Genomic DNA, 72,089 nt, shown 5'->3' on the forward strand with positions numbered 1-72,089 from the left:
GAGGCTGCAGAAGGACTTGGACAAGCTAAGAGAGAGTGGCAGATGAAATTCAATGTAGTCAAGTGTGAGGTTATGCACTGAGAATAGAATGCCTTTATTGTCACATGCACTTGAACAAGTGCAGTGAAAAGTTTGTAATGTCACTGCTTTGGCGCCATGTTAGATATGGGGTACCTAGGTAGAGAATACTTCAGTGTTTGTTGTTGATTTGTGCAGAGAATCATAAATAAAGTTTGGTATCAGAGCAAAGATAGAGAAGGTTTCTTTTTAACAAACCCTCGATTTGTAGTCAATATACCAAGTCCTTGGGACCCTCCTGGACTCACCGCCCCCATGCTGGCCTGGCCTGGGATTGGCCTCCAAGACTCACCTGGACTCATCGTCCCTACACTGGCCTGGCCTCATACAGACCTCCGAGACTCACCTGGACTCACTACCTCTATGCTGGCCTGGCATGGGACAGGCCTCCTAGACTCACCTGGACTCACTACCTCTATGTTGGCCTGGCCTAGGACAGGCCTCCTAGACTCACCGCCCCTATGCTGACCTGGTCTGGGACTGGCCTCCACGACACATCTGGACTCATTGCCTCTACACTGGCCTAGCCTGGGACAGGCCTCCTACACTCACTATCTCTATGCTGGCCTGGACTGGGACTGACTTCAGAGACTCACCTAGATGCGTTACCCCTGCACTGGGACAGGCCTCAGAGACTCACCTGGACTCATTGCCCCTACACCAGCCTAGCCTGGGACTGGCCTCCGGGTCTCACCTGGACTTGCTGCCCCTATGTAGACCAGGCCTGGGACAAGCTTCTGGACCTTTCCTGGACTCACTGGGAATCGCCATGACCTCCGGTCTCCTCCATTTGTCTGGTAAGTTGATGTCATAAGTTTGAAAAGAAAGGGGTAAAAAGGAAAAGAATGGGTGGAGCAAAGGAGCTCTACCTAGAATGTCTTACTCTTCTGTCACTTTGCTGGAACGACAAAATGGCAGCATACCTTTGGTCGGAAGAATAGAGGCAGAAACTATTATTTAAACAGAGAAAGGCTTCAGAAATATGAAGCAAAACATGCCTTAGGAGGCTCAGTTCAGGACTTGTTTAAAGTTGACATTCGGGTTCAGTTGGCGATTAGAAGGCAAATACAGTATTTGCATTCATTTTGAAGGTGACAGGAATACAAAAGCAGGAATGTACGACTGAGTCTGTATAAGGCTTTGGTCAGACTTGTTTAGAATATTGTGAGCAGTTTGGGAACCTCATGTTAGGAAGGATGTGCTGGTATTAGATTGCGTCCAGAGGAGGTTTACAAGAGTGATTATGGGAATAAAGGGTTTGGCAAATGAGGAGCAGTTGGGGACTCTGGGTCTGTACTTGATGGAGTTTAGAAGTACAAAAGGGGATCTGATTGAAACTTACAGAATACTGAGATGTTTCAACGAAGAGAACTCGAATGAGGAGAGACTCTTTGAAACTGAGATGAGGAAGTATTTCTTCAGTAAGAGGGTAGTGAATCTGTGGAACCCATTGCCGGAGAAGGCTGTGGAAGCCAAGTTAATGATTCTATTTAAGACAGAGATAGATAGATTCTTCATTGGTAAGGGGATCAAGGGCTACAGGGAGAAGGCAGTAGAATGGGATTGAGAACCAATCAGCAATGGTTGAATGGCGGAACAGTCTCAATGGGCCGAATGGCCTAATGCAGCTCCTGTCTTTTGGAATGCTGATTACTTTCAGTACAATGATGTCTTTCCAGACAGCAGTCCTACGACCATTCACAATTTTGAAACTCTGTCCTTTTAACTTGCCCTTTTAACTCTGTCCTTTCCTCACTGATAAATAACGAAAATATTTAATGGAACAACTGTGGTGTGAGACCAAACCTCTGCTGTTGGGAGGATCGGGGAGGAAATTCATGAGGTGGAGAGTACGAAGGGTCTGAGCAGAAAGGTCTTCAGATTGAAATCTGGACATAGTTTGTGATGTGGCAGACGATAAAGGCTTTCAGCCCACACAATCTTATCAGTTATTACTATCAGACTACACATCATAGAAATCTAATTGCAAAGGTAAAAGGTACATAAACTGAACTAGGCAAAGTACAACCCAGTGTACTTTGCCTCCTGGGGGTAGATGAACAAGTGGCAAATTGTTAATTAATGACCAAAAATTTGAGTCTTTTCAAAAGAGGACACTGATGAAATGGCATGTCTGACACAGTTAACATAAGAATTTTTTAAACGGTCAGTCTCTTCCAAGGGAGATGCAGTGTAAATGTAATACACTCTGCCACAGCTTCACAGAACATTCGTGAGACCACACCTAGAGTACAGTGTACAATTTCAGACTCCTTACTTAGGGGGAGGGATAGACTTGCATTTTCGGCAATTTCACTCCTGAGACGAAGAGGTGTCTTCAGAGGGAAGGCAGACCAGGCTCGTTCTATACTTGTCGTCGTTTAGAAGAACGAGTGATGATCTTGTTCTGAAATAAGGTTCAAAGCAAGCCTGATAAAGTAGATACTGAGAGACTACTTCCTGTCAAATTCAATGGGTAATCGGGAAAGCAAATGGAATGTTGGCCTTTATTTCAAAGGGAATTGAAGCACTAGATACAGCAAAGACTATGGACCCTGACAACATTCCCACCCACATCCGCTACACCAACCACATCCTCCATCCCTTCAGCAACTATCTACACTCTGGATGTGCAGCCCTTATACACATCCATATCCCACAAGGATGACCTCCAGGCCCTCTGCTTCTTCCTCTCCAATAGACCCATCCAGTTCCCCCTTCACCAATACCATCCTCCGCCTCACCGAACTGGTCCTCACCCTCAATAACTTTTCCTTTAACTCCTCCCATTTCCTCCAAATCAAAGGCCATGGGCACACGAATGGGCCCCAATTACACCTGCCTAGATCAAACAGTCCCTCCTCGGTACCTACACAGACGCTGTGCCCCAACTCTTCTGCCATTACATCGATGACAGGATCGGTGCAGCGTCCTGCACCCAGGCTGAGCTGGAGCAGTTCACCAACTTTGCCCAAAACTTCCAACCCGCCCTCAAATTCACTTGGTCCATCTCCTTTCTGAACCTCTCCATTTCCATCTCTGGCGACAGTATCCAGAACAGACTTTTATTACAAACCCACTGACTCCCCTCACGACCTGGACTTCACCTCCTCTATTAGTTCTAAAACAGTAATGGAAAAGGATAGACCACATCTAAAAGTTGAAGCTCTAAGTTGGAAAATGGCTAATTTTGACGGTATTAGGCAAGAACTTTCAAAAGCTGATTGGGCACAGATGTTCACAGGTAAAGGGACGGATGGAAAATGGGAAACATTCAGAAATGAAATAACGAGAGTCCAGAGAAAGTATGTTCCTGTTATGGTGAAAGGAAAGGCAGGTGGCTATAGGGAATGCTGGATGATGAAAGAAATTGAGGATTTGGCTAAGAAAAAGAAGGAAGTGTATGTCAGGTATAGACAGGATAGATCAGCTGAATTCTTAGAAGAGTATAAAGGCAGTAGGAGTATACTTAAGAGAGATATCAGGAGGGCAAAAAGGGGACATGAGATAGCTTTGGCAAATAGAGTTAAGGAGAATCCAAAGGGTTGTTACAAATACATTAAGGACAAAAGGGTAACTAGGGAGAGAATAGGGCCCCACAAAGATCAGCAAGGTGGCCTTTGTGTGAAGCCACAGGGGATAGCGGAGATACTAAATGAGTATTTTGCATCAGTATTTACTGTGGAAAAGGAAATGGAAGATATTGAATGTAGGGAAATAGATGGTGACATTTTTCAAAATATCCATATTACGAAAGGAGGAAGTGCTGGAGGTCTTGAAATGCATAAAAGTGGATAAATCATCAGGACCTGGTCAGGTTTACCCTAGAACTCTGGGGGAAGCTAGAGAAGTGATTGCTGGGCCTCTTGCTGAGATATTTGTATCATCGATAGTCACAGGTGAGGTGCCGGAAGAATGGAGGTTGGCTAACGTGGTACCACTGTTTAAGAAGGATGGTAAAGACAAGCCAGGGAACTGTAGACCAGTGAGCCTGATCTCGGTGATGGGCAAGTTGTTGGAAGGAATCCTGAGGGACAGGATGTGCATGTATTTGGAAAGGCAAGGACTGATTCAGGATAGTCAACATGGCTGTGTGTGTGGGAAATCATATCTCACAAACTCGATTGAGTGTTTTGAAGAAGTAACAAAGAGGATTGATGAGGGCAGAGGAACGTGCCCTTCGGCCTACAATGTTGTGCCAAACAAGATGCCAAATTAAACTAATCCCTTCTGCCTTTGTTCCATATCCCTCCATTCCTTTCATATTCATGTGCTTATCTAAAAGTCCCTTATATGCCCCACGTCTGGCAGCATATTCCAGACTCCTACCACCCTCTGTGTAAAACACTTGCCCCTCACATCTCCTTTAAACTTTCCCCCTCTCACCTTAAATACATGCCCCCTAGTAAGAGACATTCCAACTCTGGGAAAAAGATTCTGACCATCAACTCTATCCATGCATCTCATAATTTAATAGACTTCTATCAAGTCTCCCCTCAGCCTCCGCAGCTCCAGAGACAACAACCCGAGTTATTCCAGCCTCTCCTGATAGCTCATATCCTCTAATCCAAGCAGCATCCTGGTTAACCTGTTCTGCACCCCCTCCAAAGCCTCCACATCCTTCCTGCAATGTGGTGACCAGAAATGAACACAACACTCCAAGTGCAGCCTAACCAAAGTCTTATAAAGCTGCAACATGACATCCCGATTCTTGTACTCAATTCCCGACCAATAAGGGCAAGCCCGCCATATGTCTTCTTTCTCACTGTATTTACTTGCATGGCCACTTTTAGGGTGCTATGGACTTGAACCCCTAGATCCCTCTGTACGTCAATGCTCTTCACAGTCCTGCCATTAACTGTATACTTTTCCTTAATATTAGATCTCCAAAAGTGCAGCACCTCACACTTACCCAGAATAAACTTCATTTCTCCTCCCATATCTGCAACTGATCAATATCGCGCTGTATCCTTAGACAACCTTTTACACTATCCACAATTCCATTGATCTTCGTATCATCTGCAAACTTAATAAGCCACCCATCGACACTTTCATCCAAGTCATTATATATATTACAAACAGGAGGGGTCTCAGTACAGATACCTGTGGAACACCACTAGTCACAGAACTCCAGCCTGAAAAACAACCTTCCACATTCTGCCTTCTGTGGGCAAGCCGATTCTGAATTCAGGCGGCTAGGTCACCGTGCATCTTATTCTTCTGGATGAGCCTACCATGAGGGACCTTGTGGAAAGCCTTACTAAAATCCATGTAAACACCATCCACTCTATCTTCATCAATCATCTTTGTCACCTCCTCGAAAAATTCAATCAAATTCGTAAGGTATGACCTGCTCTGCACAAAGCCATGTTGAGTGTCTTGAATTAGGCCAGGCTTTTCTAAATGGACATAAATCCTATCCCTAAGGATTATCTCCAATAGCCTCCCATGGTTTTTACATGGTTCGCATGTATAATGAACATCCTGAGGAAGTGATGGAAATGGGCACAGTTACAACATTTAAAAGGCACTTAGATAAGAATATGAATAGGAAAGGTTGGAGGGATATGGACCAGGAGCAGGGAGGTGGTATTACTTCAGCTTGGGATTATGTTTAGCATGGACAAGTTGGACCGAAGGAGTTTATTTGTGCTTTATGACCCTATGAGTCTAAATATCAATATTTTCCTCGCTACTATCATTTCTGAAGAAGGGTCACTGGACCAGAAACATTAACTCTGATTTCTCTCCACAGATGTTGCCAGACCTATTGAGTTTTTCCAACAATTTCTACTTTGTGTTTTTAGTCCAATGCCGTACTTGAGAAATGCCATATTATCAGAGGTGTTATCACTTGGAGACTTTAAATGGAGATTAGGGCGGCATGGTGGCTCAGTGGTTAGCACTGCTGCCTCACAGCACTAGGGTCCCAGGTTCGATTCCAGCCTCGGGTGACTGTGTGGAGTTTACACGTTCTCCCCATGTCTGCGTGGGTTTCCTCCGGGTGCTCCGGTTTCCTCCCACAGTCCAAAAATGTCATGCTAAGTTGCCCATAGTGTGTTAGGTGCATTAGTCAGAGGGAAATGGGTCTGGGTGGGTTACTCTTCGGAGGGTTGGTGTGGACTGGTTGGACCGAAGGGCCTGTTTCCACACTGTAGGGAATCAAATCTAATCTAATCTAATGCATTTGCTCTCAGATGGCTGTGGAAGATCACAGCAGGAATTAGAGAAGAACAGAGGAATTGTCATCGCTAAAATAAAAATGAACAAGTTATTACAGTTTCTGAATCCTCTTGGTATGCAATCGGCTACATTACAACTGTGTCCATGTAGCCAAGAAAGTTCGTCATTTGTAAAGAGCTTTGCAATGCCCTGAGATTATGAAAGGTGGTAAATGTTAGTTTTACTTTGTACGTAAATGAATGGAGAGAGATTCTCCCCCTCAGCTCCCCCTTATCACACCCAGAAAAGACCAATTGGAACCAACCAGACCAGATGGACTACAGCCAGGGTTCTGAGCAAGATAGCTTGAAGTGATTGTGGAGACAAAACAACTGCAAATGTTTGAATTCAAAATAGACAGGCAGGAGGTTGGAAGAACACTGTAAGCCAGGCAGCATCAGGAGGTGGGGAAGTGGGCTTTTTGGGTGTAACCCTTCTTCAGGACTGGAGGTGGGTGTGTGGGGAGCTGCAGATAAAGGGGATGGCAGGGGCTTAGTGGTGTAGCGGGAATAGGATACGACCCCATTGGTGAATGGGAGGAATAAATCCGGTTGGTGGCAGGGAGCAGTGGAAGGGAGGGAAGGGAGGTTATTTGAAATTGGAGAACTCAATGTTGAGTCCTCTGGGCTGTAGGTTGCCCAAGCATAAGATGAGATTTTGTTCCTCAAATTTGCACTGCGGTTCATTTTGGCAATGGAGGAGGTCAAGGATGGTAATGCTGGAAAGGGAGTGGTTTTAGGGAATGGGCAGTGACTGAGGATCCAGCTGCAATACTCGGTGAACCGTTCCCTGAGTTTATGTTCGGTCTTCCCGATGTAGAGAAGACCACATCGGGAGCACCTGATGCAATAAATGAGGTTGGAACAGAGGCGGGTGAATGCCTCTGAAAGGAGTGTTTGGGGCCCTAGATGGAGGTGAGGAGGGTGGTGTACCAGCAGGTTTTGCATCTTTTCTGGTTGCAGGGAAATGTACTTGGGGGTCGGGGGAGTGGCATAATCCAAAGACTGTCGAAGGGAAAGTCCTTGCAGAAGGCAGAGAGAGGTTAGTAGGGGAAGACGTTCATGGTGGTGACGTCTAGTTGGAGTTGCAGAAGTGCTTAAAGATGATGCATTGGATGTGAAGATTGGTGGCGTGATAGGTGAGGACAAGGGGACTCTGTCTTTATTGCATTGGGAAAGGGGTGTGTGTAGAGCAGTGGAACGGGGAATAGAGGTGGTGCAGTGGAGGGCAATCTGGAGGACGGAGAGAGGAAAAGCATGCTGTTCAAAATAGGTGGGCATCAGGGATGTTGGTGAGTGCATGTCTCCTCATCTGAGCAACAGCGGAGGAAGCTGAGGAATTGGGAGAATGGGATGGAGATCTTGCAGGATACTGGGTGAGATTCATAGAGTCACAGAGATGTACAGCATGGAAACAGACCCTTCGGTCCAACTTGTCCAAGCAGACCAGATATCCCAACCCAATCACGTCCCACCTGCCAGCACCCAGTCTATATCCCTCCAAACCCTTCCTATTCATATACCCATCCAGATACCTTTTAAATGTTGTAATTGTACTAGCTTCCACCACTTCCTCTGGCAGCTCATTCCATACATGTATCACCCTCTGCGCGCAAATGTTGCCGCTTAGGTCTCTTTTATATCTTTCCCCTCTCACCCTAAACCTATGCCCTCTAGTTCTGGACTCCCCCACCCCAGGGGATTTTGCCTATTTACCCTATCCATGCCCCTCATGAGTTTGCAAATCTCTATAAGGTCACCCCTCAGCCTTCGACAGTCCAGAGAAAACAGCCCTAGCTTATTCAACCTCTCCCTATTGTTCTAATCCTCCAACCCTGGCAATATCCTCGTAAATCTTTTCTGAAACCTTTCAAGTTTCACAACATCTTTCCAATAGGATAGAAACCGGAATTGCATGGAATATTCCAACAGTGGCCTAACCAATGTCCTGTACAGCCGCAACATGACCTCCCAACTCCTGTACTCAATATTCTGACCAATAAAAGAAAGCATACCAAACATCTTCTTCACTATCCTGTCTACATGCAACTCCACTTTCAAGGAGCTATGAACCTGCACTCCAAGGTATTTTTGTTCAGCAACACTCCCTAGGAACTTACCATTTAGTCTATAAGTCCTGCTAAGATTTGCTATTCCAAACTGCAGCACCTCACATTTATCTGAATTAAACTCCATCTGCCACTTCTCAGCCCATTGGCCCATCTGATCAAGATCCCATTGTGATCTTAGGTAACCTTCTTCGCTGTCCACTACACCTCCAATTTTGGTGTCATCTACAAACTTACTAACTACACCTCTTATGCTCACATCCAAATCATTTATGTAAATGATGAAAAGTTGTGGACCTAGCACCAATGGCACTCCACTGGTCACAGGCCTCCAGTCTGAAAAATAACCCTCCATCACCATCCTTTGTCTTCTACCTTTGAGCCAGTTTTGAATCCAAATGGCTAGTTCTCCCTGTATTCCATGTGATCTAACCTTGCTAACCAGTCTACCATGAGGAACGTTGTCGAATGCCTTACTGACATCCATATGTTCTATGTTCTAAGATCTAAAAAGTTTTCCCCTTACATGTTTTTAAAATCTTTCTCCTTTCACCTTAAAGGTATGGCCCCAGCCTTGAAATCCCACCCTAGGGAAAAGACACCTACCATATGCAGAAGATGGGGTGAGGATGGAAATACAGCCTAAAGGGAAACAACAAGTTGAACAGACATAGGGGTGGTCAATTGGGTTATTAGTAGCTAACAATGGGTTGTGTGTGGTACTAACGCATGTGATGACAACGCCTAATGTAATGGGCTTGGGTTAAGAACACGGCCTAAGCCCTAAAATTATTGAACATGATATTGAGTCCTGAAGGCTGTAAAATTCCCAGGCGGAAAATGAGATTCTCTTCTTCCAGCTTGCTATGAGATTCATTGGAGCACGGCAGAAAGCCTGAGACAGAGATGTTGGCCAAGGAATATGGCACTGTGTTAAAGTGGCAGGCAACTGGTATAGTGGACATTGAAGAAGGTTACCTCAGAGTACAACAGGAACTTGATCAGATGGGCCAATGGTCTGAAGAGTGGCAGATGGAGTTTAATCTCGATAAATGTGAGGTGCTGCATTTTGGTAGGACAAATCAGGGCAGGATGTGTACACTTAATGGTAAGGTCTGGGGAGTGTTGTTGAACAAAGAGAATTTGGAGAGCAGGTTCATAGTTCCTTGAAAATGGAGTTGCAAGTAGACAGGATAGTGAAGAAAGTGTTTGGTATGTTAGCCATTATGCTTGGTAAGTGCACTGAGTAGAGGAGTTGGGAGGTTATATTGTGGCTGTACAGAACATTATTACAGAACGTTCCTGAAGAAGGGCTCATGCCCGAAATGTCGATTCTCCTGCTCTTTGGATGCTGCCTGACCTGCTGTGCTTTTCCAGCAACACATTTTCAACTCTGATCTCCAGCATCTGCAGTCCTCACTTTCTCCCAGAACATTATTAAGGCCACTTTTCGTATCTACATTCAATTCTGGTCTCCCTGCTATAAGCAGGATGTTGTTAAACTTGAAAGGGTAGAGAAAAGATTTACAGGGATGTTGCCAGGGTTGGAGGGTTTGAGCTATAGGGAGAGGCTGAATAGGCTGGGGCTGTTTTCCCTGGAGCGTCGGAGGCTGAGGGGTGACCTTATAGAGGTTTACAAAATCATGAGGGGCATGGATAGGGTAAATAGACAAGATCTTTTCCCTGGAGTGAGGGAGTTCAGAACTAGAGGGCATAGGTTTAGAGTGAGAGGGGAAAGATATAAAATGGACTTAAGGGGCAACGTTTTTACAGAGAGGGTGGTATGTGTGTATATTGGGCTGCCAAAGGAAGTGGTGGAGGCTGGTACAATTACAGCATTTAAAAGGCATCTGGATGGGTATATGAATAGCAAGGGTTTAGCGGAATATGGTCAAGATTAGAGTGGTGTTGGAAAAGCACAGCAGATCAAGCAGCATCCAAGGATCAGGAAGATCAACGTTTCTGGCAAAAGCACTTCATCAGTAATGATGAAGCCCTTCTTGATGAAGGGCTTATGCACAAAATGTCGATTTTCCTGCTCCTCGGATGCTGCCTGACCTGCTGTGCTTTTCCAGCACCACTCTAATCTTGACTCTGATCAACAGCATCTGCAGTCCTCACTTTCACCTTAGAGGGATAGGGGCCAAGTGCTGGCAAATGGGACTTAATTAATTTAGGATATTTGGTCAGCATGGACAAGTTGGACCAAAGGGCCTGTTTCCGTGCTGTACACTTCCATGACTCTGTGATTCTGAGTGCAAGAAGGAAACCTTCAACAAAGTTTGTCTTTATATCTGCAACACTCCAGTTTCTCCAATATGAATGAGTTGGACTGAAGGGTCTGCTTCCATGCTGTAAAATTCTATGACTCAATACTTCCAAATGGCTATTCAAAAAAGAGGAGAAAGTGAGGACTGCAGATGCTGAAGATCAGAGTCGAGAGTGTGGTGCTGGAAAAACACAGCAGGTTTGGCAGCAACCAAGGAGCAGGAGAATAGACGTTTCAGGCATACAGTCTTCATCAGGAAGGGCTTCATCATTACTGATGAAGGGCTTAGACCCGAAACATCAATTCTCCTGCTCCTCAGATGCTGCTTGACCTGTTGTGCTTTTCCAGCACCACACTCTCGACTATTTAAAAACTCTGTGTGTCAACCACCCAGTAAGGAGTTAAAAGAGTAGAGCTGTTTCCTTCTCCTTACCTCAACACTATTGCTAGGTTTCTCGCTACAGGGACAGCATGCTTTATTGGACTTGGGTGACAAGAGTAAGCTCTTCATAAATGTTATTGGGTAAACCTTCAGGTAAACAGTTGGAAGTTTTCTGAAAGTAATTTAGCTTAATGCAGGACTTCAGGATAAAGAACTCTATTGCAAAACTAAAGTAGCAAAAGCAGAATGCATATTACAAAAGGAAGCCTATTCCATCTTGGAGAGAATATCGAATCGGTTCCAAATCAACCTTTTGTTCCTGTTTCAAAGGCTGATCGAAAGCAATAGAAAGGTAGCGTTTCTGCATGTTTCGTGATTTAATGCCTCCTGGGTTCACCTATAGGGACTCAATAGGGTGGGGCACCTTAAGCTTAGCCCTTCTCGTTAACCTTTATTAGAGTTATAGAGTCAAAGTCCTACAGCACAGAAACAGGCCCTTCAGCCCAAACTGGTCCATGCCTACCAAAAGGTCCATCCACACTAAGCTCATTTCCCTGTACTTGGTTCATATCCTTCTAAAACTTTCCTATCTATGCATTTGTCCAAATGTCTTTTAAATGTTGTTAATGAACCTGCCTCAACCACTTCCACTGGCAGATCATTCCATATGCGTACCACCTTCTGTGTAGAAAGGTTACCCCTCAGGTTACTTTTTATTTTTTCCCCCCTTACCTTAAACTTATTCCCTCTAGTCCTCAATTCCCCAACCTTGGGAAAAAGACTTAATGCATTCATCCTGTCTATGCCTCTCATGATTTTATACTCTTCTATAAGATCTGCACTCAGTCTCCTATGCTCTGAAGAAAAACGTCCTAGCTTGTCCAAGCATTCCCTTTCACTCAGTCCGTTGAGCCCTGGCAACATCTTTGTAAATTTCTTCTGCATTATTTCCAGGTTACTACATCCTTCCTACAACAAAATGACTAAAACTGAACACAATACTCCAAGTACGGCCTCACCAACATCCTGTACGACTGCAACATAACTTCCTAAATTCTATACTCAGTGCCCTGACTGAGGAAGGCTAGTGTGCCAAAAGCCTTCTCCACTGCCCTGTCTACATGTGACTCCACTTTCACAGAACTGTGAAACTGAACTCCAAGTTCCCTCAGTTCCACTACACTCCTCAAGGCCCTACCATTCACCATATTCTGCATTCTTCAGCTTGAAACTATCTGGAATGAACCCATTGGACTAGGAACTGGTAATGGCATCCAAGGGCAGTTACCATAGTGAGTCTGTAACCTTAGTGAGTAGTTGAGTCCTTAAACAATGAGATTTAAAGATTGAAAATTCAACAGAGGAATGACAGGAAAGGAAATAGATTGAAATGAAGTCAAATTAAGAACAGAAAGAGAAAGAAATTATAGGAAGAAAAATTATTTAAGATTCTGGAGAACAAAAATGGAAAGGAAAAAAAACGGAACTTTTATATTTTGAATTTTGAATATCTCTGAGGACAATTCGTGACCTGACAGAGCAACAGTCCATTCTCACTTTCTAGTTCAATGAGGTGGACAGGCATTTAAAAACAACTATTGTGCATTTTAAAAGCTAGTTATGCTAGCAATCACCAACCCTAATTTTCTACAACGAATTTATATGGCAATTAATGTGCAAATCCAGAAAATTCTTCAACATCACTGGGAAGTTAAGGGGTGTACTGTTGTTTATGTGAAAAAAGTAACAGAGGGTTACAAATCAACCAGAGAGTTCTGGAGAATCACAACCCATTGTGTAAACTTCTCCTAATCTCAATGTCCGATTTACAAATTCATAATGCCACACATCACTAACACTGTAATTTTTCAGGCAAGATCTTATCGAAACCTTTCCAATCATTTGGATCAGTCTATGTTGTACTGAAGTATTATTGGGAAAAAAATGTTTCTTTTACATAACACCTTCACAGTCTTGGGATAGCTCAAAGCACTACACCCTCAATGAAATCCCTTTTAAATGTCATAATGTAGGAAAAGTACCATTATGTATATGTGCAGTAAGCTTCCAAAAATGAAACCGGGTCTCCTCTTTTGATTACGAAATGCATATTAATTGGGAAACTAGACAGAGGTCACTAGCTTTTCAAAATAAAATCGAGCCATCATTCCTATCCAGCAGGCAGAACCTTAGTTTTAAGTCCCACCTGAACAATAGTACCCTCTGAGTGTGCAGCATTCCTTCAGCCTAGATGTGGTGTTCATGTCTCAAGAAAGGGATCTTTAGCACTCAACCTGTTGATTCAAAGCTGGGAGCAACTCACTGACTAACTGCAGACATCGAATTGGGGACTATTCCATTCCAAATGACAGTTATGTCATAACATCACTCAAGAGACTCAAGAAAGGAACAGATTTTTCTCAACATCCAGGTTTCTGAAAGACCATCCTCAAGGGACTTTGCATTCATTGAGACTTGGTTCGCTAAAGGTCATGTAGTGCTCTGGCATTGTTTGCAACATTTCTCATGGATTTCTCAACTGACAAAGGGGACAGACAAATTGCCATTGTCGTGTCAGAGAGTCTTACTATTAACCATGCCATTTGATGGTGCCTTATCCTATGAGCTGTAACATAGTCAGAAACTGATTGCATTTTTATTAGATTAGATTCACTACAGTGTGAAAACAGGCCCTTCGGCCCAAAAAGTCCACCAGCGACCCTCCGAAGAGTAACCCACCCAGACCCATTTCCCTCTGACTAATGCACCTAACACTATGGGCAATTTAGCATGGCCAATTCACCTGACCTGCACATCTTTGGACTGTGGGAGGAAACCAGAGCACCTGGAGGAAACCCACACAGACACAGGGAGAATATACAAACATTACACAGGCAGTTGCCCAAGGCTGGAATCAAACCCGGGTCTCTGGCGCTGTGAGGCAGCAGTGCTAACCACTGAGCCACCGTGCCGCATTTAGAGAAGTAATGAAAACAGAAGAGAGGGATCATGCATTCCCTTTCTTAAGGGCACTCATAGTCCTCTCTGTCCAAAAAAATGTGGATCCAGAATTGGACTGACAGACATGCTCTTCACTTTTATGATAATGACAACAATTCTGGATTAAAATCAACGCGGCAAAAGGGCTTTTGCCCGAAACGTCGATTTCGAAGCTATTTGGATGCTGCCTGAACTGCTGTGCTCTTCCAGCACCACTAATCCCAATTCTGGATTACCAATCCCTAGTGACTCTGAGCCACAAATAGGCAAAAGAAATCACACTGACCTCCTTCAATAACCATAAAATACTTCAGTCACCTGATGCTGATCCAGACATAGGATTGATTTTTGTAACAGATAACCAAAATATTAAATTTAGTTCTTTGGACAAGGTCAGTGATTCTTTAGCTAATCTATATGCCCAGATAATGATAAACCAAAGTTTATTTAAAATATATCCCATGTTGTGATACAGCAATGGCTTTATTAATTTATTCTACAGAAAGCTAACTTGTTCTGAGAGATATCACCTCTTTCTAAACAGTGAATGAAACACATCTCAACGAGGCTGATTTGATCCATTTGCTGGTTTATCAGTTACTGGATTGAAGTCCTCATATAAATATCAATTTTTTAATTCATTTGCAGGATGAAGGCATTGATGCCCTGGCCAGCATTTATTACCCATTCCCAATTGTTCAGAGGGCAGTTAAAAGCTGACCACATTGCTGTGGGTCTGGAGTCACATGTAGTCTGGACAGTAAGGATGGCAATTTCCTTCTCTAAAGTGCATTCATGAACTGGTTGTGTTTTCCCAACAATCAGCAATGGTTTCAGGGCTATCATTAGACTCTTAATTCCAGGTTTTTGTTTGAATTCAATTCCACCATCTGTCTGTGATGGGATTCATACCTAGGTCCCCAGAATATTACTTCAGTCTATAGATTAACAGTCCAGTGAAAGTACCACAAGGGCCATTGTCTTCCCAAGTAAGAAAATAATAAATAAACCAGCATATGATACTTAAAAGCGCAAAGAACAAGCTATTGAATGGTGAATAAATTAAATTAAGCTTGTTCACTGATAACCCTTTTGCAGCTCTCCCATTGCATATACCTAGACAATGTGTATGGACAGATCATTTTACCAAAGGTAGCTTTGTAGCCAAGTTTCATTGTGCCATTTTCACAGATGGACAATTTCCACCATAGGGCAGTAATCTGTGAGAGGAGGTGGCAGCGTCATAGCGTTGTCACAGGACAAGCAATCCAGAGTCCCAGACTAATGTTCTAGGCCATGGCTTTGTCAGATGATTACATTTGAGTTCAATAAATGTCTGGAACTAAAAACTAGCCTAATTTTTTGAGAGAAAAAAAATGCCTACCTGCTTCTGTAATGTCCTTTACTGAAGGAAATCTGCCATCCATACCTGGTCTGGCTTACATGTGACTCCAGACCCCCAGAAATGTGCATCTCACTGCCATCAGAGCAACTGGGGTTGTACAATATGACTTATCCAGTGAAACCCATATCCCCTGAATAAATAACAAAAAAAAACTTTTAGCCAACCAATTAGCTGCTCTCAAAATCAGCTAAGGAATCAAATCTACAGACTTCAGATCTATTTGTCTCAGTCATACATGAAGGTGTTCATCCGTCAATAAACTGACAGGTGAGCCTGAATACTGCTTATTTTGTGTGATTACGTACCTGCATTTTTTGGGCAAGTGGGATAGTTGGTCCTAACCTGCGAGATTCTAAATTATTTCAATTAAAATATTTTTGTTGCAATGTCTTGAGAGCTAGGTTTGTCAAAATTCTAATAATATCACCTTTTGTCCTCCTGCTTAATGTTGTGTTCTCATATGCTCAGGTCATTCATTGCATTTTTTAAGAAGTTGTTGATGCTAAACACTTCTGTTAGTTGGTGGAGAGAGCAAATGTTGAATACTTTGGATTGATATTGTTCAAGTGAGCTGCTTTTTCCTAAATGTGTGTTTCTTCAATTTTGTTAAAGCACATTCAACTCGGTGAGAGAGGAGTATTAGGTCACTCTCCTGACTTGGGCCTTGCAGATGATGAATCATAGAATCCTCTGCAGTGTGGAAGCAGGCCATTCAGCCCATCGAGTCTACACTGACCCTCTGAAGAGCATCCCATCCTATCCCTACCTCTGTAACCCTGCATTTCCCATGACTAATCCACACATCTCTGACCACCATGAGTAATTTAGCATGACCAATCTACCTAACCTGCACATCTTTGTGACTGTGATAGGAAACCAGAGTACTCACATCAAACGGACGCAGACATAGGGAGAACTTGCAAACTCCACAAGTTATCCGAGGGTGGAGTTGAACCTAGGCCCCTGGCAACAGTGCTAATCACCAGACCACTCTGATGGACAAGCTTTCATGATTCTGGAGATGAGTCATTCTCTGTAGAATTGCAAACACATAACCATAAGAATTTAGCTCATGGAACCCATTCAATAAATTTTAATTGTGGTCTCAACTCTACATTCCTATCTACCTCTAATAATCTTGTTAGTCAAGAATGCACAAACTCTGCCTTAAAACTATTCAATAACACTGACTCCAACATTCTTTGAGACACATTCCAAAGACATATGTCCCTGTGAGAGAAAACATTTTCCTCATGCAATCTTAAATAGATTTAACTGTGTCCCTAGTTCTAGTCTGCTCCAGAACTGGAAAATATCCTTTCTGCATAACAACCTGTCAAGTTCTCTCAGGATCTAATATATCTCAATAAGGCCACCTGTCATTCTTTTAAACTGGAGTATTGCTTAAAAAAAAAGGCAAATCTTGAAGATTTTCACTCTGCACTCGTCAGGACATTTTACAATAGGCAGCAAAATAAATGGTCAGCCACAGTTATACGGTATGAGAGGAGTGTGCTAATTGGTTGGTTAGTGGACTCTGGTTGTGGACAAGCAGGAGGCTGAGAGAACACAGCCAGCCAGGCAACATCAGGAGGTGGAGAAAATCAACGTTTCTCCACCTCCTTACAAAGGCCCAACAACGTCAACTTCTCCACCTCCTGATGCTGCCTGGCTGGCTGTGTTCTCCCAGCCTTCTGCTTGTCCACCTTGGATTCCAGCAGCTGCAGGGTTTTTAATTTTGTCTCTAAGTGGACTCTGATCGGCAGGATTGTTGCCATGGAGAAGGCACGGGTTAATTGTGACTGACAGCAAACTGCCACGTTTTGTTTAAATTTTAAAGAAAAGCAAGTTGACTCTGATTGGTCAGGACATTGCCCTGTGAAATGAATCAAAGAAAGGCTGCCAGCTATTTTATTGAGCTGAAACTGATATCGTGAGTGTACATGTTCTTTTTGAACTGCAAAGATCAATGTCCTCTGTATGAATATATGTAACTTCTAGTATATACCAGTTCACCATAATGCAAGCCTGACTGACAATCCTAATTTGTTTGTCAATGTAATTCTTCTCCCAGTGGCAGAAAAGTGGAGTTGCTGGCTATCAGATCAGCCATGATCTTACTTAATAACAGAATAGACATGATAGGCTGAATGGCTTGCTGCAGAAATTCATTGTCAGTGTCAAAAAGTGTGGTGCTGGAAAAACACAGCCAGTCAGGCAGCACCTGAGGAGCAGGAGAGTCAAAGTTTCAAGCATAATCTTGCCCAAGTACCACCAGAACATTTCAGACCACTGCTTACACCACTGTGAAGGATGCCCACTGGTCCACCCCCCCACCCTCATTTCGAGAACTCCAACCACAATGCCATGTATCTTCTCCCGACTTACAGGCAAAAGCTCAAACAGGAGACCCCCTCGTGGATACAGGTCCAGTGCTGGTCGGAGGAAGCAGAGGATCAACTCCGGTGCTGTCTGGAATCGGCTGATTGGGGCCATGTTCAAACAGTCCACAGGTACCTCGGACGAGTACGCCACCACCGTCACAGACTTCATCAGCAAGTGTGTGGAGGACCGCATACCGAGGACGTCAATCCGGGTGTTCCCCAACAGGAAACCCTCAATGAATCAGGACATACAGAACCTGCTAAAAACCAGGCATGAGGTCTTCAGATCAGGAGACCCACTCAAATATAAGGAATCCAAGTATGACCTTCACAGAGCCATTAAGACAGCCAAGGACCAATGCAGATCTAAACTAGAGACCCAGACACCCGGTGACTATGGCAAGGACTGAATGACATCACAGGTTCTAAAAAGATACAGGGCAAGATAGCAGACGATGACACTTCCCTCCCAGATCGTCTTAGCATCTTCTATGCTCGCTTTGAGCAGAATTTTGGCGGAGAGGTAACACCTATTCCAACAAGTTCTGATGAACCTATCCCAACAGTCACTGCATCAGAGGTCAAATCAGGTTTCCTTCATGTGAATCCAAAGAAAACAACAGGACCAGACAGAGTACTAGACCGTGCACTCAGAGCATGCGCAGATCAACTGGCAGAGGTCTTCTTGGATATCTTCACACTCTCCCTGCAGCAGGCCACAGTCCCTGCCTGTTTCGGGAGGGCCAACATCATCCCTGTACCTAAGGAGGCTCACGCAGCATGTCTCAATGACTACCACCCAGTGACCCTAACTCCAGTGGTCATGAAGTACTTTGAAAGGCTGGTCGTGGCATTAGTGTCAAGATTAGAGTGGTGCTGGAAAAGCACAGCAGGTCAGGCAGCATCCGAGGAGTGGGAAAAGTCAATGTTTTAGGCAAAAGCCTTTAATCAGGAATGGCTTTTGTCTGAAATGTTGATTTTTCCTGCTCCTCGGATGCTGCCTGACCTGCTGTGCTTTTCCAGCACCACTCTAATCTAGACTCTAATCTCCAGCATCTGCAGTGCCCACTTCCTCCTGATCATGGCATTAATGAACTCCAGCCTCCCTACTGCACTTGACCCACTCTGATTTGCCTATCAGACCAACAGATCTACGTCAGGTGCCCTATCACTTGCCCCTCACTCTTCCCTAGAACACCTTGACACCAAGAACAGCTACTTAAGAATCCTACTCAGTGACGACAGTTCAGCCTTCAACACTATTATCCCCTTGAGACTTATTACTAAACTTAGTGATCTTGGATTGAGCCCCACTCTCTGCAACTGGATCCTCAGTTTCCTGATCCATAGGTCACAGTGAAGATTGGGGACAATATTTCATCCTCACTAACACTCAATCCTGGAGCCCCTCATGGGTGTGTACTCAGCCCCCTACTGTACTCACTGTATACCCATGACTGCGTCGCCAAATACCAGACGATTGCCATTTACAAGTTCATTGATGACACCACCATAGTCGGTCAAATCTCAGTTGGTGACGAAACAGACTACAGACGGGAGGTGGAAGTCCTGGAAAAAAAATGGTGCATTGAGAACAACTTAGCTCTCAATGCTGGCAAAACCAAGGAACTCATTATTGATTTCCCTCAGGATGTTACTCATGCCCTCCTACACATTAACAGTACAGAGGTGGAACGAGTGGAGAGTGTCAAGCTCCTGGGAGTGGTCATCCACAACAAGCTTTCTTGGACTCTTCACGTGGATACACCTGTTACAAAGGCCCAACAATGTCTCTTCTTCCTCAGGCAGCTGAGAAAACTTGGCATGACGGTGAATACCCTTGCCAACTTTTATAGATGTGCCAGAGAGCATTCTGTCTGGTATGCCAACCGTATCATTCAAGATCGGAGACTGTTACAGAGAGTGGTGAACTCGGCCCAGACAACCACAAAGGTCAACCTCCCACCTAGAGAATCCATCGACCAGGCCTGCTGTTAAGGAAAAGCCTCCAGCATTCTCAAAGATCCATCCCACCCTGGAAATGCATTTCAACAACCTCTACCATCAGGGAGAAGGTACAGAAACCTGAACACACGAACTAGTCGGTTTCGAAACAGTTTATACCCTACTGTTGTTAGAATACAGAATGGACTCACAAACACTTAACATTCATCTGTACCTGTGTTTTTGTTTTTGCTGCTGTGTACATATTATTTACTTATCTATGCTACTTAACTCTGTGATCTGCCTGTATTGCTCACAAGACAAAGTTTTTTACTGTACCTCAGTACACGTGACAATAAATTCAATTCAATTCAATTCAATTCAATAACTTCTTCATCAGGAATTCCCGATCAATGGCTTATGTCCGAAATGTTGACTCTCCTGCACATTGGATGCTACTTGAGCAGCTGTGCTTTTCCAGCACCACACTTTTTGACTCTAATCTCAGTCCTCACTTTCTCCTGTGGAAATTCATCACCCACTGTAATTGAAAATGTATTCAATTGGCTGTAAAGCACTTTTGGATAGCCTGAGATCATAAAAGGAGATGAAATATTTATGAAGCATCTTTGTTTTTATTGGTATAAAGACAACTCTTTTTACAAATCTCCTTTTGAGACTTCATGAGTATAGGAATTAATTAATGAATTGGTCAGGTCCAGGTTTTTTCCCATTGCGTGCAGAATCATTTGATCTAGTAATCAGGATGATAATTGTGCAGTAGTGCCTTCAGTTATTGGTCATTGGACTGTTTGTAAAAGACACAAACAGAGGCAATGTCCAACTGATAGTCGGTTGGAAATTGATTGATAAGGCAAGCTGTTTCAGCAGGATACAAACTACAGGGTCAAAGATTGCTGGCACCTGAATTTAACTGGTTTATTCTGCTTAGCTCAGCTTGGCACTTGACAGAGGGTGAAATCTAACTCAGCAATGGAGAACGTCCACACTGAAGCATTCAGCAGTAAATGGAGTTCCCACTATCTGGGAATGGGCTGCAGCCCATTCATTCAAAAGCAGATTCCGTCTATTTCAGGAGACGTCAGATATCCCAGTGAGCACAGGGAAGATTTGGCTTTTACTTTTTTTTCCTGTTTATGTTTTGTAATTTGTTTAATAAAATATACAGTTTACAAAAACCAGTCAACATTTACAGCTGTATACAACAGCAATTTGACAAGGGAGAGGAGCAGCAAAGCCAGGCCCCAAACCCTACCGTTCAACCAGTTTACAGGGACATGAAGACAAACCTCAAATCCCAGTTCTACATATAAAAGATAGCGACAATGACATTTGTACATGAGACAAAACTGTTACATACAAAAGTGCAGACAATACAGACCCAGCAAGTCCCCGTCCCTCCCACCTTCCGACCACTCTAAGGCAGCCCGCCCCTACACACCTTCCGGCTCTCGGTCCCCCCCGACAAACCTTTCGACCACCTCTAGGACAGCCCGCCCCGGTACCCACCCGGGGTGACAGCACGGAGTACGGCCTACCCGCCTTCCGGCTTCACGAACCACCCTCAGCACCTTTCAACCACCTCTGGGGCAGCCCGCCCCGGTACCCGCCCAGGGTGACAGCGCTGAGGATGGCTACCCACCTTCCAGCTCTTGGTCTGCCCCTACGTACCATTGGCTCTCACTCACCCCAATGCACCTCCAGCTAGTGGGCTATCCTGGCACAACTTCCGGCCACCTCCAGGACAGCCCGTCCCCTTCCGTGGGCCGACAGCGTGCAGGGTAGCCCACAAGCCTTCCGGATCTCACACTGCCCCTACGCACCTTCTGGCTCTCAGCTGCTCTGACACAACTTTCGACCACCTCTAGGACAGCCCGTCCCGATTATGCCTTCTCGGGATGACAGCGCTCAGAACAGCCTACCCACCATCTAACTCTTGGGCCGACTGGCATCAGGATGGCCTACCCACCCTCTGGCTTTCAGGACAGTCTACCAACCTTCAGGTTCACAGGATGGCCTACCCACCCTCCGGCTCTCGGGGTGACAGCTTTCAGGACAACCCATGCTCACAGTAAGGCCTGCCAGACCCAGGGACATGCAAGACAGTGCAAGTGATAGACCCAACAAACATCACAATACAGTTAATTACCAAAAGAAAAAGAGTCCTTTCTGGTACACAGTCCAAATAGAGTCTTCAAATATAGAGTCCATTCCCAGAAATGGAGTCCACTCCAGGTTTTGAGGTGCATTGTCCAAAATGGAGTCCACTCCAAACTAGAGACTACTTCTGAAGGCAACAAATGCACATCTCACAGCACACAGGTGTTCAGTCTCCATAGAGTCCTGGCCCAGCCTTGGAAAACCAGGCCCACTCACAGGAACATTGTACATTGTACAGGTGCAGTTAACTCACAGGGGTTTGATCCACTCCCGAAGGAAAGGTCTTCTCCCAAACTCCAGGATACAGCAAGTGCTCATCTCCCAGCCCACACACACAGGCGCTCAATCTTCAGAGGCCCAGTCCCAGGGCTAGGCCTCCCCACTGGAACAACTCCTCTGGTAAAATGTATGTCTTTCAAAAGGGCTCAGTCCAAACACCAAAAAAGTGAAGACACATACAAAAAAAAAGGAAACTAGAGTCCACGGACTAAGCCCGACCACAAAATTAACATTATCCTTTTCTCAAAAAAAAGTAGAAAAGAGTAACACACAGGCTGTAACCAACCAGTAAAACAACAATCCCCGAATGAGAACTGAGTTACACCTGAAACACATTATGTGCATTGGAAGTTTAACAATCAGTCCTCACTAAAAGGAATGCCAGTTAACAAACTGGCTCAATAATTCAGCCAGTTCAGGAATCAGGTTTCCCTTCCAAAAAAAGGGAAGCAGAAACTAACAGTAACACACTGACTGTAACACTAGCCAGCACAGACTCAGTTCCCTAAAAAAGAAAGATCCACTTACATCAACCTGTGAAACCGCCATCAGGAACAAGGCTGTTTCTGAACCGGGGACCTTTTGCGTGTTAGGCAAACGCAATAACCATTACACTACAGTAACGTGCCACATGTGATTTGGCTTTTAAGTAGCTAGCACAACACTGTTCACCAATAAAGGACTAAACATTTTAATTGACATAATCAAAATTATGAATACTTTTGATAAAGGATTGGGTCTGATACAGGCAGTATCTTGGGATTTTGGGTATCTCTCCATTGGTTGATGAGTAGGTGAGAGATCCATGGTGCTAACATATTGGGAAAACCCACCGAACCCAAAGCAACTGGACATTGTTGAGGCTAGCAACAGCGGTATCAGGACCACAGGGCAGGAAGCCTGCCCACTGAAAATGACTGACCAATCCCATAGACCAATGGCCCTTTCCCTCCACAGTGCCACTGTAGAGGCTGTGGCTGCTGCTGGAATGACAGAGAGCAATGGAACAGAGGAATTTGCAAATGGATCATAAAAAGCTAGAATCCAAGTTCACAGTTAATAGGGAAGGCAAATGGGGTGCTGTTTTTTATTTCAAAGGTAATCGAATACATAAGTAAGGAGGTTTTACTCAAATTATACAAGGTATGAGTCAGACCACTGCTGGAATACTGCAAACAGTTTGGGACCTCTCGAAGGAAAGATATGCAGACATGGGAAGCAGTCCAGAGAAGGTTCGTGAGGCTGATACCAGGTGCAGAGGGGGCTGTCTAATGAGCAGAGATGGAGCAGGTTGTGTCTGTAACTCATTGGAAATGAGAAGAATGATCGTAAATCTCCTTTGGGGACTCAACAGGGTAGCTGTGGAAATCTTGTTTCCTGAGTTTTGAGAAGATTTGTAGCTCAGGTTGAAGTTCTGGATGTAGGTTTGCTCACTGAACTGGAAGGTTCATTTTCAGGCATTTCGTCATCATGCTCGTTAACATCCTGATGAAGTACTGGTGGCATGTTGACACTGGTGGCATAACTCTATCAACAAACACATTGACTTGGATTCCATTTACCACTCCCTGAGAAAAAGAACAGGAAATGACATCACCACAGGAAATGGCTTCAGCACAGAAAATGGCATCACTGACCCCAGGAAATCTAAATATATAAAAAGAAAGCAAGCTATGCTGCTGGTGCTTCATCCGGAGGCTCACTGATGATGTTACCTAGTATACTGATGAAACATCTGAAAACAAACCTTCCAGCTCAGTGAACAAACCTACATCCAGAATCTTGCTTCCCCTTATGGGAGAGTCAGGGCCAGAGGTCATAACTTCCGAATAAGTGCTCAGAGTGGAGTGAATTTGTGGAATTCTTTACTACAAAGGCTGGTTATTAAGTATATCTGAGGGCAAGATAGACATATTTTTAGTGAGTAAAGCAATCAAGAATTATGGGGAAAAAAGGAGGTGAATGGAGTTGAGGATTAACAGATCAGTTGTGATCTCATTGGATGATAGAGCAGACCTAATGTGCTGAATTCCCTATTTCTGTTCCCATGTCTTCTAGGGTCTTTTGGATTGAGGATCAAAGAGTGACCCAGACCACAAGCAGGTAATGACTGGAATCTTTCAGTGAGACGGGGTTAGCAGGGGTGGGAGCATGTGGCAAAGCCAGGGTGGGGATGGTTCACTCTCAGTGGGCTCCCAATGTTGAGTTCTTAGTCAGACCTTGTGTATTTTCGATTGAGGTGATGGGCTGACCACACAGTTTTATCTGACATGCACATCACGTATTGACCGGCCTTCCTGCAGCTGGGTTAATATCAGCGGGGGGTGGCGGGGGGGGGTGGGATTGGGTCCTTAGCAAATTAAGGCCTCAATCAGCAGCAGAGCAGAAAAGTTTGAGCATGGGATTTCCCTCCCAAAACCTAATTCTGACAGATGTGGAAAGCTTGTAGGATTCAGCTACGTGACTATTGCACCAAATTAAATACCCTTCCTGTCCATCAACCCCCCCCCCCCACCCCCCCCGCAAACATCTTTGCAGGTTAGAACAGAAACTTTCACCCTGTATCTTGTGGCATGTGGGTCCATCATTGATTGAAGAATGAAAGTGATTAGCAAAAAAATGAATGGGGAAATGAGGAGAATCTATTTGACACAGAGAGCTCTCAGGACAGTGAAAGCAAATTATTTAAGAAAATGCAAAAAAGAAGTACTTGATGATTAATTGTCAGGTCACTGGACCTAAAATGTTAACTCTGATTTCTCTCCACAGATGCTGCCAAACCTGCTGAGCCTTTCCAGCAATTTCTGGTTTTGATACAAATTTTCAGGGCTGGAGGGGCTAAAATGCTCCCCTAGTTGGAGTCATACCTGACACATAGGAAGATGAGCGTGGTTGTTGGAAGTCAGTCATCTCAACTCCAGGACATCTCTGCAGGAGTTCCTCAGGGTAGTGTCCTAGACCCAACCATCTTCAGCTGCTTCCGCCCATAGTAAGGTCAGAAGTGGGGTTGTTCACTGATGATTACACAATGTTCAACACCAGTCATGACTCCTCAGGCACTGAAGCAGTTCACGTTCAAATGCAACAAGATCTGGACATTATCCAGGCTTGGGCTGAGAAGTGGCCAATAACATTCATGCCATGGAAATTCCAGGCTATGACCATCACCAACAAGAGACAATCCAACCACCACCCCTTGACATTCAATGGCATCGCTATCACTGAATTCCCCCATGATCAATATCCTGGAAGTCGTCATTGATGAGAAACTCAACTGGACTCACCACATAAATGCAGTGGCTACAAGAGCAGGTCAGAGGCTGGGAATATTGCAGTGACTCTTCCTCATGGTCACCAGACCTGAAATGTTAACTCCGGTTTCTCTTAACACATGCTGTCAGACCTGCTGAGCTTTTTCCAGCAACTTGTTTTTGTTTCCATTCTAAGGTCCTTTGAATATGTTATCAACAAGGAGAACTGGTAACCCTCCCTGACCTGGATGAAGCTTACACAAGACAAAACTCCAATTTTTCAACGCATGTTCAAGTTTATTCAGCAAAGAAGGGTGATGGGGAACCAGTGTTCTAGTGAAAAGGATAAATAGGGTGGTCACTAGCACTTTAAACTAGTGAATCGGGGGGAGGGAAGGGGAAAATGACAGGAAGTACGATGGTAAATAGAAAGGAAGGCCGCAGGTTAGTATGTGTGCAGGAGAGTATAATAACGTGGCAGACTGTGAAAGAAGTTAAAAGAAAGGATAACTTAGTAGATATTACTAATGAAGATGTTAGAATTCATAAAGTGGGTAGAAAAGCTAGCATAAAGGCACTTTACCTGAATGCATGTAGCATTCAAAACAAGATAGACGAGATAATGGCACAATCATCGAGAATGAGTATGATTTAGTAGCCATTACAGAGACACGGTTGCAGGATGGTCACAACTGGGAGTTAAATATCCAGGGTTATCCCAGTCCCAACCTTCCAACTCAGCACCGCCCTCTTGACCTGTCCTACCTGTCCATCGTCCTTCCCACCCCTATCTGTTCCACCATCCTCTCTGACCTATGACCATCACCCCCACTTTCATCTACCTATCGCATTCCGAGCTACCTTCCCACCAGACCTACACCCCTCCCATTTATCTTTCGGCTCCCCCCTTACCCACAAGTCTCATTCCTGATGAAGGGCTTATGCCTGAAATATGGATTCTCCTGCTCCTTGGATGCTGCCTAACCGGCTGTGGTTTTCCACCACCATACCCTTTGTATCAGACTATTCAGAAGGTCAGACAGGGAGGTGAGAGAGGTAGTGTAGCTCTGATATTTAATGATGACATCAGGACGGTGGTGAGAGATGATATAGGTTCTAAGGAGAATAAAGTTGAATCCATTTGGGTGGAAATTAACAATTCGAAGAAGAAAAGTCACTGATAGGTGTAGTCTGTAGGCCATCAAATAATAATATATTGGTATGGGTAACAAATAAAGACATTACTATTGCCTGAAAAAGGAATGGCTATCATTTTGGAGGATTTCAATCTACATGTTGGTTTGATGAACCAAGTCAGTCAGGGTAGCCTTGAGGAGGAATTTTTTGAGTATATCCGTGATAGTTTTCTTGAATAGTATGTAGTGGAACTGACAAGGGAGCTAGCTATCCTAGGTCTGGTTCTGTGTCTTCAGATGGCAATAATTAATTATCTCATAGCTAGGGATCCTCTTGGAAGGAGCGATCACAGTATGGTTGAATTTAGAATACAGATGGATAGTGTGGAGATAAAATCCAAATCAGGATCCTGTGCTTAAACAAGAGAGACTACAATAGGATGAGGGACGAGTTGGCTAAAGTAGACTGGAAGCAATGATTTTATGGTGCAACAGTTGATGATCAATGGAGGACTTTCAAAGCAAGTTTTTTAAAGTCTCAGCAAAAGTATACAGTATACCAGTGAAAAGGAAGGACTGTAGGAAAAGAGTAATCTGCCATGGGTGTCTTAGAAAATAAGGGAGACTCTCAAATTAAAAGAGAAGACATATAAAGTGGCTGAGATCGGCAGGAAACTAGAAGATTGGAAAAACGTTCAAAGTCATCAGAAAGTCACAAAAAGAGTTATAAGGAAAAGTAAGATAGATTATGAGAGTAAATTAGTTCAGAATATAAAGACAGATAGCAAAAGTTTCTACAAATACATAAAACGAAAAAGAGTGGCTGAAGTAAACATCAGTATGTTAGGGGATGAGGAGGGGCATTTAGTCATGGGATATGAGGAAATGGCGGAGGCTGTGAACAGGTACTTTGCATCGGTCTTCACAGTGGAGGATACTAATAACGTGCCAGTAAGTGACGAAGAGACGAAGATAGGTGAGGACCTGGAAACAACCATTACCACAAAAGAGATAGTGTTGGGCAAGCTAATGGACATAGGTAGACAGGTCTCCTGGCCCTGTTGGAATGCATCCAGGGTGCTAAAAGAGCTGGTGGGAAAAATAGCCAATGCAGTTGCAATTTTCCAAACTTCATTGGACTCTGGGGCATTTCCACCAGGTTATAGAATAGCAAATGTGATGCCACTGTTTAAAAAAAGGAGGTATACAAAAGATGGGGAATTATAGGCAAGTTAGCTTAACTTCTGTATTGGGGAAAATGCTTAAATATATTATCAAGGAAGAAATAGCAAGACATCTGGATAGAAATTGTCCCATTGTGCAGACATAGCATAAGATCATGAAAGGCAGGTCATGCTTAACTAATGTGGGCGGCACGGTGGTACAGTGGTTAGCACTGCTGCCTCACAGCGTGAGGGACCTGGGTTCAATTCCCGCCTCAGGTAACTGTCTGTGTGGAGTTTGCTCATTCTCCCCATGTCTGTGTGGGTTTCCTCCGGGTGCTCTGGTTTCCTCCCACACTCCAAAACTGTGCAGGTCAGGTGAATTGGCCATGCTAAATTGCCCGTAGTGTTAGGTGAAGGGGTAAATGTAGGGGAATGGGTCTGGGTGAGTTGCTCTTCGGAGGGTCGGTGTGGATGTTTTGGGCCGAAGGGCCTGTTTCCGCACTGTAAGTAATCTAATCTAATCTACTGGAATTCTATCAAGATAGTATGAGCACAATGGACATGGGGACCCAGTAGATGTGATATATCTAGATTTCCAAAAGGCATTTGACAAGATTCCACACAAAAAGCTCCTGCATAAGGTAAAAGTGCAAGGCATTATGAGCAATATATTAGCATGGATAGAAAATTGGTCAACTAACAGGAAACAAAGAGTGGGGATAAATGAATGCTTTTCTGGTTGGTGATCAGTGACTAGTGGTGTCCCTTAGGCATCAGTGTTGGGACCGTAATTATTCACAATTTACATAGATGATTTGGAGTTGGGGACCACATATAGTGTGTTAAAGCTTGTGGATTACACTAAGATGACTGGTAGAGCAAAGTGTGCAGAGGATTGTGAAACTTGGCAGAGGGATATAGATAGTTTAAATAAGTGGTCAAACGTCTGGCAGATGGAATACAATGTTAATAAATGTGAGGTCATTCATTTTGGTTGGAGTAATAGTAAAAAGGACTATTACTTGAATGGTAAAAAGTTGCAGCATGTTGCTGTGCAGAGGGACCTGGGTGTCCTTGTGCATTAATCACAGAGGGTTTGTCTGCAGGTACAACAAGTAATTAGGAAGGCAAATGGAATTTTGTTGAGAGCGTGGTGCTGGAAAAGCACAGCAGGTCAGGCAGTATCCAAGGAGCAGGGGAGTCGATGTTTTGGACAAAAACCCTTCATCAGGAATGATGCTTGGAGCCGACGGGGTGGAGAGATAAAATGGGGGTGGGTGGGGCTGGGGGGGTGGTGGTAGCTGAGAGTGTGATAGGTAGATGGGGATGGGATAGGTCGGGGGGGTGGAGCAGATAATTGGGAAGGAAGATGTACATGTATGACAGGTCATGAGGACGTTGCTGATCTGGGATAAGGTGGGGGGGAAGGAAAAATGAGGAAACTGGTGAAATCCAAATTAATGCCATGGGGTTGGAGGATCCCGAGGCAGAAGATGAGAACAGGGCTTCCGTACTGAATGTTTTTAAAGCTAAGATAGATAATATTTTGAACAGTAACATAATTAAGGGTTATGGCGAGATGGCAGGTAAGTGGAGCTGAGGCCATGAAAAGATCAACCATGATCTTATTGAATGGCAGAGCAGGCTCGAGGGGCCAGATGGCCTACTCCTGCTCCTAGTTCTTATGTTCTTATAATTTTGAAATTATAGGTATTTATTTCTATGTATGTACATAATGTATCAACATTTCAATTTGATTGACAATTAATTCAAGCCCAACAAAGTTATCTTATCTTAAATTGCAAAAAGTCAATATGAAACTCATTAATCAATTACAAAAGGGTATGTTCACAATTGGCATCATTCCCAATATGATTCATGACCAATTAAAGGCTAGACAAATGGCTAAAGTATTCAATCGCATTTCAATTATAGAGTCATAGAGTCAGAGAGATGTACGGCACAGAAACAGACCCTTTGGTCCAACCCGTCCATGCTGACCAGATATCCCAACCCAATCTATTCTCACCTGCCAGCACCCGGCCAATACCCCTCCAAACCCTTCCATAAAGCCACAAAATAACAAGGCAATAGGAACAGACGTGGGCCATTCAGCCCATTGAGTATGTTCTGCCAAATCAATGAGATCATACTGATCTGCTAATCCTGAACTCCACTTTCCTGTCTTTTCTCCATAGGCAGGAAAGTGGAGTTCAGGATTAGCAGATCCATGATTTCCTTACTGATTAAATATTTGTCTATCCCAGCTTTGAAAGTATAATCATTTAAGACAGAGGAGGAGAATTCCTGAAACTACAACTGCAGGATGCGTGTTTATTTTTGCGTCGGTGGATAGTAATGAAATTCTCTCCCAGTTTCTATTCAAGTAGAGCCACTATTGATCAGTTTCCAGAGCGGTCGGATTACCAGCTATTGATCCATCTTACCAAGCCACTGAAGTTATTTATGACTTTCATTGGCTGATGAAAAACCTAGAACTTGTGGAGATATTTTATATTTGTTCATGGGATGTGGGCATCCCTGGCTAGATTAGCATATCATGCCCAACTTAACCAGCTAGAGGGCACTTAAGAGTCAACCATGTCACTGTCGGTCTGGAGTCACATATAGTCCAGACCAGGTCAGGATGGTTGATTTCCCTCTCTGAAGGACATTAAAGCTGAATGTTGACCAGTTGTTGGAATCACTCCACAGGTCAGATAGCTTAGATAGAGAGAGGATAAATATTAATGCTTACCAGAACATCAGTGCTGCAGCTAAGTATATGTTGGGTTTGGTATTGATAGGTTCAGTCAGAGGGGGAAAAAAATCAACTCTTTAAACCATGATTCAAACTGTAAGACTTCCTGCCATTTTATGTGACCAAAGGACCAACAGATATAGGAGCAGAGTTAGACCATTCAGCCCATTGAGTCTTCTCCACTATTCAATTATGGCTGCCAGGTTTCTCAACCTGCCTTCACCCCGTAACCCTTGATCCCTTTACTAATCAAGAACCTATCTATCGCTGTCTTAAAGACACTCAATGTCTTGGCCTCCATAGCCCTCTGCAGCAATGAGTTCCACAGAGTCACCACTCTCTGGCTGAAGGGTCATCCCTTCACTCTGAGGCTGTGCCCTCAGGTCTTAGTCTCTCCTACTAGTAGAAACATCTTCTCCACCTCCACGTATTCAGGCCTCTCATTATTCTGTAATGCAGACCCAGAATCCTCAACTACACTTCATATGACAAGTCTTTCATCCCTGGCATCATTGTTGTAAGCTTCTTCTAGAACTCCTCCAATACCGGCATATCCTTTCTTAGATAAAGGGCACAAAAACTGCTCATAATATTCTAAATGATGTGTGACCACAACCTTATACAGCCTCAGCCATACATTTCTGTTCTGATATTTTAGTCTTCTTGCAATGAATGCTAACATTACATTGGCTCCCTAACCTTTAAGAGAACCCTGAACTAGGACTTCCAATTCCCTTGGTGCATGAGATTTTGAAAATCCTTCCCCATTTAGAAAATAGAGTATGCTCCATTCTTCCTATCAATGTGTATAAGCTCACACTTTCCCACATTGTATTCTATCTGCCATTTCCTTTGCCCATTCTCCTAGCCTGTCCAAGTCCTTCTCTAGCCTCCTAGCTTTCTCAACACTACTTGTGTCTCTACCTATCTTTGCGTCATCCACAAACATAGCAATGATGCCCTCAGTGACTGAAGTAATGCACTGACATCGGTATCCTGTCACTAAGTCACCCTTTATTTACATCAGCACAGTACATAGACTCTGACCAGCCAGGTCACAGCCAGTCCCTAGAATGAGGAGACTGTCAGAATCCCCTGTTTATATCTGGCAGCCAGGGCTCCCTGATTGGTCGAGGTTAATAACCCCAATGAAAGATCTCACACTCAATGAGACCCAGTTACTTTGTCCAGATTGTTAATATGTATGAATTGTTGTGGTCCTAACATTGACCCTGTAGAACTCTACTTGTCACCTGCTTTCATCCTGGAAAAGATCCCTTTGAACCCATTCTGCCTTCTACCAGTCAGTCTATCCTCTATCCATGCTAATACCTTTTCTCTTATCAACCAGCCTCCTAATGTGGTCCCCATTGTCAAAGGCCTTCTGGAAATCTCAGTAAAGTACATCTACTGCCTCTCCTTTGTCTAATTTGCTCATTACTTCCTCAAAGAATTCTCACAGGTTAGTCAAGCATGACCTCCCCATGATGAAACTTTGCAGAGGTTTCCCAGTTTTGGCAGTGACTGTGGCTTTCTACTAACATTTCCAATATTAATGGGAGCAAAGTCCATTGCATGTAACAGGAGGATCCATTTCTTCATCTTTCAGTGTTCTTCATATTCAAAATTGGATTGGGAACATTAACAAGGAAAGAAATTAAGGTAGTCTTTTTATTTTATCAGTCTAACAGCCAAAGCAGAGAGACTAGGACAAACACGACTCTGAATTCTCACTTAAATGATTGGAAACAAGAGTTGGGTTCTCAGGGGAGGTGAGCAAGGGGTTGGTAGTGCAACAGTTCCTGAACTGAGCTTTGCATGATGCTAGCCCCAGAATTGGCATCCTAGAAAGGCAGGAAAAAGGTAATAGTTAGGACTGAATGTTTGGGTTTCAATGGACTTCATTTTGAAGTACAGTCTGCATTGGATGTGTCATTCGTGAGATTACTGTATGTTTTTTCTTCAAGGATAGAGACTATCCCCTGGTTCTATTAAAGCTGACAGACATACTCTCACAAAAGACCCTTCCAGCTACAGAGGATAGGCTGCAGGAAAGGGTAGGTACCTGACAGGGTACAATAATGTAGAGATGCCCTCACCATCCTCACTGGGCTAACCATGCAACCACACTGGCTACAACAGCAAGTCAGAGGCTAGGAATACTGTGGCAAGTAACTCATCTGCTGACTCCACCCACTCTATCGACCATCGGCAAAACACAATTCAGGATTGTGATGGGATACTCCCCGCTTGCCTGGATGGCTGCAGCTCCAACAATACTCAAGAAACTTGATATCATCCTGGACAAAGCAGCCCCCTTGTTTGGCATCACATCCACACGCATCCACTCCCCCTACCAATAATGGTCATAAAACATAGAACAATATAGTGCAGAACAGGCCCTTCGGCTCTCAATGTTGCACCGGCCTGTGAACTATTCTCAGCTCTCCCCCCTACACTACCCTATCATCATCATCCATGTGCTTATCCAAACTTTGTTTAAATCTCCCAAATGTGGCTGAGTAGAGCATTCCACACCCTTACCATTCTCGGCATAAAGAACCTGCCTCTGACATCTGTCTTAAATCTATCATCCCAAAATTTGTAGCTATGCCCCCTCATACATGCTGACATCATCATCCTAGGAAAAAGACTTTCATTGTCTACCCTATCTAATTCTCTTGTATGTCTCTATCAAATCCTCTCTTAGCCTTCTTCTTTCCAATGAGAACAGACTCTAGTCTCTCAGCCTTTCCTCATAAGACCTTCCCTCCAGACCAGGCAACATACTGGCAAATCTCCTCTGCACCTTTTCTAATGCTTCCATATCCCTGCTGAAATATGGCGACCAGAACTGCATACGATATTCCAAGTGTGGCCGCACTAGTGTTTTGTATAGTTGCAGAATCACATTACAGCTCCTGAACACAATCCCTCTACCAATAAAACCTAACACACCACCTGCCTTCTTAACAGCACTATCCACCTGGGTGACAACTTTCAGGGATCTATGTACATCGACTCCAAGATCCCTCTGCACATCCTCACTACCAAGAATCTTTCCATTGACCCAGTACTCTGCCTTCCTGTTATTCTTCCCAAAGTGAATCACCTAACTTTTGGCTGCATTGAACTCCATTTGCCACCTTTCAGTTCAAATCTGCAGTAACATTCTTCCACACTGTCTACTACTCCACCAACGTTAGTGTCATCCGCAAATTTACTAATCCATCTAACTATGCCTGTGTCTAAGTCATTTATAAAAATGATAAACAGCAGTGTTCCCAAAACAGATCCTTGGCACACCACTAGTGGACTCCAGGCTGAATATTTTCCATCAACCACCACTCGCTGCCTTCTTTCAGAAAGCCAGTTTCTAATCCAAACTGCTAACTCACCCTCAATCCCATGTCTCTGCATTTTCTCCAACAGCCTACCATGTGGAACCTTATCAAAGGCTTTACTGAAGTCCTTGTACACCACGTCAACTGCCCTACCCTCATCCACATGCTTGGTCACCTTCTCAAAAACCTCCATGAGGTTTGTGAGACATGACCTGCCCTTAACAAAACCATGTTGACTATCTGCAATCAAATTGTTGCTTGCTAAATGATTATAAATTCTATCTCTTATAATCCTTTCCAAAACTTTTCCTACAACAGAAGAAAGGCTCACTGGTCTATAATTACCTGGGTCATCTCTACTGCCCTTCTTGAACAAGGGCACAATATTTACAATTCTCCAGTCCTCTGGTACCAAACCTGTAGGCAATGACGATTCAAAGATCAAAGCCAAAGGCTCCAGCACCTCCTTCCTCACATCCCAGAGAATCCTCGGATAAATCCCATCCGGCCTGGGGGACTTGTCTACTTTCACTCCTTCTAGAATTGATAACACCTGTTCGTAACTAACCTCGATCCTTTCTAGTCTAATATCTCGTACCTCATTCTTCTCCTCTGCAATATTCTCCTTTTCCTGAGTGAAAACCAATGAGAAATGTTCGTTTAGCACCTCTCCGATCTCCACAGGGTCCACACTCAACTACCCACTACTGTCTTTGACTGGCCCTATTCCTACCTTAATCATCCTTTTATTCCTCACATTCCTATAGAAAGCTTTAGGGTTCTCCTTTATTCTATTTGCTAAATACTGCTTGTGTCCTCTCTTTGCTCTTCTTAACTCTCTCTTTAAATCCTTCCTAGCTGATCTGTAACTCTCCATTGCCTCATCTGAACCATCTTGTCTCATTAACACATAAGCCTTATTCTTCTGCTTAGCAAGAGATGCAATTTCTGTAGTAAACCATGGTTCCCTTACCTTACCACTTCCTCCCTGCCTGACAGGGACACATCTATCAAGGACATGCAGTAACAGCAGTATGCACCATCTAAATCTACTCTTCAGTTCCTTCCTGGCTACTCTGTAACCCTCTCGAGCCCTGTCCTTTCCTTGCTTCCCCAGCATTCAGTAGATGTTCCACATCCCTTGTTACCCAAGTTCTTTCAACCTGCCATCCCTTCCTTGCCTCAGTGGGACAAACCTGTCCAGCATTATCAGCTTCCTGCATATAATAGCTTGTAATTAAATACTTACCAATTAAATACTTTCTCATACCGTCTGCTCCTATCCCTCTCTATGAATATAGTCAAGATTAGGGAGTTGTGATCACTATCACCAAAATGTTCCCACAGCAAGAGACCTGACACCTGGCATGCCTTGTTGCCAAGCACCAGATCCAATATGGTAAAAACAATGATTGCAGATGCTGGAAGCCAGATTCTGGATTAGTGGTGCTGGAAGAGCACAGCAGTTCAGGCAGCATCCGAGGAGTAGCAAAATCGACATTTCGGGCAAAAGCCCTTCACCAGGAATAAAGGCAGTGAGCCTGAAGTGTGGAGAGATAAGCTAGAGGAGGGTGGGGGCGGGGAGAAAGTAGCATAGAGTACAATAGGTGAGTGGGGGAGTGGATGAAGGTGATAGGTCAGGGAGGAGAGGGTGGAGTGGATAGGTGGAAAAGGAGATAGGCAGGTAGGACAAGTCTGGACAAGTCATGGGGACAGTGCTGAGCTGGAAGTTTGGAACTAGGGTGAGGTTGGGGAAGGGGAAATGAGGAAACTGTTGAAGTCCACATTGATGCCCTGGGGTTGAAGTGTTCCGAGGCGGAAGATGAGGCATTCTTCCTCCAGGTGTCTAGTGGTGAGGGAGCGGCGGTGAAGGAGGCCCAGGACCTCTATGTCCGAAACGTCAATTTCGCTGCTCCTTGGATGCTGCCTGAACTGCAGTGCTCTTCCAGCACCACTAATCCAGAATCTGGTTTCCAGCATCTGCAGTCATTGTTTTTACCTGGAAAAGGGGAATTGCCCATAGTGTAAGGTGTAGGGGAATGAGTCTGGGTGGGTTGCTCTTCGGAGGGTTAGTGTGGACTTGTTGGGCCAAAGGGCCTGTTTCCACACTGTGGGGAATCTAATCTAAAGAAAACAAGAATAATATTTGGAAATAAACATACTGGTCATACTGGTGGATGTTTCTAAAGTGTTCAAGAATGCATCATTCACAAGCTTTACTGGTTTTATCATTCTGAGTCTCTGGAGTTGGTCAAGTATCAATCTGGATATTTCCCAGCAGCCTTCTTTCTCTACCATCCATGAGAGGTGCTCCTGGTCCCAACTGTCCACCCAATAGACTCTTGCTGATCAGTTTCCTAATAATCAGCTATTAACTAGCCTCAGGGTTCAGGGGCAGTAAGTAAGTGGGGTTAAGTTGGCAGCATCTTACAATCCTTGCTGGTGTAATTGGGGACAGGGACCTCAAAAAATTGTTTGACTGGCTGCACCATCACCTTCCCACTCACCTCTACCCTGTGTCCCATATTACAGTGTGCAGGAAGTGGGCTAGTCAGTCTGCCTGGTCTTAGGCCTGTTGAATCTTTACAGTGGCCAGTTGAGGGTCAGGATGAAGGGATCATTCACCATTCCCAAGACAGCTGGAAACAGGGAGATGGTAGTGCCAATGGAATCTGATGCTTGTCATCAAAACTATGACGTATTTGCAAATAAATCCAAGAGTCTGCTTGAAGGGAGTGGTGAAAATTGGCAGTAACTGTTACAGTGAGTGCTTGAGGTGAATATAGAATAAATGGATCTAATCTGAAGTTAGGTAAACATATGAGAGAAAGAATGGAAGGTTATGTTGATATTACTGGAAGAGGAGAAGTGTGAGGAAATTAGTATGAAATCTATACAGATAATGTGGAGCTAGTGTGATTAATGGCTTCATTGTTGTGTATCAGTAAAATTCTACACAAACCATTTCCCACCAATGATCAAGTGCAAAGCTGGAACGGCAGAGCAGAATATCACTCGTTGCAAACTCAAAGTTGTAACATCTTGTGGGAGTAGCAATTCCTGGGCCATGTTGGCACTTATTGGTACTATGAATCAGCACATTCAAAGTGAAAAGGTTGGGGAAAATGGACGTGAATGTGTTAATGGCTATAATGCCTCTTGCCACATCAGAGCTGAGTCACTCACATTGTGTAAGTGAGTTAATGATTCAAAATCACCATAAAGCATTACACTTTACCCTTGCCAGGTGAAGAAATCCCTATAAAGCAAGGCAGCAATCTGGAGAAAGGCTTTCCCATCCTGTTGGGTTACACAGAGAAATATTGCCCACAATGGCCTTCAATGGACGTTATGAGCTGCAGAGTCAGGACAAGTTTGCAGAGTTTATGAAAGCTATTGGTGAGTGCAAAGACTTTCAATGTGTTTATGTGTTTCAAATCATGACATAAAATTTGAAGGTATTTATATGGCACCTAAGGTCAACCTAAGTGTGTTCAGTTGGCAAGCTGACCTCAAAGCAAATGATGCATAATCAGCTTCAATTGTTAATACCATAAAGACTGAGGTTTGTTTCAAGTGACCGCAAAATGTTTTGATTAAAATTGGTTTCCTACACGGGGAGAGTGAGGTAGTTCCTGATCTTGTGTGATGGCTGTGAATCGTCAGTCCATTTGCCTTCTCTCTGAATTTGTAGGCAATGGCAAATCAGGACTGATGTGGGGCAGGGAGGTGATTCTGTGTCACCCCTAATAGTGACCGACGCAAGATCGATCCCAGCAGCTCCAGATCAGGCAACTCAAAAGCACTACCGTTATGTCGATGGGTCAGTCAGTTACAGACAAGTTTGGCTGTAAAGCCTGTTTCCATGTTGCAAACCTCGAAGACTCTATGACTCTATCCACCTTAAAGAGTTCTGATCATGTACAAATAGAGTTAGAAGCATTTTCTCACAGTATACAGTTTAATATACAGCCTTTCCATTCTTCATTCATTGTCGATCTCGCATAACTTTAGATAAACATACGGAGCACTCCAGCTGAAAAATTACACCTCTTGCACTGTTAAATAAGCAATTCAGCTACTGAGCTGAAATGTTTACTTTCATCATATTCTGTCAGTCTGTCACTGTAGCTACTGATGCAATGCTTTTAAATATATCAACCAACAGTCACCTATTTATTTCGATGTTGTATTTAGAGCCCTCAAGCCTGTACATTTGTACCTCCACCTTCTCTTCCTTTTGTGTAAATAGTGCAATTTCAAGGCTTGTCAACCGATTGGTCAACTTCCAAAATAAGGCAAGGTGACTGCTAAAACCAAAGTGGCACTTTGGGAGGTCTAATCTGAGATGCATGATTTAAATCTAGGAGGAAACCGTTAGATCGAATAATCTGAATTATGAAGGCTCTCCCTCAACCACACCTGATGGGCCACCATAATTGCAACTAAATTTGAATGGAACCAAAATGTTGCTTTCAGTTTAGGTAACAGTCTTTGGTCATTCTGTAACCCTGTCACCACTGAGTTAAAGTTAATGGTACATATCTAGCACCAAAGAAAGGCACTACTGAAGGAATGCTGCACAGTCTGAGGTGTTCCTTCATTAGTCCTCTCCTCCTTCAGGTGAGTGCATTACACTGTTAAAACATTTTATATAGTGACTTGCACAACTACCAGATACCTCATGAAGCTTTACCGTCTGACAGAGTCATTGAGTCAGAGAGACGTACAGCACGGAAACAGACCTTCTGTCCAACTCAACCATGCTGACCAGATATCTTCAATTAATCTAGTCCCATTTGCCAACATATCCCTCCAAACCCCTCCTATTCATATACCCATCCAGATGTCTTTTAAATGCTGTAACTGTACCTGCCTCCACCACTTCCTCTGGCAACTCATTCAATACACACACCACCCTCTGTGTGAAAAAGTTGACCCTTAGGTCCCTTTTAATTTTTTCCCCTCTCACCCTCAACCTATAGTCTCTAGTTCTGGACTCTCCCAGCCCAGGGAAAATACCTGGTCTATTTATCCTATCCATGCCCCTCATGATTTCATAAGCTTCTATCAGGTCATCCTTCAGTCTCCGATACTCCAGGGAAAATAGCCCCAGCCTAGTCAGCCTTTCCCTATAGCTCAAACCCTCCTTCCGATAGGAGGGAGACCAGAATTGCACACAATATTCCAAAGGCCTAACTAATGTCCTGTACAGCTGCGACCTGATCTCCCAACTTTTATACTCAATGCACTGACCAATAAAGGAAAGCATACCTAATGTTGGTTTCACTGTCCTATCTACCTGCAACTCTATTTTCAATGAACTATGAACATGCACTCCAAGGTCTCTTTGCTCAGCAACACTCCCCAGGACCTTACCATTAAGTATACTTTGAAGGGTGGTGTTCTTGTACATGAATCATGGAAAACTAATTTGCGGGGACAGCAGGTAATAAGGAAATCAAATTGAATTTTGACATTTACTGCTAAAAGAATAGAATGTAAAAGTAGGGAAGTGTTGTTGCAACGAGGCAGTAGTGAGATCATACCTGGAGCACTATGTACAATTTTGTGTCTTACTTGAAGAGGGATGTAACTGTATTGGAGACAGTTCAGAGGAGGCTCACTAAATTAATTCCAGAAATGAGTAAATTGTTTTATGAAGAGAGGGTTGTGCAGTTTAGACCTCTACTTTGAGTTCAGCAAAACAAGGGTTGATCTAATGGATGTATGCAACAGGTTAAAGGGGATTGGAAAAATAGGCATTGAAAGGATGTTTCTCCTTGTGGTGCATTGTTTCCAAATTGTGCCATGGGATCATTCACATCCCTCCAAACAACTAGATGGGGCCTTGGTTCAAATTCTTATCAAAGGGCAGCACTCTGACAGTGCAGCACTCCCTCAGTATGATTCTTGTATGCGGACTAACATCTTTGAACTCAAGATCTGGAGGGGGACTTAAACCAGAAACTGCATGGCTCAGAGATGACAGAACCGCAGCTCAGAGCTGACTACTCTTTGAAAGTGCTTCATTGATTGTAAGTAAAGTGAGTAAGTAAACGCATTGGTCTTTTAGAGACTGATATATCTTGTAATGTTATGACTGCCATAATGCCCATTATAAAGCTTACATTAAAATCTAATTAACAAACTAGCAAAAATAAAGAACCAGTTTCCAGAAATCCTGAATAAGTTAATTGCACTCATTTGGCAGCGCAGATCTTAAATATTGATGAGCAAAGCTGTTCATCTTGTACCCCTCAGGAAATTTCACAAGAGTACAAACTTAAAATGAGAACTGACATTTATGTTGTATCAGAGGGGAATGATGACTGGTTGTCAAATGGACTCTGATTGGCAGAGGTACAGCCAAGGGGAATGCAATCATTAATGCTGAATGACAATTAACAGTCCAAGGTTAAATTTTAAAACCAGACAATTTGACTTTTATTGGTAAATCACCTGTGAAATGGTCAAGCTAATGGCTGTCACCTACTTTGTTGATTTGAACAGGTACAGTGTGTCTAAGAGCAGGCATGTTCACTCTATCTGCAAAAAAAAGGTTCCTGTCTATTAATATGTGTAGCTTCCAGTATGTTTGACTAATATCCTTTAGAAAAGGAATCTACCATCCTTATCCGGTCTGGCCTACATGTGACTCCAGACCCACTGCAATGTGGTTGATTCTTAACTGCTGTCTGGGATGGGCAATCAATACTGGCATAGCTAACAATGTCCTCATCCTATGAATGAATAAAAAACATGTGCAACACATTGTGAGCCTGACTAACGCTCCTCGATTAGTTGTCAGTGTAATTCTCTCCACATTCCAGAATATCCAGCAAATGTTGGCCAATTGTAGAATCACATCTTATTTTAGGCACAGTTATGTTAGTTTTACAAGCATGTGTTTTCTAGGTAAGGCCAGTACCTTGCTTGGTGCAAACAACCAAATAAATATCATCTACTAGTTTTTGGGATACTTGGCCAACCTTCCTGGCATCACACTGGCATTGAAGTTCTTAAATCACATTGCTCAACTGTGTGACTTCTTTCATTTTTCAATTTGATTCATTTCTCTTCTGAGTTCAAACCCTGGAAGGGGACTTTTAGGCCTGATTTCTCTCCATATCCTTTGATCCCTTTAGGGTGAAGAACTATATCTTCACCTTTCTTGAATGTCTTCTATGTTTTAGCATCAACAGTTTCCTCTGGCAGAGAACTCCATAGGCTCACCAGTCTCTGGGTGAAGAAATCTCCTCCTCACCTCTGCCCTATATGGCCTACCTCTTACCTTTGCACTGTGACCCCTGGTTTTGGACTCCCAGGTCATCGACAACTTTCTTCCTACATCTCTGCCCTGTCTTATCCTATAGAATTTTATTGATTTCTCTGAGAACACTGCTTCATTCTTCTAAACTCGAGTCAATATAGTTCTAACTGATCCAGTCCCTCTCTCTACATCAGTCCCACCATCCCAGGAATCGCTCTGGTAACGGGAGAGGCAGGTAGCCTTTCTTGACTGCATTTGCTTCCAAGATCTCTCAGGCTATCATCCAATCTTGAACCCATTCTGCCTTTGGTTTGACAATCTTTCAGGCCCTTTCTAATCTTCTGTTCACTTCCATCTCACCCATTGTGAAATCCTCGGTTCAAATACCTACCAATAATCCTGTTGGTCTTGTGCAATTTCCAGGACTCTCAGACGAATTGATCGAAAAAGGGAAGGATCAAAAGAGCACTTCAGAAATTGTCGAAACTGGAGACCACTTTAAAATCACCGTCACAACAGGCAGTAAAGTGCTGGTGAATGAATTTACAATTGGGGAGGAGACTGAAATAGAATCTCCTACGGGAGACAAAATTAAGGTAATCCTTCCCTCCATTTCCAATGACTATGAAGGGTGCACATTCATCTCATTTTTCAGGCTGTAAACTGTATTTGAAGGTGCAATTCTGCAGCTTTATTTTATAGGTTTATATAGGCTCAAACTGAAATAATGAAATCATAGACCTATACAGCATAGAAAGAGGTTTCTCAGCCCATGTTACTGTGCTGGTTATTTTGAAAGACCTATCAAATTAGTCTCACTCTCTAACTCTTTCAGCATAACGCTACAACCTTTCTGCTCTAACTGCACATTCAGTTTCTTTTGTGCACATTCCAATTGCAATGAAGAATCACAAAATGGTTTCAGCACAACAGGAGGCTATGCAGCCATTCAGGAAGCTTGCATACTTTCGAAAAGAGCAATTGAGATCCTCCACCACCCAACTCCCTCCTCCGGCCATTCTCCTTCACTGTAACCCTCTGATTTCTTTTCTTCCTCCAAATACTTTTCCAATCCCCCTTGGAAAGCTCCACTTGAATCAACCTCTACTATACTATCTGAAAGGCATTCTATGCCCTAATCACTTGACAGATAACAATAACATTTCCTCATATTGCCTTTGGCTCTTTTGCTAATTGTCATTTTAACCTGCAAGACTCCTGTAACAATGTTTCTGTGAACTGCATGGGATTCTGTAACATTTATATGATTGAAAAGCATTAATTCCAGTTCCTATATGGAACAGCCTGATTAGCGAACAGGCATTTATATGAATTTGCAAACTGAAAATCACAGATTAAATCCGAAGTGTAATGAGGGAGTGCCTCACTGGGGTGATAAGGCTGGTCAGATAAGCAAGAAGTCAGTGTTTATTTACTTTGTAAGTTGTTATTTATCGCAGTTGCTGCTCTCAATTCTCTCTCTCGGGGAAACCAACTGCAGATTGAGTGCTCAGTCTGTCTGCAGGATCCCAAGCTCCTGATCACTTGCCATTTCAGAATCCCATCCTGCTGTCAGGCTGACATCTCTGCAGTTACAGTGAAACCCACTGCAAACTGAACAAACAGCCCCTCATTTTCTGTTCAGGCACTTCACAACCTTCATTGAGTTCAAAGTTAAAAACACACATCACCAGGTTATAGTCCGACAGGTTTATTCAGAAGCATTTGAGGTACTAACTCTTCATCGGGTGGTCGTAGAACATGACAATATAACACAGAATTTATACTGGATTAGTGGTGCTGGAAGAGCACAGCAGTTCAGGCAGCATCCAATGAGCAGCGAAATCGACGTTTCGGGCAAAAGCCCTTCATCAGGAATAAAGGCAGTGAGCCTGAAGCGTGGAGAGATAAGCTAGAGGTAGCAAAAGGAGTTGTAATGATGTATTTAGTTAAAAAGTTCATTGAGTTCAACAACTTCAGACTACTAAGATCAGAACTCCTTTTTTAAATACACCACCCCTTTCCCTTAATGTCAGCTTTTCACGTCAGAGCTCATGTTTACCCTATCATTTTAACCTACTCTGGATTTGTGTCCTTCCTTTGCATAACCAGCTATCAACCACCAGGGGGCTCCCACTGACAAGAAATTGAACTGGATTAGCCGCATAAACACAATGGCGACAAGAGCCGGTCAGAGGCTAGGATTCCTGAGGCGAGGAACTCCCCTCCTGACTCCCCAAAGCCTGTCCAACTTGGAACTGTGATGGAATGCTGCTCATTTAGAGTCATAGAATTGTACAACACAGAAACAGACTTTTCAGTTCAACTCGTTCATGCCGACCAGATATCCGAAATTAATCTCGTCCCATTTGCCAGCACCTGGCCTATTTCTAAACCCTACCTATTCATATACCATCCAGGTGCCTTTTAAATGTTGGAATTGTATCAACTCCACCACCTCTTTTGGCAGCTCATTCCACCGACACCATGCAACTTCTTGCGAGCTTCCTGTGGCAGATCTAACTCTAACATCTCTCATAACCATTCTACACTCTTCCAAGTTTATTGCAACCTCTGAGCTCTATGTCCTTGCTTACCATGAGTTGCAGCACTGCTCGTAAACAAAGCTTTTCCCTGTACTAGAGTAGACATAACAATTAATGAATCAATAGATCAATCACCCTCTACATAAAAAAAGTTGCCCCTTAACTCGATTTTAAATCTTTCCCCTCTCACTTTAAACCTGTGACCTCTAGTTTTGGACTCCCCTACCCCGGTAAAAGACCTTGGCTATTCACCCTATCCATCCACCGCATGATTTTATAAACCTCTATAAGGTCGCCATTCGCCTCTGACGCTCCAGGGAAAATAGTCCCAGCCTGTTCAGCCTCTCCCTTTAGCTCAAACTCTCTGAACACTGGCAACATCTTTGTAAATCTTTTCTGCACCCTTTCAAGTTTAACATCTTTTGTTATAGAAGGAAGACCAGAATTGAACACAGTATTCCAATAGCGACCTAACTAATGTCCTGTACAGCCTCAAAATGACATCCCAACTTCTGTACTCAATGAACTGTACAATAAAGGCAAGCATACCGAATGCCTTCTTTTCTACCCTATTCACCTTCAAGAAACAATGAACCACACTCCAATATCTCCTTGTTCAACACCATTCCCCATTAAGTGTATAAGTCCTGCCCTGATTTGCCTTACCAAAATGCAACACCTCATATTTATCAATATTAAATTTTGGCATCATCTGCAATCTTCCTAACCATACCTCCTGCATTCACATCCAAATCATTTACATAAATGACAAAAAGTAGTAGACCCTGTAAATCCTTGTGGCATAACACTAGGCCTCCAGTCCAAAAAAAACAACCCTCCACCACCATCTGTCCCCTACCTTCATGCCAATTTTGTGTCCAAGTGGCTAGTTCTTCCTGGATTCCATGAGATCGAACTTTTCTAACCAGTCTACCATGCAGAACCATGTCAAACACTTTGATGAAGTCCAAAGAGACAACAGCCACCACTCTGCCTTCATCAATCTTTGTTATCGCTTCTTCAAAAAACTCAGTCAAGTTAGTAAGACCCGATTTCCCATACATAAAGCTAGGCCTACTACTCCTAATCAGCCCTTGCCTTTTCAAATACACAGAAATCCTGCCTGTCAAAATCTCCGCCAACAACATAACTGCTGACGTAAGACTCACCAGTCTATAGTTCCTGGGCTTTTACTTACCACCTTTCTTAATTAATGGCATCACATTAGCCACCCTCCAGCCTTCCAGTACCTCACCTGTGACTGTCAATGATACAAATATCTCAGCAGGGGGCCTAGCAATCACTTCCCTAGCTTCCCTCAAAGTTCTAGGATACACCTGATCAGACCTGAGGATTTATCCACCTTAATGCATTTTAAGACATCCAGTGACTCCTCCTCTGTAATATGGACCCTTTTTTTAAGATATCACAATTTATTTCTCCAAGTTCTCTCCCATCCATAACCTTCTCACGATAAAAACTGACACAAAATACTTGTTCAGCATATCATCCACTTCCTGCAGTTCTAAATATAAGACAGCCTTGTTGATCTTTAAAGGACCCTAGTCTCTCCCTAGGTACACTTCTGCCCTTAATGTGTTAACTGAAACTCTTTGGATTCTCCTTAGCTGTATTTGCCAAAATTATCTTCTGTCCCCTCTTTGCCTCCTGACTTCCCTCTTAGGCATACTCCTACTGCCCTGAAAAGCCTCAAGGGATTCAATTGTCCCGACTGGCTATCCCCACCATATGCCTCTTTCTTTATCTTGACCAGAGCCTCAATTTCTCTAGTCATCCAGCATTCCCTCCACCTACCAGCCTTACCCTCATACTAACAGGAACATACTGCCTCTGGACTCTCGTTATCTCATTTTTGAAGCCCTCCTGCTTTCCAACCATTCCTTTCCCTGTGAATAACTTCTTCCAATCAACTTTTGAAAGTTCTTGCCTAATACTGTCAAAATTGGCCTTACTCCTCTTTAGAAATTTAATTTTTAAATCAGGTGGATCCTTTTCCATATCTATTTTAAAACAAATAGAATTATTGTTTCTGGCCCCAAAGTACTCTCCCACCGACACCTCGATCACCTTGCCCTTGCCTTATTTCCCAAGAGAAGATCAAGTTTTGCACCTTCTCCAGTAGGTACATCCACATACAGAATCAGAATATTTTCTTGTGCACACTTAACAAATTCCTTTCCATCCAAGTCCTTAACACTGTAGCAGTCCCAGTCTATATTTGGAAAATTAAAATCCTCTACTGTAACTACCTTATTATTCTTACAGATAACTGCAATCTCCTTATAAATTTGCTTCTCAACTTCCCGCTGACTGTTGGGAAGCCTATAGTACAATCCCAGTAAGGTGATCAGCCCTTTCTTATTTCTCAATTCCACTCAAATTACTTCAAAGGATATACTCCCAGGAATATTCTCCAGAAGTTATCCCTAATCAAAAATGCCATCCCCCCACCCTCCCAACCTCTCTTGACCCCCTTTCTATCCATCCTATAGCAGCTATGTCCTGGAACATTAAACTGCCTGTCCTGCTCTTCCCTGAGCCACACTTCTGTTATTGCTATGACACCCCAGTCCCATGTTCCCAACCATGCCCTCAATTCATCTGACTTACCTGTCAGGCCTCTTGAATTGAAATAAATGCAGTTTAATTTACCAGTCTTACCTATTTGTCTGTGCTGCTCCTGCCTGCCTCACTTGCTTGACTTGCTCCTTTTCTCAATCTTGTTAGTCTCAGACTTCACTCTTTTTCTCTCTAACTCTTTGAGGATCCCTACCCCCACCCCCCATCTTCACTGATTTAAAGCCTCCTGAGGAGCACAAGCAAATCTCCCCACCAGGATCTTGGCCCCCTTCCAACTCAGGTGCACGTCGTCCTTCTCAGTGTCACTTCAAAAGAGATTCCAAGATCCAAAATGTTAATCCCTGGCCCCTTCTCCAGCCCACAACCATGCATTCATCTGCTTTATCCTCCTATTCCTACCCTCACTAACTCGTAGCACTGGGAGTAATCCAGATATTACTATCCTTGAGGACCTACTTTTTAACCTTCTGCCTCATTTCCTATATTGTGTCCTTGGCCTTCCTTTTATTTTCCTATGCCGTTAGGTCCACTGTGTACAATGACCTCCTGCTGATCCCTCTCCCCTTTAAGAGTATTCTGTAATCTCTCTGAGATATCCTTAATCCTGGCACCAGGGAGGCAACACACCCATTCTGATTTCTCTCTGCCGGCCATAGAAATATGTCTGTGCCTCTGAATAGAGAGTCCCTGTCACAATTGATTGTTTGGAAACTGACATAACCCTCATTACAGTAAAGCCAATCTAAGTGCCAGAAATTTGGCTGTTCATGCTACATTCCCATGAGAGTTCATCACCCCCTGATGAAAACAGCATACTTGTTTGATATTGGGATAGTCAAAGGAAACTCCTGTACTACCTGACTACCCCTCCTACCTTTCCTGGAGGTAACCCATCTATCTGACTGCGTTTGCAGTTTAACTCCCTCCTTGAAACTGCCATCCATCACACCCCCTAGCTAATGTAAATTCCTCACTGCCTCTAACTGCCAACCAATCCATGTAATCCGCTAGGATCTACAACCAAACACACTTCCTGCAAACACAGTCATCAGTAACATGGAAACTCTCCCTAATCTCCCACATCCATCAGGAAGAGCACGTCACTCTACTGAAGGCCATCTTTGTGCCTTAACAATCGATAGAACCAGAAAATAGCACAGTCTTACTGCTCTAAGAACACTGCTCCAGAATAACATAATATTTATGTTTTATGTTAAAAAAATTTAATTAAGAGACAGATGTCAGTAAAACATTTTAAAAAAAACCTAACCTTACTCACTATCATAGATTGATAAAAACATACAGATTAAGGTTTAAACTTTTATCAAGTTTAAAAGCAAACATTTAACTGCTTCAGGCTCTGAAATCCTGACACTCCCAGCTGCAGTTCTGATAATAAGGTCCCTCGAAGGTCACTTGTAAAATTTGGGTGTAGTTCCAACAACACTCAAGAAGTTTGACACATCGAGGATAAAGCAGCCTGTCTTGTTGGTACCACATCCACAAGCATTGAATTCCTCTGCCACTGGTGCACAGCACAGCACTGTGTACCATCTACAAGATGCACTGCTCTTCACCGCAGGTCCTTAGAAAAAAATACCTTCCAAACTCACAAGACCAGCAGGTACATGGAAACACTGCTACCTGCAAGTTCCCCTCCAGACCACTCACCATCCTGACTTGGAAATATATTGTTGTCTTTTTCAGTGTTACTGGGTCCAAACCCTGGAATTCTCTCCGTAATGCTATTGTGGGTCTACCTACAACATGTGGACTGCAGCATTTCGAGAAAACAAGACAAGCCTTCTCAAGGGCAGCTATTGATGGGAATAAATACTGTCCTGGCCAGCGATACCTATATTTAATGAATAATTTTTTTTAAAACTCAGAATCATGGAGTCATAGAGATGGAAACAGAACCTTCAGTCCAATTCGAACATGCTGACCAGATATCCTAACCTCATCTAGTCCCATATGCCAGCATTTGGTCCATATCCCTCCAAATCCTTCCTATTCTTATACCCATCCAGATGCCTTTTAAATGCTGTAATTGTACCAGTCTCTACCACTTCCTCTGGCAGCTCATTCCATACATGTACCACCCTCTGTGTGAAAACGTTGCCCTTCAGATCCCTTTTAAATCTTTCCCCTCTCACCTTAAACCCATGAGCTCTAGTTTTAGACTTCTCCAACTCAGGGAAAAGACCATGTCTATTTACCCTATCCATGCCCCTCATGATTTTATAAACTTCAAGAGGTCACCCCTCAGCCTCCGACACTCCAGAGAAAACAGCACCAGCGTCTCCCTATAGCTCAAACACTCCAACCCTGGCAACATCCTTGCAAGTCTTTTCTGAACCCTTTGTCATTTTCTCCATGATACCTTGGATGTGCAATGCCAGTTAATGTATCCTGACTGGTCCTTTTATTCCACTTGCTTCTCCTCCCTCTTTTTAACAGCTTGAAACACATGGTATTTCCACATGTCTCCTCATCTCTGAAGAACAGTGACAGTGGACTCCAAACGTTAACTCTGTTTCTCCCTGCACAGATGCTGCCAGACCTGCAGAGTTTCTGCAGCAACCTCTGATTTTATTTTCGGATCTCCAGCACTTGCGGTATTTTGCTTCAGTGTTGGCAGCTCTCTGCCCTGTCACATATTCAAATCAGCCTCTTCATGATTCCTCACAACTGGAAACCCAGATCTGATAGGCATGGGGCTGACAAAAAACTGAGGATAATTAAGGCTTCTTATAAATCTGTCTTTCAGCTAAACTTCGTGAAGCTTGGAGCAATATTGTGTCAACTTTGGTTAGAAAGTTAACCTCACAATGGCTGAAGGAGTGAAAATCCAAATATCTGGCTGGATACTGACTGGAAACTTGGGTTCTTGAGGAACCATGACTATAATATTAAGTTATATTGGTGTCAGGCAAAACCTAAATTCGATGCATTTCGAAACCTCATTTTTAATGTCTCATTTCTTAATTACCTAGGCCATAGTTAATCGTGAGGGGAACAATAAACTTGTCGCCAAGATACAAAATATTACTTCAGTTACAGAGATCATCGGAGACCAACTAACAAATGTAAGTTGCCATTAGTTCTGTTTTGATGTTCCTTATAGTTCTCAGTTTGGAATTGTTTAGCTGAACCAGCCATGAGCATCTTGAAAGCACTAATCACCTCTCACTGACTGTGTGATGTTGATCTAAATAAGTTGACAAGGCTACAGGATTTGGACTTCAAATTCAATAGCAAGATTTAAGTGACATCTTGACAGATATATGAATAAGAGGGAATTGAAGGATACAGACAGCGTAGAGGTGAAAGGTATTTAGTTTAGAAAGGCACCATGTGTTGGTGCTGGCTTGGTAGGTCAAAAGGCCTGTTCCTGACCTGCACTGTTCTTTGTTTTGTGTAATCATCTAGGGGGAAAAATGGCCAGGTCTTGAATGTTGCCTCTTGCCCAACAATTCTTGCTTTCCTTGTCTCTTACACCTAACTGCGGAGAGCAGGAGTATTGGATAAGAAGACCAATTTGTTTGAGATTACTGTCACTCACTATCAAGGGATATGCTTCTGTGGTGACCAGAAGTTGTGAAAAGTCAATGGAATGATACACAATCCTAGAGAATAATAGGAAAAGAACAAAACTCAGACCAGAGGATATCAGAATAAAGTGGTGCCAATTTAAGGCTGAGATACCACATGGCAGGTTAGTTGGCAAATTAGAAATGTTTGGGACTGATGGGTCTTTGGCAGCATGATTTAGGAGTTTTTAGATATTATGAAACAGAAGATAGGCATTTCTCAGATTGGAAATTTGAAAGTGGGATCAGTGTTGGAATCCTCTGATTTGGAGATGGGAGGTGAGGGAAAAATCTCAATTCTGAACAATTTTAACAGGGTAAAGAAGGATATTCTGTTTCCACTAACAGTTACATCAATATCTAGAGGTCACAATTTCAAGATTTCCAGCAAGAGAGCTAGGAGTGGGATAAGGAGAAACTTTTTTTCCTCAGATTTGTTTGGATTTGGAATGAAGTACCTGGGAGAGTGGTGAAGGTGGGTTTCATAGGAGGTTTCAAAGGAGAGCTGGATATGTATTTGAAAGTGATGACTTTAGAGGGCTATGGAAGTAAGGCTAGAGAATGGGGCTGGCTGGAAAACTCTTTTGTGAGCTGGTACAGCCATGATGGATTAAGCGCCTTCTTCTGTACTGTAAAATTCCATGACACTAAGATGAGGAAGAATTTTTTTTCTCAGATGTTGTGGGTCTTTGGAACTCCTTGCCATTGAGAAGTGTGGGGTCAGTGTGCTAAGGTTGAAATGGAGAGATTCGCCATTGCTTGGAGAATCAAGGGTTACAGGGAAAGAGCAGGAAAATAAAATGAGAAATGTCAGATCAGCCATAATCCTATTGAATGGATAAAAATGCTCAAGGGGCTGAATGGCCCACTCCTGTTACTATTTCTCATGGTCTTTATCGACTTAATGTAAAAGGTCATAGAAAAAAAGAATGGAATTCAAGCCCCATTGTGGATGGTTCTTGAGGCATTCATAAGTATTCAATTATTTATGCAATATGATCTCATACACATCAATTTAATAAATGCTCAGTATTATGATCCCAGCCATTGGCCAAGCCCAATCCCAGAATGAAATCTGGGTAAATCTCCATAGATTTTTAAAAGGTTTTATTTAATATCATGCTCATAGTCATAAAATGCTACAGATGTTCTTTAAAACTAAACAAAAGGTTATGACACAAAAAATGACAACAAAATATAGCAAATCATGCTTTCTTAACAAAGTACACATGCAGAAAATCTTCAATCACTCAGCAAAACAAAGTTTTATCCTATTCCCCAACACCAACATTTTACAGAGATTCAAATCCAGAGAAATTAAACCTTTAAATCAAATATGTGATTATATCAAATATGTAAGTTCTGGTTCTCCTCCAATCTTTCCTGTGAACTGTGAAATATTCTTCCATGAATGTTCACAAAACTGAGAGCTTAGACTTTCTCAGCCCCTAATAGCCTGCAAATTTCTAACCAATTACTTCTGGTTTGGAAGTCGCACAAAGTAAACTTTTCTGCTGAGGTCACTGTGTTTTCCCTTAACTATTCAATACTCCTATCTAGGAAAGAAACTATATGTGATCCCAGTCAGGACCACTCTGAAAGGCCTTAAATTTTCAATCTCTGGGTTTCTTTGGTTAAAATCAATGAATGATTGTCATGAATCAGCTTAATAGGTTCCAATGCTTATAATCCCTGTCATAAACGAGCACAATAAAGACAATTTTATATTGTATACTCATGGGATGTGGGCATTGCTGGCTGGCCAGCATTTATTGCCTGTAACTAATCGCTTTGAGAATGTGGTGGTGAGCTGCCTTGCTGTACTGTTGCAGCCCACATACTATAGATTAACCCACAATGCCCTTCAGGAGGGAATTCCAGGATTTTGGAGAGTGACTTGGAGGGGACTTGCAGGTGGCAGTATATTTTGCATTAATATTCCAGGCAGCTCCTTGTTCTCTGATATGTGTTGGATAAAGTCACAGTATCAGAAGGACTGTCTGACCAACTTATTTTTTAAACACTTCACAAAAGTAACCATTTCCATTTTCCAATATTTATCATCCAAACTCTTAAACAATTTTAATTAATTAATTATATAAACCAGACACCTTTTATCACACTACTTAATCAGGCTTTGGTGATATTGACTGAGGAAACAATCGTTTTCCTTGAACAATGCTTTAGGGTGATTATCATCCATCTGGAACCCAGAGGAACAGACAGACTGGGCTCTCATCTTCAGACTCATTGTTTTACAATCCTCTGGATTTAATATTGAATTCAACACCTTCAGATTGTGAACCCACTCCTATTCCTTCCCTTTACTTTAGCTTTACTTGTTGTATTCTCTGTCACTTTGTCCGCTTTGCCCTGAACCCCCTCCACCCCCACATTCTGTTCTTTCTAGTCTGGCGGTTAGACACACCATTGTTCTGCCTTTCTCACATTCCAATCACTTCATCTGTTTTATCAACATCCTCTCTCCCCCAGCGCTCCACACCATACCTCACCCCCCTCCATTACATTAATGCTGTCCCATCCACGCTTCACACCAGTTCTGATGAAGAGCCATAGAGATGTACAGCATGGAAACAGACCCTTCGGTCCAACACGTCCATGCCGACCAGATATCCCAACCCAATCTAGTTCCACCTGCCAGCACCCGGCCCATATCCCTCCAAACCCTTCCTATTCATATACCCATTCAAATGCCTCTTAAATGTTGCAATTGTACCAGCCTCCACCACATCCTCTGGCAGCTCATTCCATACACGTACCACCCTCTGCTTGAAAAAGTTGCCCCTTAGGTCTCTTTTATATCTTTCCCCTCTCACCCTAAACCTATGCCCTCTAGTTCTGGACTCCCCGATCCCAGGGAAAAGACTTTGTCTATTTATCCTATCCATGTCCCTCATAATTTTGTAAACCTCAATAAGGTCACCCCTCAGCCTCCGACGCTCCAGGGAAAACAGCCCCAGCCTATTCAGCCTCTCCCTGTAGCTCAGATCCTCTAACCCTGGCAACATCCTTGTAAATATTTTCTGAACCCTTTCAAGTTTCACAATATCTTTCCGATAGGAAGGAGACCAGAATTGCATGCAATATTCCAACAGTGGCCTAACCAATGTCCTGTACAGCCGCAACATGACCTCCCAACTCCTGTACTCAATACTCTGACCAATAAAGGAAAGCATACCAAACGCATTCTTCACTATCCTATCTACCTGCAAATCCACTTTCAAGGAGCTATCAACCTGCACTCCTAGGTCTCTTTGTTCAGTAACACTCCCTAGGACCTTACCATTAAGTGTATAAGTCCTGCTAAGATATGCTTTCCCAAAATGCAGCACCTCGCATTTATCTGAATTCAACTCCAGCTGCCACTTCTCAGCCCATTGGTCCATCTGGTCCAGATCCTGTTGTAATCTGAGGTAACCCTCTTCGCTGTCCACCATACCTCCAATTTTGGTGTCATCTGCAAGCTTACTAACTGTACCTCTTATGCTCACATCCAAATCTAGTTCCACCTGCCAGCACCCGGCCCATATCCCTCCAAACCCTTCCTATTCATATACCCATTCAAATGCCTCTAAAAATGTTGCAATTGTACCAGCCTCTACCACATCCTCTGGCAGCTCATTCCATACACGTACCACCCTCTGCTTGAAAAAGTTGCCCCTTAGGTCTCTTTTATATCTTTCCCCTCTCACCCTAAACCTATGCCCTCTAGTTCTGGACTCCCCGATCCCAGGGAAAAGACTTTGTCTATTTATCCTATCCATGTCCCTCATAATTTTGTAAACCTCAATAAGGTCACCCCTCAGCCTCCGACGCTCCAGGGAAAACAGCCCCAGCCTATTCAGCCTCTCCCTGTAGCTCAGATCCTCTAACCCTGGCAACATCCTTGTAAATATTTTCTGAACCCTTTCAAGTTTCACAATATCTTTCCGATAGGAAGGAGACCAGAATTGCATGCAATATTCCAACAGTGGCCTAACCAATGTCCTGTACAGCCGCAACATGACCTCCCAACTCCTGTACTCAATACTCTGACCAATAAAGGAAAGCATACCAAACGCATTCTTCACTATCCTATCTACCTGCAAATCCACTTTCAAGGAGCTATCAACCTGCACTCCTAGGTCTCTTTGTTCAGTAACACTCCCTAGGACCTTACCATTAAGTGTATAAGTCCTGCTAAGATATGCTTTCCCAAAATGCAGCACCTCGCATTTATCTGAATTCAACTCCAGCTGCCACTTCTCAGCCCATTGGTCCATCTGGTCCAGATCCTGTTGTAATCTGAGGTAACCCTCTTCGCTGTCCACCATACCTCCAATTTTGGTGTCATCTGCAAGCTTACTAACTGTACCTCTTATGCTCACATCCAAATCTAGTTCCACCTGCCAGCACCCGGCCCATATCCCTCCAAACCCTTCCTATTCATATACCCATTCAAATGCCTCTAAAAATGTTGCAATTGTACCAGCCTCTACCACATCCTCTGGCAGCTCATTCCATACACGTACCACCCTCTGCTTGAAAAAGTTGCCCCTTAGGTCTCTTTTATATCTTTCCCCTCTCACCCTAAACCTATGCCCTCTAGTTCTGGACTCCCCGATCCCAGGGAAAAGACTTTGTCTATTTATCCTATCCATGTCCCTCATAATTTTGTAAACCTCAATAAGGTCACCCCTCAGCCTCCGACGCTCCAGGGAAAACAGCCCCAGCCTATTCAGCCTCTCCCTGTAGCTCAGATCCTCTAACCCTGGCAACATCCTTGTAAATATTTTCTGAACCCTTTCAAGTTTCACAATATCTTTCCGATAGGAAGGAGACCAGAATTGCATGCAATATTCCAACAGTGGCCTAACCAATGTCCTGTACAGCCGCAACATGACCTCCCAACTCCTGTACTCAATACTCTGACCAATAAAGGAAAGCATACCAAACGCATTCTTCACTATCCTATCTACCTGCAAATCCACTTTCAAGGAGCTATCAACCTGCACTCCTAGGTCTCTTTGTTCAGTAACACTCCCTAGGACCTTACCATTAAGTGTATAAGTCCTGCTAAGATATGCTTTCCCAAAATGCAGCACCTCGCATTTATCTGAATTCAACTCCAGCTGCCACTTCTCAGCCCATTGGTCCATCTGGTCCAGATCCTGTTGTAATCTGAGGTAACCCTCTTCGCTGTCCACCATACCTCCAATTTTGGTGTCATCTGCAAGCTTACTAACTGTACCTCTTATGCTCACATCCAAATCTAGTTCCACCTGCCAGCACCCGGCCCATATCCCTCCAAACCCTTCCTATTCATATACCCATTCAAATGCCTCTAAAAATGTTGCAATTGTACCAGCCTCTACCACATCCTCTGGCAGCTCATTCCATACACGTACCACCCTCTGCTTGAAAAAGTTGCCCCTTAGGTCTCTTTTATATCTTTCCCCTCTCACCCTAAACCTATGCCCTCTAGTTCTGGACTCCCCGATCCCAGGGAAAAGACTTTGTCTATTTATCCTATCCATGTCCCTCATAATTTTGTAAACCTCAATAAGGTCACCCCTCAGCCTCCGACGCTCCAGGGAAAACAGCCCCAGCCTATTCAGCCTCTCCCTATAGCTCAGATCCTCTAACCCTGGCAACATCCTTGTAAATCTTTTCTGAACCCTTTCAAGTTTCACAATATCTTTCCGATAGGAAGGAGACCAGAATTGCATGCAATATTCCAACAGTGGCCTAACCAATGTCCTGTACAGCCGCAACATGACCTCCCAACTCCTGTACTCAATACTCTGACCAATAAAGGAAAGCATACCAAACGCATTCTTCACTATCCTATCTACCTGCAAATCCACTTTCAAGGAGCTATCAACCTGCACTCCTAGGTCTCTTTGTTCAGTAACACTCCCTAGGACCTTACCATTAAGTGTATAAGTCCTGCTAAGATATGCTTTCCCAAAATGCAGCACCTCGCATTTATCTGAATTCAACTCCAGCTGCCACTTCTCAGCCCATTGGTCCATCTGGTCCAGATCCTGTTGTAATCTGAGGTAACCCTCTTCGCTGTCCACCATACCTCCAATTTTGGTGTCATCTGCAAGCTTACTAACTGTACCTCTTATGCTCACATCCAAATCATTTATGTAAATGACAAAAAGTAGAGGACCCAGCACCGATCCTTGTGGCACTCCACTGGTCACAGGCCTCCATCTGAAAAACAACCCTCCACCACCACCCTCTGTCTTCTACCTTTGAGCCATTCTGTATCCAAATGGCTAGTTCTCCCTGTATTCATAGAACATAGAACATAGAAAAATACATTGCAGTATAAGCCCTTTGGCCCTCGATGTTGCACCGATCCAAGCCCATCTAACCTACACTAGCCCACTATCCTCCATATGCCTATCCAATGCCCGTTTAAATGCCCATAAAGAAGGAGAGTCCACCACTGCTACTGGCAGGGCATTCCATGAACTCACGACTTGCTGAGTAAAGAATCTACCCCTAACATCTGTCCTATACCTACCGCCCCTTAATTTAAAGCAATGCCCCCTCGTAATAGCTGACTCCATACGTGGAAAAAGGTTCTCATGGTCAACCCTATCTAAACCCCTAATCATCTTGTACACCTCTATCAAATCTCCCCTAAACCTTCTTTTCTCTAATGAAAACAGCCCCAAGTGCCTCAGCCTTTCCTCATACGATCTTCCTACCATGCCAGGCAACATCCTGGTAAACCTCTTCTGCACCCATTCCAGTGCCTCCACATCCTTCCTGTAGTATGGCGACCAAAACTGCACACAATACTCCAGATGCGGCCGCACCAGAGTCCTATACAACTGCAACATGACCTCAGGACTCCAGAACTCAATTCCTCTATCAATAAAAGCCAGTACGCCATATGCCTTCTTCACAGCACTATTTATCCATGAGATATCAATCTCTCATGGGGAACCTTGTTGAAAGCCTTACTGAAGTCCATATAGATCACATCTACCGCTCTGCCCTCATCAACCCTCTTTGTTACTTCTTCAAAAAACCCAATCAAGTTTGTGAGACATGATTTCCCACGCACAAAGCCATGTTGACTATCCCTAATCAGTTCTTGCCTTTCCAAATACATGTACATCCTGTCCCTCGGGATTCTCTCCAACAACATGCCCACACCGAGGTCAGGCTCACCGGTCGATAGTTCCCTGGCTTGTCTTTACTGCCCTTCTTAAACAGGGGCACCATATTTGCCAACCTCCAGTATTCCGGCACCTCACCTGTGACTATCGATGATACAAATATCTCAGCAAGAGGCCCAGCAATCACTTCTCTAGCTTCTCACAGAATTCTCGGGTACACCTGATCAGGTCCAGGTGATTTATCCACCTTTCACCATTTTAAGATATCCAGCACTTCCTCCTCTAGACATTTTGCAAGATGTCACCATCTATTTCCCTAGAGTCTATATCTTCCATATCATTTTCCACAGTAAATATTGATGCAAAATATTCATTTAATATCTCCCCCATTTTCTGTGGCTCCACACAAAGGCCGCCTTGCTGACCTTTGACCTAGTTACCCTTTTGCCCTTAATATATTTGTAAAAACCCTTTGGATTTTCCTTAATTTTATTTGCCAAAGCTATCTCATGTCCCCGTTTTGCCCTCCTGATTTCCCTCTTAAGTACTGCCTTTATACTCTTCTAAGGATTCACTCGATCTATCCTGTCTATACCTGACACATGCTTCCTTCTTTTTCTTAACCAAACCCTCAATTTCTTTAGTCATCCAGTATTCCCTATACCTACCAGCCTTCCCTTTCACCCTGACAGGAATATACTTTCCCATTTTTCAGCCTTCCCTTTACCTGCAAACATCTGCCTCCAATCAGCTTTCGAAAGTTCTTGCCTAATACCGTCAAAATTGGCCTTTCTCCAATTTAGAACTTCAACTTTTAGATCTGGTCTACCCTTTTCCATCACTATTTTTAAAATAAAAGAATTATGGTTGCTGGCCCCAAAGTGCTCCCCACTGACACCTCAGTCACCTGCCCTGCCTTATTTCCCAAGAGTAGGTCAAGTTTTGCACCTTCTCTAGTAGGTACATCCACATACTGAATCAGAAAATTGTCTTGTACGCACTTAAGAAATTCCTCTCCATCTAAACCTTTAACACTATGACAGTCCCAGTCGATGGTTGGAAAGTTAAAATCCCCGACCATAACTACCCTATCATTCTTACAGATAGTGGAGATGTCCTTACAAGTTTGTTTCTCAATTTTCCTCTGACTATTAGGTGATCTACAATACAATCCCAATAAGGTGATCACCCCTTTCTTATTTCTCAGTTCCACCCAAATAACTTCTCTGGATGCATTTCCAGGAATATCCTCCCTATGTACAGTTGTAATGCTATCCCTTATCAAAAATGCCACTCCCCCTCCTCTCTTGCCTCCCTTTCTATCCTTCCTGTTGCATTTGTATCCTGGAACATTAAGCTGCCAGTCCTGCCCATCCCTGAGTCATGTTTCCGTAATTGCTATGATAACCCCAATGTGATTTCAAGCATTTTTTTATTTTCAGTACAGATTCCAGCATCTGCAGTAATTTGCTCCTTCATCATCCTCCCAATATCTATATATTAATCAACATCGCAAAGACAGACTAGCTATCCAGTAATATTTTGCAGGTTAAGTGAACTTACTATGTTGAATTGAATTTATTGTCACGTGTCCTGAGACACAGTGAAAAGCTTTGTCTTGCGAGCAATACAGGCAGATCCCAGAGTTAATTAGCATAGATAAGTAAGTAATAGGTACACAGCGGCAAAAATAAAATGTTTTTGAATGTTAAGGTGAATGTTAAGAGTTTGTGAGTCCATTCAGCATTCTAACAATAGGGTAGAAACTGTTACAAATCCGGCTGTTGCATGTGTTCAGGCTTCTGTACCTTCTCCCCGATGGTAGAGGTTGTAGAAAAGCATTGCCAGGGTGAGATGGATCTTTGAGAATGCTGGCGGCCTTTCCTTGACAGCGGGCCTGGTAGATGGATTCTCTAGATGGGAGGTTGGCCTTTGTGGTTGTCTGGGATGAGTTCACCACTCTCTGTAACCGTCTCTGATCTTGAATGGCACGGTTGCCATACCAGCTGGTGATACATCCAGAAAGAATGCTCTCGATGGCGCACCTAGAAATGTTGGCAAGGGTATTCGCCATCATGTCAAATTTCCTCAGCTGCCTGAGGAAGAAGAGACGTTGTTGAGCCTTTGTAACCAGTACTTCCACGTGAAGAGTTCAAGAAAGCTTGTTGTGGATGACCACTCCCAGGAGCTTGAAACTCTCCACTCGTTCCACTTTGGTGCTGTTAATGTGTAGTGGGGCATAGTTCGGCACAACATCGTGGGCCGAAGGGCCTGTTCTGTGCTGTATTGTTCTATGTTCTATGAGTAACATCCTGCCGAATGTCAATCATGAGTTCCTTGGTTTTGCCGGCATTGAGAGCTAGGTTGTTTTCAGTGCTCCATTTATCCACATCTTCCACCTCTCACCTATAGTCTGTTCCATCGCCATCTGAGATTCGGCCTACTATGGTGGTGTCATCAACAAACTTGTAAATGGCATTCGTCTGTATTTGGCGACGCAGTCATGGGTATACAATTACTACAGTAGGGAGCTGAGTGCACACCGCTGGGGGTCTCCAAGTATTGAATATTAGTGAGGATGAAATATCGTCCCCAATCTTCACTAACCTGTGAGTCATGAAACTGAGGATCCAGTTGCAGACAGTGGGGCTTAGGCTGTGATCTCTAAGTTTAGTAATCAGTCTCAAGGGGATAATAGTGTTGAAGGTTGAACTGTAGTCAATGAGTAGGCCTCTTACATAGCTGTTCTTGGTATCAAGATGCAATTGGCTTCTGGCTTTCAAACATTATACCAACGGTTACATTTCAAAAATGTATTTCATTGGCTGTAACACACTTCAAGATGTCCTGAGATCATCAAAAAGGTGCTATACAACTTTTTTTTCTTCCTTTTGAAGTGAATTGTTATTTTAAAGTGGAGGCATAACTATGAAACTGCGACTCATTGAGGAATATGCAATCAACCAAGCAAAGCTGTAATCAGTGTCAGAGCTATACAGTTTCCCTTGATTAGATGAAACTAATTCGATTTTATTCTCTCATTTCAGACCATGACTATTGGAGACATTGCCTACAAACGAATCAGCAAGAGAATCAGTTGAAACCATTGCAGAACAAAAACGTAGTGAATTGTATCACATTGTAAAGTATCAAAATAAAGTATCAAATACTGTCCACTGACTTGTCTCAATTTAATTTACCCTTTTGTGACAGGTATCACAAATCGTATTAATCATACTTGACTATTGAGGTGGATATAATTATTTTCGAGTAAACGCTCCTCTTAGTGGAGGGATAAGTGACCAGGTGCATAAATTTAAGATAAGGTTCAGAGGGGCTGTGGGGAAACATTTTTTTCACCCAGAGAGTTTTGGAAAACACTGTCTATAAGAGTGGTAGAGGCTAAAACTCTCATTGAAGAAGTAATCAGATGTGTACTTGTGATGCCAAGTTCTGGAAAATGGGATTGCAATAGTTAGGTGCTTATTTTGGATCAGCACAGACTCGATGAGTTGAAGGATCTGTTTCTATGCTGTAGACCTCCATAGCTGTAAGGCAAGAAAGATCCTGATGGCAACTAAGATTAGATTACTTACAGTGTGGAAACAGGCCCTTTGGCCCAACAAGACCACACCGACCCTCCAAAGCACAACCCACTCAGACCCATTCCCCTACAACTAACACTACAAGCAATTTAGAATGGTCAATTCATATAACCTGCACATTTTTGGACTGTGGGAAGAAACCAGATCACCTGGAGGAAACCCACGCAGACACAGGGAGAATGTGCAAACTCCACACAGTCAGTCGCCTGAGGTAGGAATTGAACCCAGGTTTCTGGCACTGTGAGGCAGCAGTGCTAACTGCTGTGCCATCGTGCCACCCACTAACCATATGAACATCAATGCAGGTCAGGTTTCTGATGGGATCAATGAAGATCACTGTAGAAGCCTTCTTAGACATTGTGGTGAACTCCATGTCACAGAAAGATTTGTAAGCAATGACAGGATTTAATATCCACCTCCACGTAACTCAAGAAAATGTGAGTGTAGTTTGCTGAGTTTTGTTTTCAAAGTGTGGAACAATCCTGCATTCTTGTCAGACTATTGGGATAATCCATGTCACTCACCATCTCAAATATTTACATTTTGAGATCTTGGGGCAGTTTAGGAATGTCACCCATCGGCCTTCCCGTCCAGAACCCGATTGATGAGGTGGCTTGAATGGGTGGGTATCTCTCTGGTATGAACCTGCCCTACCTGCCACCTACTCTGACACTTGTAGGGAAGGGTATATTCTGCAGGTATAATGTCAAAGGAACACATGCCAGCATGCAAAATGGAAAGATCAGATAGAGAGGATACTTACCATATAGTCTACGCAGTTTTCATAAAGGACTAATTACTTACTGAACTTTTAATGACATCCAAAGTTATTTCCAATCAACGAATAGCAGCAACAATCTGGATCAATATAGGACAAAGAAACGGAAGTCGACTCTTCAGCCCATCCAGCCTGCTCCACTATTCAATGACATCATGGCTGATCTGATACTTCTCAATTTCATTTCCCCATACAGCCTATTTCCCTGAATGATTAAAAATCTCTCTGTCTCAGATACAGTTATACCTCACGGTCCATTCTTGACAGTGAATTCCACTGATTCACCAGCTTCTGAGAGATGAATTTCATCCTCATCTTAACTGGGAGTGACTGCTTATGTTGAGATTATCTGCTCAAATCTTAGATTCTCCCACTTAGTGGAAACAACCTCTCTCCATCCAGTGCCAATAGATCTTCCTTCAGATATAGGGGCCAAAACTGCCCTCTGTATTTTATGTATGGCTCGAAGAGTGCCCTATATACATTTAACAAAACCGGGGCATTTTTATACTCCATTCCCTTTGAAATAAAGACCAAAATTCCATTTGCCTTTACAAATACCTGCTGAACTTGGATATTAGCTTTTCATGATTCTTGCAGAAGGACTCCTAAATCCCTCAGTACTTCAGCTTTCTGCAATCTTTCTCCATTTAAATAGTATTCAAAAAAAGCATGCAAACAAGGAGAAAGATTAGGCTACTTAACCCTTCGAGCCTGCTCCATCATTCAATAATGTTATGGCTGATCTGATTCAGCCCAACATTCCTGCATATCCCCAATAATCTTACACCTGTCTGGTTCATAGAATCCCTATAGTGGTGAAACAGGCCATTCAGCCCACCCATGTCCTTCCTATCCCCCTAACCCTGCATTTCCCATGGCTATCCCACCTAACCTGCACACCTTTGGACTGTGGGAGGAAACCCATGCAGACAAGGGGTGAATGTTCAAACCCCACACAGACAATCGTCTGAGAGTGGAATCAAACGCAGATCCCTGATACTGTGAAACAACATTGCTAACCACTGAGTCACAATGGTAATCAAGAATCTATCTATCTCTGACTTAAATATACTTAAATGCACTTCATTTGCTACTTCTTGGGGAATGGAATTTTAAAGCCTCACAGGAGTAGAATCAGAGAATCTCTACAGTGGGGAAGCAGGTTATTTGGTAAAAACAAGGACTGCAGATGCTGGAAACCAGATCCTAGATTAGAGTGGTGCTGGAAAAGCACAGCAGGTCAGGCAGCATCCGAGGAGTAGGAAAATCGACATTTCGGGTAAAAGCCCTTCATCAGGACTACAGGCAGAGTGCCTGAAGGGTGGGGAGATAATTGAGAGAAGGGTGGGGGTGGGGAGAAAGTAGCATAGAGTACAATAGGTGAATGGGGGTGGGGATGGAGGTGATAGGTCAGAGAGGAGGGTGGGGGAAGGTATTCCTGATGAAGGGCTTTTGCCCGAAATGTCGATTTTCCTGCTCCTCGGATGCTGCCTGACCTGCTGTGCTTTTCCAGCACCACTCTAATCTAGGATCTGGTTTCCAGCATCTGCAGTCCTTGTTTTTACCAAATAACCTGCTTCCCCACTGTAGAGATTCTCTGATTCTACTCCTGTGAGGCTTTAAAATTCCATTCCCCAAGAAGTAGCAAATGAAGTGCATTTAAGTATATTTAAGTCAGAGATAGATAGATTCTTGATTACCATTGTGACTCAGTGGTTAGCAATGTTGTTTCACAGTATCAGGGATCTGGGTTTGATTCCACTCTCAGACGATTGTCTGTGTGGGGTTTGTACATTCACCTCTTGTCTGCATGGGTTTCCTCCCACAATAGGTGAATGGGGGTGGGGGTGAAGGTGATAGGTCAGAGAGGAGGGTGGAGTGGAGAGGTGGAAAGGAAGATAGGCAGGTAGGACAAATCATGGGGACAGTGCTGAGCTGGAAGTTTGGAACTGGGGTGAGGTGGGGGAAGGGGAAATGAGGAAACTGTTGAAGTCCACATTGATGCCCTGGGGTTGAAGTGTTCCGAGGCGGAAGATGAGGTGTTCTTCCTCCAGGCGTCGGGTGGTGAGGGAACGGCGGTGAAGGAGGCCCAGGGCCTCCATGTCCTCAGCAGAGTGGGAGGGGGATTTGAAACGTTGGGCCACAGGGCGGTGTGGTTGATTGGTGCGGGTGTCCCGGAGATGTTCCCTAAAGCCTTCTGCGAGAAGGCGTCCAGTCTCCCTGATGTAGAGGAGACTGCATCGGGAGCAACGGATACAATAAATGATATTGGTGGATGTGTAGGTAAAACTTTGATGGATGTGGAAGACTCCTTTGGGGCCTTGGATGGAGGTGAGGGAGGAGGTGTGGGCGCAGGTTTTGTAATTCTTGCAGTGGCAGGGGAAGGTGGCAGGACGGGACGGTGGGTTGTTGGGGGGCGTGGACCTGACCAGGTAGTCACAGAGGGAATGGACCTATCACCTTCATCCCCACCCCCATTCACCTATTGTACTCTTTGCTACCTTCCCACACCCTCCTCTCTGACCTATCATCTTCATCCCCACCCCGACTCACCTATTGTACTCTATGCTACTTTCTCCCCACCCCCACCCTCCTCTCATTTATCTCTCCACCCTGCAGGCACTCTGCCTCTATTCCTGATGAAGGGCTTTTGCCTGAAACGTCGATTTTCCTGCTCCTCGGATGTTGCCTGAACTGCTGCGCTTTTCCAGCGCCACTGTGATCTAGAAGCAGGTTATTTGGCTCATCAAGTCCATACCAACTGTCCGAAAAGAATCTCACCCAGACCCATCCTATAAAGCTACATTGCCCATGGCCAATCCACCTCATCTGCACAGCTTTGAATTTGTGGGAGATATGGGGAGAATGAACAAACTCCATATAGACAGATGCCCAAGGCTGGAATCAAACCCAGGTTCCTGGAGCTATGAGGCAGCAGTGTTAACCACTGAGCCAACTTGCCACAGCCAACAATTGGAGAGTAAAGAATTGGGACTTATTAAGTTAATCATTTTACCAGCCTGCTTCATTCTGCCAAATTCTATGGGCTTTTTTTTTCACCATTCTGTTACATAAGGTCTTGTCAAAATGTATTTATACTCAATGAACTGTACTTCACTCATCAATCCTCCTTGTATCTTGCCCCCCCCCAAAAAATTCAATCAAATTACTATCTTCTCTTTAAAGAAAACCAATGCTGACTTGATTACTCTGTGCTTTTCTTAGTGCCAGTTTATGGAAATGCAATGGCAAATATTGAAGGGACTCCTTCAGAATACACAGATTTGATCCGTTCCAATGAAAAAAAGTATTCCAAGTGGAAGACACACCATTCAGTTTAAAGAAGTTAAGGATTGAGTAAGTTTACTGAAATGGCAAGCAACTGTTATTCCTACAGACAGAGTGGAGGTGTACCACAAAGTGGGCACTCATTCTGCATTTGGTATCACTGCTGCAAAGGATGTGGAGATGCTGGTGTTGGACGGGGGTGAAAAAAGTTTTAAAAAATAATCACACAACACCAGGTTATAGTCCAACAGTTTTGTTTGGAAGTACATGCTTTTGGAGCAGTGCTCCTTTGTTCGGTAGATACCTGATGAAGGAGCTGCCGTCCAAAAGCTTGTACTTTCTAATAAACCTATTGGACTATGACCTGGTGTTGTGTGATTTTTAACTTGATGTCAAGGAAATTGCATTTTGAGCAGTGAATACAATGGCCCAGATTGAAAGAAACATAAGTATTACTATTGGGGGCGGCACGGTGGCACAGTGGTTAGCACTGCTGCCTCACAGCGCCAGAGACCTGGGTTCAATTCCTGCCTCAGGCGACTGACTGTGTGGAGTTTGCACATTCTCCCCGTGTCTGTGTGAGTTTCCTCCGGGTGCTCCGGTTTCCTCCCACAGTCCAAAGATGTGCAGGTCAGGTGAATTGGCCATGCTAAATTGCCTGTAGTGTTAGGTAAGGGGTAGATGTAGGGATATGGGTGGGTTGCGCTTCGGTGGGGCGGTGTGGACTTGTTGGGCCGAAGGGCCTGTTTCCACACTGTAAGTAATCTAATCTAATCTAAGTAACCAACATTTTCCAAACCCCATTAGTTCCACAGAAAAGTCACCTCAGACTTGAAGTATTAACTTCTCTCCACAGATGCTGCTGGACCTGCTGAGTTTCTCCAACATTTTCTGCATATGTTTCAGATTTTCAATATCCACAGATTTTTGCTTTTGTTTTGCGGGGGATATGGGATGTGTAAAATGGTGTCAATCAGCTGTGATCATCTTGAATAGCAGAATGGCTTAGTGGGCTGAATGGCTTCCTTCTCTTATGAAGATTAACTCTTTCCTTGGAAGTACCTGGTACTCTACGTAAGTGAAGTTAAAAAGTCTAAAGGAGGACAGGCATGAAACAGAGTTGACAAATGAGTAGCATGGGTTTGTTTTAAAATCAAACCATTTAGGCATGTTATGATGTATATCTGGGGTTGGTGGGAGTTGAACCCAGATATTTTGACCTGAAGGGAGGGACAATACCACTACACTGCAAGAAACCTTTGACTAGCAGCAGTCTCCTAATCAGAGATGTAATGGTACACCTCTCGAGCAGGGGGAACTTGAACCTATGCTTCCTGGCTCAGGAGTAGCAACACATTTACTACATGACAAAAGTTCTCCTACTACACCTACTATTCCCAGGAAGTCTCCCATCCAAGACCTAACCAGGCCTGGGTCTGCTATCAGCCAAGAAGAGGTACTTTCAGTAATAGGACAGTTATCGACACCCTTTGGCTGGGGAAGCTAAACCTATTATTTTCAACTGTCTGCAGCATCTTTCACCAATTGATTTCTTAATCAAAGTTTAATGAGACTTGATTGTTGTTGTTTAAACATCAGCAGTTTTCCCCAAATTCCTCTGGAAATATCCTGATTTCAATTTAAAGGTCCTTAGTTTCTCTTAATTCCAGGATCCTGCCCAAATGAAGCTCACATAAATTGTCCCATTGGGGGTGATTTTTGGTTGTCTGTTTAGTTTTTTTCCCCCTTGTTCCTAAGGTATGAGCTCAATTGTTTTGCTTAAGTGTTGCCTTCCTGTTTAGGTGAACTTGTCTTTTTTGGTACTATTTTGTCTTTTGTAGTTGACTGAGGTTTGTTGGTTCAAGTTAGGCTTTACATGGAACTTTTATTGGTTTCTGTGAATAATAACTTGACTACTATAGTCTCTTTCTGACCATGTTTGTAACTCCATTGAGCAATAGTGGCGAAAGACAGGATATGTTGGATAACTCTGTTCTCAGTAGTCATAGAGATCTACAACATAGAAACAAAACCTTTTATCCAACTTATCTAAGCTGACTGGATATCCTTAAATTTAATCTAACCTTGTTTGGCTTCTATTCCTCTCGCACTTTCCATTTGTATGACTATCTAGATGCCTTTTAAATATTATAATAGCTTCTACCACTTCTAGTAGCTCATGCTGTATGTTCACCACTCTTTGTGGGAAAAAGTTGCTCCTTTTTTTGTCTTTTTTTTTTAAAAAAAAGTCTTTCCCCTCTCCCCTAATGTAGGAAAATACCTTGGTTATTCACCACCTTACTTATGCCCCTGGTAATAAGGTATTCTTAGAGTTGCAAACTAAGACCTAAGTTTGTGATATAATTCACTTAAATCTGAGCCCAAAACATATCTAGGCCTCAATTTGAGGTCTAGACACTAGCCTTCACAAAACTAAAATAGCACTGTTGTAGACTTAATTGGTTAAAGATGTCACTGTAATTCAAAGCAATAGATGTCTTTTTATTTTAAATGGATTTTTAAAGGTGATGTGGGGTAAGATACCTGTATAGCCTTGAAATTTGTTATAGTTTGGCCTGCAGTTTAATGAAAATTCTGGAGATTTAATTTCATGCTTAAATATTTTCAATTGACTTTTTCCACCAGGCAGATAAAGTAGTTAAGGCATGAGATGTTTGTTTCTATTGCTCTCTAAATTAGAGCAGGGAGGAAGGACACCTGTGGTAGGGGTTGTGTAGATCCAGGTTCAATTTTTAATTGTTCCAGAAGTGTATTTTAACATCTGAAGTTAATTAAAATACCCTTCCTGCTTTTAGCTGTGTTGGAACTGCTTAAGATTTTGTTTACTGCTGGAGTACTGTCTGTAATTCTATTCACTACACTGTAGTAAGGATAAATGCACTGAAGGGGGTGCAGAAGAGATATACCAGGATGTTCCTTGAGTTGGAGTTTCTTTTGAGGCTAGATATTTTTTGGTTTAACAACAGACCTCTGCTGAGGAATGGCTAGATTGTGGGTGCCAGACTAAAGGCTATGGTTTGAATTGAATTTATTCTATGCACCAAGGCATAGTGAAAAGCTTAGCAATATGATCTGCTGGTATTGTTTGCAAGACAAAATAGTAATAGGCAAACAGTGGAAAAAACAGATACAGGTAAATGTTTACTGTTTGAGTCAGTTCAGTGTTCTTAAGATAGAAACAACAGTTATGCAGCCAGAACAGCGATGAGAAAGCCACTTTCCTTAAGCAATAACAAAAGCAATAGTGGAGGTTGGCACACTTCTGGAGTAGTGGTGCTGGAAAAGTGCAGCAGTTCAGGCAGCATCCAAGGAGCAGTAAAATAGACGTTTCCGGGGGGAAGTGGCACTAGTGAAGGTAGCAGTGTACTTTCTGCAGTGCAGATTGAGCTGAAGAACAATCAGCTCTTGTGTGCTGTATGATTCTATGGAGAATGGTTGACCAGAGTGCCATCAACATAATTGGCAAGTTCCTTCATAGTTCATTACAATGAACAGCAAACTATTAACTTTTTCCTAACTTTGAAAACTATTTAGAAATGGCTTCATTTCTAACTGGACTGACTAATGTGAATTTGGAAAGTCTCTTTTAAACATGGAGGCTCTTGATAGCTCCATAAGCCTGAAGGAGGCTGCAAAAGTCTCCAGATGATGTAGTCATTAAGTGTAAGAGGCAAGTAAAAAATGTTTCAATTGTGATAGTCCTGGTGTGTACATATCCAATCTAGCTTTTTCCTTTGGCTCGGCCTCTAACTCTAGGTATTTGCTGACTTTTATATTTACATCAGCTTTGTCATTTGTTTTTACAACTTGTACCAGCTGCAGAAAACGTGCAATTGAAGCAGCAGCTGAAGAGACCACATCTGGTTTGATTGGGTCCAGGTATGGCTCTCTGAATGGAGTGCTTTTGTGTCAAGGTAGTGATTGGCAGTAGGTTCTCTTAGAATGCAACTTCATGATACAATCAAATACCTGGTGATTTGACTGTCTCATTAGCAAACATCAAAAGATATTGATAACACCAGTCTGTATGTCCAGCAGCCATATCTGGGATGAATCAGAACACTAGCCTTTTCTAGCCTAGCTTACAGGGGATGCTAGCTCCATGACTAGGTTTACTATTACCTACTCCTTGAAATGGCCTAGTGACAGTCAGTTCAAGCACCATTGGAAACAGGCCCTGCACACTCTCGCTCCACCCAAGAATGTGTACAGAGAATATTGTTTGAGATATTATCCATTTTACTGACAAAGGATGCTCGATCAGTGTTAGATTCTATCTCTCCAATTTAGGGCCAGAACCAAATCATAAACAACTGTTCCTTGTTTCTTTAACTCCAACCTGGTACGTGGAAGTGAAACACGAATAGGGAAAAGTATCCTGATTTTAGATAATATGAAGTCTGTTTTCAAGCAATTTAGGCCCTCTGGTTTGCAAACCAATCAGGCTAAAGGCAAATAGTTTAATATTGGTTTGATGTTTTACACTATGCAGAATGTTGATTCACTCCCTTTAAACAGAGATTGTATTCCCTAGTAGGAAGTGGAGATTTGTGCCTTTCTAGACAAAACAAAAAAGGCAAATATTTTAATGATTCTACTTGAGGTACTGACAGACTGTGGTATGTGACCAAAGGAATAAAAGTTGCATCTTCCTTATCATAACCAGAGAAGGAATGATCACATTGGAATTCTTGTAACTTTTCCTCTTACAGCAAGATCCCAAAAACTGTTACCTGGATTTAATGCATCTGTGTGTGCCTAGGATGTCTTTAGAGCCTTCCTATTGCTTGGAGTGGTTCATTGTAACCATGCCTCTGATCTTGTTATAAGCTGTGCAACTAGGTCACTTCAATTAGAAATATAGCAAATAAGTGTAGGCCAGGCAGCCCTTCAGATCTGCATGACCATTCAACATGATGGCCAATCATGCAATCTCTCTGTCCCATTCTCACTCTCCCTTTGGCTGCAAGAGTCACGTTCAGCTCCTCCTTGAATATATCTAACTAACTGGCCCCAGCAGCTTCCTATGGGAGGGAATTCTACAGGTTCACAATGGAGTTTCTGAATAGAGGTGAGCCATTCAGGACTGATGACAAAGAATTTCTTCACTCCTTTTTTTTTTTCCCCCCCCCCACTGCTGGGCTTCTCCAAACATCAGGAAAGTCCTTTCTGCATCTAGCCTGTACAATCCAATCAGAATTTTGCTTGATTCACCAACCCATCCCTCTAAATTCCACTTAGTACAAGGCCAGATGATCTAACCTTTGCTGGGATGTCAGGACTGACATTAAGAAATCAGTTCAGTGAATCTTTGCTGGACTCTCTCAATAGCAAAAAGCTCCTTCTGACTGGGAGACCAGAACTGCACTTACTCCAGGTGTGGCTCACCACTGGTCTCATCTGTGCATCTTGAGTAACTTGCCTAAGATTCAAGTTCTTTCTCTCTACCTCCAGGAATCTGTATAAAGCAACTGTTGCCTCTCTCGTTCTGAACAACTATAATGGACTTCAGTGGACGATATGAACTCCAGAGCCAAGAAAATGTGGAACTATTTATGGATGTTCTGGGTGAGTTCAAGACTAAATGCAGAACCTCTGAGTAGATGAGCTAAATGTTCCAAACTCTATTTGGAATTTTTTTCTCCAACTGGTCACTTTGTCTGAAGGTGGTGGGGGGTGTGGGGAAGAGAAGTGATTCTTTGCTCCAGCTATTGACAATCCTCATGCTTCATGGCACCCTTTTGCCAAAAGGAAAATTGTTTTGTTTTAAAGCCTCCTTTTATGTTCAGTTTTTTTTTTGTGATAAATACATGTACATGGTGCAAATGGGTTCATTCTGGAGCCTGTAGAACTTGTTCGTGTGCTTGTGTAAGGGAAGGCAGACATCTTGCAATCTGAACAGATCTGTTATTTAATCTCCCATATTCTTAGCTACAATGTTAATTGTAGTTGCTTGTTATCCTGCAATGAAATCAATCTTTAAGAACAAACCCTCTAAGACTCCTGCTTTGCTCTACTAATCAAGATAGAGCCTTCATTCCAGCACAAGAAAGGAAAAGCAGGCAGAAATCCCTTTCCCCTCTACCCCAGCAAGTTTGTGGCTAATATTGCAACATCTGTTGTCAGTTCACAGACAGAACTTTCTTTATCTATTTTTTTTTAGAACTGTAGTGGGTCCATCACTACTACCTTCCAACCCCAGCATCTAATCTGTGTGGCCTCAAAGCTATTTTTAAAATTGGGGAGATCAGGGTTTGGTCTAAAAGGAATTGGTAAGAGAATAACCTTGGAGCAGGCATTCAATTCCTTTAGAACAATTCATGATTGAATTAGGATTAACAGTTAATTGTCATGCAAATGGAAATCTCTGAATTGCAACTGAAATATTTAATGCTCACCATTCCCAAAAATCCTACAAGATTTTAAAAATCTGATCAACTGAGGTCAATGTTTACATAAATCTTCATGGTTATGTATCTGGGTCTTTTTTGTTCATAAACACCTTCATTTTACAAGGTCAACAGTAAGGTCTAACTTCTAAGTCTGGCTTCTGTTGACCAGTTTAGTGACCTTTGTTTTCTATTATTCACTCAAACTTCTAAAATGTCAGTTCAATGTTTACTTGTCAGGCAGTATGAATCTTCCAACTGTTTGTTTGTTAACTTAATTACTGACCGCTTCAAGTATTTGGTACCTTGTACTCTGCAGGAGTCCCAGATGACATGATTGAAAAAATCAAGGACCTCAAGAGAGTTACTAAAATTGTCCAAAATGGAGAAGACTTCATAGTTGCTATACAAACTGGTGATGAAGTACTTGTCAATAACTTTACACTTGGACAAGAGACACATGTGCAAACTCCTGCAGGAGACAAGATAAAGGTAAGAACCTAGTGTTTTAAGAAGAAACAAAAGCTTGTGTGACTAAATTTTTAAACTTTTGGCCTTATGCTAAAATTGCTGATTGTAATTTGTGCATTAAACTGGTTAAAAGATTACAAGGACTACTTGGAATCTTTCTGAAATTCTGCTATCTCCACTTGTACAGGCTGTAATGAACCTAGAGGGAGGAAATAAACTAGTCGTTACAGCGAAAGACTTTATTTCTGTTGCAGAGTTCAATGGAGATCAGCTGACAAATGTAAGCTTTATCAATTGCTGTTTCCATGGCTCTTATTGGATGCTAATATGCAGATTTGAGTAGCATTTACTTGAGCAAACAAAAACATAGTGGCTTGTTGGCATAGAATGGGTTAGGTCATGGGGATAATGAAGTTAGTCAAACATTTTCCTCCATTTGCTGATTTATTTTTGAAAAAAACTAAGTGCTCCTGGAGGCAATTACAGGATAGCCCTTATAGTTTGGTTTT

At 43.1% G+C, this 72,089-nt stretch overlaps 2 protein-coding genes across 2 annotated transcripts in view; both read left to right on the forward strand.

Moving 5' to 3' along the window:
• Window positions 1–37,108: 37,108 nt before the first annotated feature.
• LOC140482739 (fatty acid-binding protein, liver-like) lies at window positions 37,109–60,197 on the forward strand. Its single transcript, XM_072580313.1, has 4 exons — window positions 37,109–37,269; window positions 41,567–41,739; window positions 49,287–49,379; window positions 60,073–60,197. Exons 1-4 carry the CDS (start codon window positions 37,203–37,205, stop codon window positions 60,124–60,126), a joined length of 387 nt encoding a protein of 128 aa, XP_072436414.1. The 5' UTR covers window positions 37,109–37,202; the 3' UTR covers window positions 60,127–60,197.
• Window positions 60,198–70,221: 10,024 nt separating this feature from the next.
• The window catches only part of LOC140480373 (fatty acid-binding protein, liver-like), a 2,995-nt gene continuing 1,127 nt past the window's right edge, over window positions 70,222–72,089 (forward strand). Inside the window, exons 1-3 of the mRNA XM_072575157.1 lie at window positions 70,222–70,288; window positions 71,429–71,601; window positions 71,768–71,860. Coding sequence (XP_072431258.1) covers window positions 70,222–70,288; window positions 71,429–71,601; window positions 71,768–71,860 — 333 coding nt within the window. The remainder of the gene's footprint in view (window positions 70,289–71,428; window positions 71,602–71,767; window positions 71,861–72,089) is intronic.

The sequence above is a fragment of the Chiloscyllium punctatum genome, chromosome 1 (assembly GCF_047496795.1).
Source record: "Chiloscyllium punctatum isolate Juve2018m chromosome 1, sChiPun1.3, whole genome shotgun sequence".
NCBI lineage: Eukaryota > Metazoa > Chordata > Chondrichthyes > Orectolobiformes > Hemiscylliidae > Chiloscyllium > Chiloscyllium punctatum.

Coding starts and splice junctions, on each gene's coding strand:
- LOC140482739 (XM_072580313.1), top strand. CDS start 37,203: ATGGCCTTCAATGGACGTTATGAGCTGCAGAGTCAGGACAAGTTTGCA. Junction 41,740..49,286: donor CTACGGGAGACAAAATTAAG/GTAATCCTTCCC, acceptor TTAATTACCTAG/GCCATAGTTAATCGTGAGGG. Junction 49,380..60,072: donor TCGGAGACCAACTAACAAAT/GTAAGTTGCCAT, acceptor CTCTCATTTCAG/ACCATGACTATTGGAGACAT.